General features: G+C 42.8%; 3 protein-coding genes across 7 annotated transcripts in view; 1 reads left to right on the top strand and 2 right to left on the bottom strand.

The window, feature by feature from the left end:
* Positions 1-19,820, bottom strand: part of fam184b (family with sequence similarity 184 member B) — a 28,063-nt gene extending 8,243 nt beyond the window's left edge. For both annotated transcript variants that reach the window (XM_035174427.2, XM_035174436.2), the window contains exons 1-10: positions 19,163-19,820; positions 11,497-11,691; positions 8,655-9,329; positions 8,013-8,148; positions 7,422-7,573; positions 5,907-6,452; positions 3,564-3,671; positions 3,174-3,472; positions 1,700-1,838; positions 1-106 (exon numbers count right to left, since the gene is read on the bottom strand). The exon at positions 1-106 is cut by the window's left edge and continues 14 nt beyond it. In XM_035174427.2, coding sequence (XP_035030318.1) covers positions 1-106; positions 1,700-1,838; positions 3,174-3,472; positions 3,564-3,671; positions 5,907-6,452; positions 7,422-7,573; positions 8,013-8,148; positions 8,655-9,329; positions 11,497-11,691; positions 19,163-19,315 — 2,509 coding nt within the window. In that variant the 5' untranslated portion in view covers positions 19,316-19,820. The remainder of the gene's footprint in view (positions 107-1,699; positions 1,839-3,173; positions 3,473-3,563; positions 3,672-5,906; positions 6,453-7,421; positions 7,574-8,012; positions 8,149-8,654; positions 9,330-11,496; positions 11,692-19,162) is intronic.
* Positions 19,821-22,350: 2,530 nt separating this feature from the next.
* Positions 22,351-32,281, top strand: ncapg (non-SMC condensin I complex, subunit G). 2 transcript variants are annotated; one of them, XM_035165430.2, is made up of 22 exons: positions 22,351-22,462; positions 22,718-22,832; positions 23,483-23,719; positions 23,857-24,085; positions 24,249-24,394; positions 24,532-24,616; positions 24,920-25,112; positions 25,204-25,353; positions 25,947-26,087; positions 26,698-26,821; positions 27,119-27,208; positions 28,156-28,344; positions 28,452-28,562; positions 29,298-29,417; positions 29,647-29,877; positions 29,973-30,154; positions 30,315-30,480; positions 30,655-30,822; positions 31,233-31,356; positions 31,617-31,664; positions 31,787-31,856; positions 31,983-32,281. In XM_035165430.2, exons 2-22 carry the CDS (start codon positions 22,725-22,727, stop codon positions 32,107-32,109), a joined length of 3,039 nt encoding a protein of 1,012 aa, XP_035021321.2. In that variant the 5' UTR covers positions 22,351-22,462; positions 22,718-22,724; the 3' UTR covers positions 32,110-32,281. The 2 variants fall into 2 exon arrangements, with proteins under 2 accessions (XP_035021321.2, XP_035021313.2); XM_035165422.2 differs by having other exon boundaries at positions 31,617-31,673.
* A 226-nt stretch (positions 32,282-32,507) lies between these two features.
* lcorl (ligand dependent nuclear receptor corepressor-like) lies at positions 32,508-51,772 on the bottom strand. Of its 3 annotated transcripts, none has more exons than XM_035165401.2 (8): positions 51,678-51,772; positions 50,679-50,744; positions 47,828-47,916; positions 47,576-47,702; positions 46,481-46,705; positions 46,266-46,368; positions 34,334-39,720; positions 32,508-34,238 (listed from the first exon to the last, which is right to left on the bottom strand). In XM_035165401.2, the coding sequence occupies exons 1-8, from the start codon at positions 51,682-51,684 to the stop codon at positions 34,231-34,233; spliced, it is 6,012 nt and encodes a 2,003-aa protein (XP_035021292.1). In that variant the 5' UTR covers positions 51,685-51,772; the 3' UTR covers positions 32,508-34,230. The 3 variants fall into 3 exon arrangements, with proteins under 3 accessions (XP_035021292.1, XP_035021287.1, XP_035021300.1); XM_035165396.2 differs by having other exon boundaries at positions 51,614-51,750; XM_035165409.2 differs by lacking the exons at positions 32,508-34,238; positions 34,334-39,720 and adding an exon at positions 40,231-45,370 and having other exon boundaries at positions 51,614-51,750.
* Positions 51,773-71,714: the final 19,942 nt, after the last annotated feature.

The raw sequence follows: 71,714 nt of genomic DNA, 5'->3' as shown, positions 1-71,714 counted from the left end.
TCAGCTTTTTGTTTATCTCCTTGGTGTCCTGGACCTCTTTCCTCAGCCTGTCAATTTCAGGGTTGCCGTGGCAATCGTCTCCCTGGCCCGCCTTCTTTTTCTCCAACTGCATTAGCAAGAAATCGTCAGGAACATCAGGACTAATCCCGAGCAGTGAATTTGCTGCAGGCATTGAATTAAATTGAGATGTCGCTTTTGTTTTAGAAATTGCAGATTCCGACAGCTTTCCAAAAAACAAATAAATATAGCAAAAACGCCATTGTTCACCCAAAATAATGCTGATGGAGCTAATTAAAAGAGTACTCGAGCGACTTCCATAAGGTTTGAGGACACTCAAGGCTGATTTCTGTCTCTCTGTAAAAAATGTAAAGCCTCCGAGCCAAAGTCACGACCCCCAGGTCACATCATCCGGGTTATTTTCATCATGAAACAGTTTTCACTAATAAACTGATGCTGATGAGTTAAATGTGTGGAGTATAACCATTAGTTTTTTTACAAGGCATCCGAATGCAGAAAATCATCTGATCCTCATGTTGTTTCAAAGATTATTGGGAAACATTTGCAATCGTACATTAATTATCCAGGCTTGATGTGGCTCAGGATGTAGAGCAGTCGTCTATGTTATGTTGATTTCAGTTGTTCAGGGTCTATTTTGTTAATTTAGCTTTTTCACGTATTGTGTGTATTGTCTCTTGTTGTGAGCCTCTCTAACCCAGGACAGCACAACATAGAGTAAAGTCAGAGGAAGATCAAACAAATTCACCACATGTTTGCGTTATAATACCATTCTATACAAAACCCGTTCTGTTGCAGTATTGGTAGAAAGTAGAGTTAGGAAGGTAGATAGACAACAACTGGAGGAAGGAACATAATATCTCTACAATGTTTTCAATCTATTTCTCCAATGAAGCCGCTCCCCATGAGGACTAATGGTACCACTGATTATAATACTCAGATATGGCAATACATTTGTCAGCTACTTAACGTTTTGTACGGCTCATCGTACTCTTCATTCCCTCACCCTGCAAGATTTCCCTCACAGTGTATAAATCGTAAGGTTTCTGGTTCAAACCCAAGCTCTGCCAGAGAGCGAGTTGTAATAAAGCCAAGCTACGGTTCAGTCAGGAAGATTTTCTTCATGCCTCCCGCGTCACATGCACAGCTCCCGCTATCTCCAGGCTCCACCAGCTTATTCTCTCTTTTCGTCCAATCACAGCCTGACACGCTAGCCTTGAGCCAATCACTTGTAAACTATCAATGTTTAAAAACGCTCTACTCCCCCTTCTGTCATTTAGTTGAGTGACCCACCTCTACCCCTGCACCACCTCAACCCTGGGGATGACTTATTCCACTCAGCAGCAGACGTCCCATCTTCATGTTCCATTCCTCATCACCAGCACCAGTGTCTAGGCCCCCCCGCCGGGGGGGAAGCCTTCACCATATATCTGAAGCACCTAATTCATAGGACTGCTTACAGTGCATTTTACTTCCCGCTGGGGTCTATTCCTCTGTTCACAATAAATTGAATTTCATTCTCATTTGCTTCTCCTGATTAAAATCTCCTTGAGCAGGACATTGAAACTGAAACTCTGAACCCCTAGCTGCTCCTCATGCTGCGTCATCAGTGTGTTAATGGGTGAATGAGACACAAGTCGTATATCAGCATGGCTGCAAGTACCAGTTCATAAAGAGCACTCACCTCGGTCAGCTGACTCTGCAGCTCAGTCACCTGGGTCTGCAGCTCCTGCTCCCGGTTGTGCCATCTCTGTTCGCTCTCGGCAACAGCAGCGTTCATCTCTATCCTGAACTCCGCTCGGAGACGGTCCTCGCACTCTGCCCTGCAGGCACGCAGCAGAGCAGGAAGAGAGGCTGAGTTAACCTACATGCAAAACTGCTTTTTTCTTCCACTTGCTACATAAAGGTGCTGTCAATTTAAAGTGCCTTGTTTTCGTATGTGTCTACCTCAGTTTAAGGGGATTGGTGTCACGTCTGGTTGATAGGATGTGCGTGGTAGTAGCCTGATTATTTCACAAACGTCCATGCAAGTGGAAAACCCAGTTTGCTTTGTCACATTAAAAGACTTAAACAATCAGGGACATATTAAAATATTGAACAAGCTCACCGGTTGTATTATTGGAGAACAAAGCTCAGCTGGATTTTAATAGTTTCCACAAAATACTCAAGAACTGGAAAGTTAACTTAACTTGTTTGAAAAATGCATCATTATCTCCACCAAGAAGATTATGTTTTTTCGTCAGTTTGTTAGGCAGCAGGAAAACACACAAACTACTCAACTGATTTCCATGATATTTTGTGGAGGGGTGGGGTTTGCCCCAAGGAAGAAGATACAGGAATTGTTTCTCTCCTTTTCTCTTTCTTTAACAATGCAAGTGTTTTTTCAAAATTTTCATTGATTTCACAGAGAATAATTAATGGATCTTAATTACACAAATTCAGGCATGTTTAGGGGGTTGATGTTGGATGTGTGTGATTTGGTGCATAAATAAAAATCTGAATCCATTTTTAAATGTGGTTTTCACTAGTGGACTGTTGGGGCTTGGCGGAGGATGCTCTCTCAAAGTGCCCTTCTAGTTGGAGAAGAAACCTTAGCTGGATTTCTATTGGAAATAGTGTCTTTCCATGGAAAATACCAAAGAACAGGAAAGTCACATCAGATTGGAAGCTTGTTTGAAAAAGGCATTATTGTCGCCAATGATATTATACTATTATACTATAGGAAAACTGCACGTGATTTGGTAACTTTAGAGTCATTAAAACACTTGAATGAAAGTAATCAGCTATTTTATGCATTATACCCTGATATAGAATGAAAAGGAAACTGCCTGATATGAAGAGTCACTATATAAGACACACAGAAAGACTAAATGGTCTTCTGAAAACCATTTAGGAAAATGTTTATTTTGATTGTGATATTAATTATAATATTATTGATGTATGGACATGGTTTAATGGTTTGTGTATAATCGTTTTGCCGGCAAAGGAAAAAAATGTCGCCGGTCGTTGTGAGCACCAATTCCAAGGATTCGCTTCTTAACTGTGATCATTTTCCTAGTGATCATTACAGAGGAGGGCGGGGGGAGATCACAAGCAGAGTAAAGACCTTGTAATGTGAGTCTAAGCGATTCTGGCGGGCCCTGCGTTCACTCCGCTACCTGATCCGGTCCTCAGTGTGCCGCTGGCCCGGATCTAGGAGACTCCTCTCCGTGTTCAGTCGGCTCTGCTCCAGGACTTTCTCCTCCAGCCGGTGTTTGTCAGCTCTCAGGGACGCGACCTCCCTCTGCTGCCTGTCCCGCTGCCTCTCAGCCTCCTCCTGAACCCGGGCGAGTCGACTCCGAGTCTTTTGGAGCTCTTCCTCCTGACGGGAGCAGTGTGGTCCGCATGAGGGTGCGGCTTCAGGCGCCACTCTTTCCTTCTTCTCTTGCTTTTGGATCCCTGACTCCAGCCGACAGATCTGAGAGCACGGAAACAATTGAGCGTTTTGACTTACAAACAGGTTTACCTGGTGTTATTTGAGCTGATGGAAGCTCAGTTTGACCTCTGACCTCATCGGTAGAATCTTTCAGTTTTGTCCTCAGCTCCTCTTGTTCCTTCTCCAGTCCGCTGCGTAGCTCTTCAGCGCGTCTCCTCTCCTCTTCCGAACGTGCACACACCTTCCAAGAATAATTATCATCATGAAGACAATTATTACATAAACAGTTTGTCTTTTTGAGCCTGTTAATGATACTAATTAAAAATGGACCATATTCACATGGCAGACATTTTCCCTTGACATCATGACCAGGGTGGGAAGCTGCTATTGTCTATGGCCGGTGTGTGAACATGGTCTATAGCTGTTTCTCAATTCAGGGGCTGCATCTTTCGATTGCATCCCAGCGTAGCGACTAGATTGTCCCATTTCAAAGGCTCCTGAAAACAACAAATCCGTCCTTCCATCCCCAAGAAACGAAGACTCCAGTGGGTGGATCCTTCCCAACCCAAACTATCCCAGGATTCATTGTGCTGCAGTGATGAGCCATTCTTCAAAGAGGTAATGGTGATGGTGAGCGACGAGATGTCCAGTGCTTGAGTATCACGCTTCAACTCAACTGAACAGCTAACGGTGCACATGTTAAAAAGCCAAAGGGCATTAAAACTTTCTCTGTGTTTTCAACTTCAGCTCTGTTGCTAGGCAGGACAAGCTGGGGACACCGATCACGGATATCCTCTCTAGACCAGACGTCTCCTTTCGGTTCAGCCTTAGCGTTCTAATCGGCCAAGGAGGCAGTCTTCGTGGGCCGGGTAGAACGCGTCCCACCAAGGATGCAGTCCCTGAATTGAGACACAGCTACTGTCTATAAATCATAATGAAATCCACAAGAAGTCTCAAAGGAAAAGTAATTATGTGCTAAAAATCTATTTACATTTCTACACTGAGAGCAAAAAGTATTAATGAATCATGCTGTTTTAAAACAGTGTTTCTCAGCCTGGGGGCGAGACAAACCCCCAAAACGGTCACAAGATGATTAACAGGACAGTAGATACGACCAGAAAAAAAATGCAATTGCTGCACAATTGCTTTATATACATTTGTCTGGTATTTGCTTTTTGTCTCACTAATTACTGGAAAATGTCCCCTCTTCCGGCCTCTGAAACATTCAAATACAACAGAGAGAAAATGATTAATCTCCTCTGTTTAAGGAGCCACAAGCCCAAAACGTGTCTGAAGCTTTTTGCCGTCACGCGGATTCAGGGCAGGGAGAGTATTACTGTCGCAGCTGTGTGACAGGACGCGTGGCAGCTCATCCCCGTATCCAAAATAATTACATCCCAAGTCTGACTGAAAGTGAAACTAAAATAATTAAGCCTCTATGAGCAGGCTGCTGTGGAGAACAGCAGGCTATTTTTAAAATTCTCATACAAGAGAACAACACGGCAAAAACTGTCCTCTTCTTTTTCTAAAGAGCCTCACTGCCATTAAAAGAAAGACAAAGAGGAAACTTATCTTTTCATGATGTCAAATCTCTACTAAATTAAGATTAACAGTGTATCACAGTATTGGTTTCGAAATGTAGTGTAAATGGTGAATGGGATGTAGGCATATAGATGTATTGCAATCTTACAGACGACTCAGAGCTTTACATTCTCCCATTCACACCCATTCATACAGGTAATAGTTAAACAGGTTGTCAGCTTATTTCTACACCTGTAAAATAATTTTCCAGTTTTGCACCTTAACCTGGGATGTAAGAAAGTACATTTACTTAGTTACTTTATTTATGTACATTCTGCATGTATCTGCACTTTACTTGAGTAGATGTTATTCCAGGTACTTATTACTCCACTACATATATCAGGAATTATCTGCATACTTTCTACTCCACAACATTTTTTTCACAGCACTGTGTTACATGAACACTGTGTTTTTTTACATTGTTAAAAGTAACCAATAATGACAGGGGAATTGGTTCACTGATCCAATCAGAGCAGGCAGGTAACATTAGACCCCGCCTCCTGCAGCAGCATCCCCTGGTAAAAAAGAAAAACCTGAAATGGCTGAAGAAGGCGAGACTCAGCCATCATAATGTAGTAAACCACTACATTAGGCAAGTGTTTAATACTTTTAATACTTAAAGAATATTTTAAAATAAGTAGTTACATACTTTAACTAAGGTAGAAAAGTTAATTTGGTAGCTTTACTTTTACATTCAGTACATCTATATATTTGTACTTTTACTCAAGTAAAATATATTTTCTCCACATCTGCCTGCTGGTAATCTTAATTATTGTGTGTATGTATAGATGTAGGTCTGGTAGATGCTGTATATGCCTAAACTAACTATTCTAGCAGTGTTACTAGTTAAATGGAATAAACGCTCCCTCCCCATGATGTGCGGACAGATGCTGACCTCTTGATTCGTCTTCTTCTCTGAGCTCAGAGCTTCCTGGACGCCGTGCAGTTCGGCCGCGTGTCTCCTCATCACCTCCTCTATCGCCTTCCGCACCTGCTCCTTCAGCCTCCTCCTGTCCTCCTCCGCCTTCTCCACCAACCTCCTCTTCTCCTCCTCCAGCTTCTGCTGCACATTGGCCTTCTCCGCCTCGACCTGCTCGATGCTCTTGTCCAGCTGGGAACGGACACGGACCCTCTCCACCTCCAGTTCTTTGCACTGTCGGTCCACCTCTTCCTCCTTCTCCTGACGCAGGCGCTCTTTGACATCTTCCCCTTGTTTGTGCAGCCATTCCTTCTCCTCCTCCCTCTCCCTGCGCATTCGGTTTCTATCCTTCTCCAGCTGGTCCTTCTCACGCTCCCTCTCCTTCTGCAGGTTCTCTCTTTCTTTGTCTATCTCCTTCTGCAGTTTGTCCCTCTCGTCGTCTGCGTGCTTTTGGATGCGACGCAGCTCCTCTGTCTGGGCTCTCACCATTTCTGAACGCAAACTGGACAGGGCCTCGGCGTGCTATAAACACACACAGCAAACACTCAGTGGCCACTTTATTAGGTACAACTGTGCAGTCTGATGTAATTCAATATAATCACACAGCAAAGTTAAGAATATCCCAAAAATGTTAAAAAAACTAAATAAATATATGTTTATTATTGAGGTCAGGGTCAAAGGTGGTGTTGTATGGGCCAACATTATATTCACCTCACCTAGGAGGTTATGTTTTCAGCTGTGTTTGTTTGTTAGTTATTTAACATGATGACGCAAAAACTACTCAACCAATTTCCATTACATTTTGTGGAGGGGTAGAGCACGACCCAGGGAAGAACCCATTAAGTGTTTATGTGGATCCAAATCAGGGGCAGATCTAGGATATATTTTTTCTTTTTTCTTTAACATTGTGAGATAAGACGTTTTTCATAATTTGATATTTCAGGGAGAAATTCATGGATATTTGGAGTGTGTGAAATTCGGTGGAGATCCCAAAAATCTCAATCTGAATTTAGTTAGAAAACACAAAAACTCTAGTGAATGATTAGGACTGTTGGGCTTTGGTGGAGGTTTGCACTCTAATGCATGCTATTGAGAAGAATTTCTACATTTTTGTTCTCCATATTTACATATATGTGGAGGGCAGACTATTGGAAACACATCTGGATATAATGCAGTGCATTACAACATTACAACTAACTATAACCTTGGTGCTTAAACGTATGAGAGTCTAAAAATCTGAACTTTTGAGGCATAATAAAAATAGACTTAATGGCAGAATAGAGAGCACGCGGAATGTAATATTTAATATGCACATGTAACTGCACTTTATTAATTTGTGTGTGTGTGTGTGTGTGTGTGTGTGTGTGTGTGTGTGTGTGTGTGTGTGTGTGTGTGTGTGTGTGTGTGTGTGTGTGTGTGTGTGTGTATGTGTGTGTGTGTGTGTGTGTGTGTGTGTGTGTGTGTGTGTGTGTGTGTGTGTGTGTGTGTAACCTGGCGTATCTGCCGGGCGTGGTCACTGTTTCTGCCGCTGCTCTGCAGCTCCAGCTCTCTGTTCCTGCTCTGCAGACGGTTCACCTGACTCCTCAGCTCCTCCACCTCGGAGCACACACACACCTGGCAGCGTCCGCGGTTCAGCAGCTCCTCTAACACACACATACAGAACACGCAAACCAAAGTGAACACAGAGACACACACACATGCACAAGCATTTATTGATTGATTATGCATAACAGAAGCAGAATGGAAATACAGCAGAGCAACACTGAACGAGGAAAGGTCGAACAAACTAAAATCGTTCTCGTGCTATGAATAAAATTCTGGGTGTTTTTGCTGACTGGGTATGATGACACTTTGATGAAACTGTTTGCCTTAGTGGAGGATGAATAATGTGCATTTGTTGCATTTTCTGTATACACTTTATTATAATGACATGAGGTGAAAACGTAATTAATTCTGCGTCAGAGAGTATAATGAATAACGCTCTGAGTGAATCTCTGCGATGTGTGAGCTTTCTTCAGCAGACAGGTAAGAGGACAGGTGGACTTGCAGACACAGGCACCGGGAGACATGCCGAACCACTACCTGCTCGGCTCTGCAGCTCGTCCTCCTGCAGCAGCAGCCTCTCCTTGGCGACCACGAGCTCCTCATCCGCCCGCTTAGCCACGCCCTCTGCCTCGGACACGCGCTTCCGATCCAGCTCCAGCTCCTCCTCGAGGTCCTGGAGGGGAGTCACAAGGACGCAGGAGGGAGTTAAGTGTGAGGAGGGTGATTCAGGGGATGTAAAAGAGCACAGGTTGGACAGGAGAGAAGAAAGAAAAAGACAGATGATAAGAAAAATGATAGATAAATGGATGGAATGAAATGTGGTGAGTCAGGAAGCGATCTCTCCCATCTGTGAGTCTCTAATGGTCGGATGCGAGGGCTTATGTCAGCTCCGTGCCAGCTCTCACAGGGCTTCTTAATGCTCATGCGTGAGGTGGTAATGGTGGTGGTGCAGCGAATCTCTCCTGCTCAAACTACTCATTAGCAGAGAGTTGGCAGAGGGAATAGCACTCAGGGAGCGCAGCAAGTGGTTAGACAAGCAGGATCCACCCGCTCTCCTCTCTCCGTGCTCCCTGCTTTCCCATCAACATGATCATTAGCAGGGTGCATCAGAGACAGGAAGCAGCAACATTTTCATTTCCTTCCAAGTAAAAAACATTTGTTGTGAGCGTGTGTAAATACCTGTATCCGCTCTTGCAGTTTCACCGTGCTCCTCTTGCTCTCGGACAGCCTCTCCAGGTGACCCTCCACCTCTGCCTCCGCCCTCTTCACTCGTTCTCTCAGTGCACTGTGCATACCTTTCTTCTCCTCCTCCTCTCTCTCCTCCCACCTCCGCCGTTCCTCCCTCCACTCAGCCTCCATCTTCTTCCTCATGTCCTCCTTCTCCTCGTTGAGATCGTTCATCTTTTGCTTGCATTGCTCCTGTTCCTCCTTCACCGCACGCCTCTTGCTCTCCTCAGCTCGAGTGCCCTCCTCCCTCAGCGTCTTCACCTCCTCCAGGAGCGCCTTCACCCTCTCCAAGTCCTCACGGTCCTCTGTTTGCTTCACCTCCTCCTCTTTCTTTTTCTTTTCATCCTCTCTTTGTCTCTCCTCCTCTCTCCTTTTCTCTTCCTTGTCAGCGGCTTTGTGCAGCTCCTCGCAATTGGCATCCAGCTCCTGGATCTGCTCCTCTGCCTTCTGAAGCTCTTTGCTCAGCCTCAGACTCTCCTCCTGGGCAGCACCGATCTTGGCCTTGGCCTCCTGGAGCTCTTCCTCCGCAGCCTGGAGCCGTTCCTCAAACCTTTTCCTCAGCTCCACCTCTGTCTCACGCTCCCTCTCCTCGGCGTGGATGCGGAAGCACTCGAAATCTGCCTGCACCTGGAGGCACAGAGGACGACATGTTCCACAGTGCACTTACACACAGTGTAAACTCAGTGCTTAATGAGTATTTACGTCCCTGGGTTACTGGCTACGACATCATTTTCGTAGACATCAAAAGAAATTATGTTTTTCTCCCAAAGAATCTTTCAGGATTCTTTGGTCTCTGCTGACATGCTGACGCAGTTAATTTGTATTTTGTAGGGGCACAAACTGCTGTACTGAGATGTAGGAGCTGTGCAAACTACTGGAGTGAACAGTGTGGACAGGGAGTTACAAAGATTTGAAAAAGACTGTGGCTGTTCAGGCCAATTAGCTGCGATGTTGTAACATTCAAACAATACTGAGTATTTGGCAAAGCATCATTACCAGCCTGCACTGTTAAGTTAACAGGAATCGTAAGTAGGTTATGTTTTTGCCGTTGGTTTGTTTGTTCGTAAGCAAGATTACACAAAACCTACTGGACGGATTACCATGAAACTTGGTGGACGGATGTAATATGGGTCAGGGTAGAAACCATAAAAACCTACTGTGTATCCAGATGAGGGGGCGGATCCATACATTTTTTTTATCACTCTCTTCCCACATTTTCCAAGGCATAATTTTAGATCTAGAATTACCGCACTGCAGTCGTATGCCTCCGCCAACCAGTGCAGTTTCCATGTACATTTTTCTAATTTTCTACGTCACTGTGACCTTTGACCACTCAAACATAATCACTATATCTTTGAGTCCAAGTGACAACTTTCCCTAAAGCAGTCTCCAAATATCACATTCAAGAGGCCAAAAACTAAATGTTTCTTGAGGCCACTATGACCTTTACCTTTGACTTTTGACAACCGGATGTAATGATATTCCCTACGGGCGGTCCTAACATATCACATATACAAGGACGTGAGGTCACTGTGACCTTTGACCTCCGGGCACCAAAATCGAATCACTTCATCTTTGAGTCCATTTGAACATTTGTACCAAATTCGAAGACTTTCCCTTAAGCTGATTTTAAATTATCATGTTAAAAAAAAAACATGAACACACTACGTGAGGCCACCGTGACCTTTGATCCCCAAAATCTAATCAGTACATCATTGAGTCCAATATATCTCTCAAAGCATTCTTAAGATATGTTCACGAGAATGGGACGGACGGACAACCCGAAAACTGGCAGTCGTCGGTGCGTAGGCATAAAACTCAGGCATGTTTAGGGGACTGATAGGGTTTGCAATTTAAAGGTTGGGCCTTGGTGGCTTGGAATGGCAGTTTGATCAGTGAATAAGTGCCATTCTAGTTCTCTTAGTGTATTGTTGTGCCTACCCCATGGCCCCTTGCTGCAGATCAAAGACAGAGATAAAACTTTTACACATCTGCTAACAAGACACAATGTTTGTGAGGCCACAGAATAAGACTGGACATCTGGTTTTGTGTTGTGTATAGTATTTGCATCAGTGACAGTCTGCTCTAACTGTAATAATGCATTTCCTCCTATTATTAATGTATTCATCTTGTCGGGCCTATTTCCCAGGCTGCTCCGCACTGAACTGAGCTGTGTTTGCTCATCAAACATCCAAAACGTATTTGACCATACTCGTCTGCACAGTTTCATAAATACAGAGCCCAGGGGCTTCAGTGTTAAGGGTCTATTCATGTACATTTAGGTCTTTTCAGTAGGTTTTCTAAACTCTAATGTTGCACGCTGACCTACCTGCTCTGAATCTGCAAAACGTGGCAGATGACAAACAAACCAGACATATGAGCAAGGCCAAATATTTCAAAAATGTGAGGTCTGCGTTCATTTTTTATCTCTTCAGTTGAAATTCATGTTCTTTTCCCAAAGAGCTCATAAGAAAGTCATGTGGGTATTTATGATTCATGTTGCTGGTTTATTGTGTTGCACAGCATGTAAAGTTAATGGGCTATCTGAACTAGGTTGACTGTTGTAGGTCACATTAGGGGGTGGATTTGATTTGCTGCTCGCGTTGAGAGTTTACACATAAAATTACGGCAACACAACGTGCCCTTGAATGAGGTTGGCTCCCCTCGTGATCGGGAGGGTAGGAGTGCACCCACCCACCCACCCACACCCACCCACCCACCCACACACACACACACACACACACACACACACACACACACACACACACACACACACACACACACACAAACACACCTGGGCTCCAGCTCTCTGCTGCTCATCCAGAGAGTCCTGCAGTTCAAGCAGGCGTGTCCTCAGCCCCGGCCCCGACCCCTCCCCCTCGTGACACGTCTCCATCAGGATGCGGTGCAGCTCCTCATGGTGGGCTTGGCTCAAGGCCTGCAGGGCCGACTCCTGCTCCTCGTTCTTCATGTTCAGAGAATAAATCACCTGTAGAGACGTCAACAGCAGACAGAGATAGACTGAAGGATCGTTAGCACATCAACACCCTTGCCCTTGACCCTTGCTGAATTATGACAATATCTTATATTAACCTCCCTCCTACAGCCCATCTGCTCCCAAAATGGTGGATCATGGTGTTTTTGATATTCATTAATGATGCTTGTTCATCATTGTTAATGAGGTTTAAGGAGGTTATGTTTTCACCCCGGTTCGTTTGTTTGTTGGTTGGTTTACATGTTTGTTTATAAGCAAGATAACACTAGAAATACCATGAAATTTGGTTGATGTTGCAGCATGAGTCAAAAAAGAACATTTCAGTAAGGATCTGGATCAGTGGATCACATTCTTTAATGAAATTGGGCTTTATTCAACATTTTCACTATTTTCAGAGGGGATCATTCACAGAAGGGTGGATCTTGATGTAAGGCACATTTAAAGGACTGATATCTGTGTGAAAAATGTTGAGCAGCTTGATTGAATTTAAGGGGACTGTTGTGCCTTGGTAAAGGTGTGTGCTTGACTGAGTGGAATTTTTGTGTTTTCATTGGTTTTCATGTTGTGTCTATTAGCAAGATCATGCAAAAACTACAAGGAAGAACCCAGGAGATCTTCATTAAGTTACTGTGCAGGAACACATATTCCTTTTCAACTTTAACAGAGAATGGATATTTTGCCATGTTTAATGTGAATAATTTGCAGAAAATTTTGATTCATGTAGGCTATATCCAATATGTTGATGAAGTGGCCAATCAGCCTCGGCGGAGGTGGTCTCTGAGTGCCCCTCAAGTTGTTTGTTGTGTACTTAGTTTGTTTGACTTAACTGCTGTGTTTTTATATGAAGCCATTTTGGGTTATAATTTGAGATTCTTATGTTTTATTTTGATTATATTTGCTAAAACTCAAAAAAGTAATTGAGGAAATACTGCTTTTCTCTATCATTTTCACTATTTGTGGAACTAACTGAGGATTTAATCAAAACCAAAACAGCAAATCCTTCTTGAGTTTAATTTGATGTTGAAAGGTTTCATTGCAGAGTAAGAGATTTGCGAGCACATATTGAGTATTAAACTGTTCCTTCTGGACAATTTGGATTGTCACAGGATTGTGATTTGTATATTACCACGTGGTGGATCTCAGAGTTGATTTGGAGACCTTTCTCCTTTGGGCTGACCTTGTTACAGTCAGATGATTCATTGCATGGGGTCGTTTCCTGATGCATCTGAAGAGCGTCACAAACAGCAGGAAAACTGACACCAACACTACAGTCCACACACACACAGACATTATGGAGCCAATGTTTTGAGTTGGCAGCTTTACGGTAACAAACTGAAACTGACTGATAGGGAAACACAATAATCCCCAAACAGAAAATACCAGAGATTAAACAACATCTCTGTAAAACTGTATCTACTGTAACTTAAGACAAGTGCAGGGTTTCTCCTGCCTGTCGACTGTATGTGGGGTCTCTCTCTCTCTTCTAAATTTAGACCAACATATGAAATATGGTCTGTTTCACCACACTTTTCATTTTACCCTCCACTCCACGTCTACAGTGTCATCATCTGCTCCTTGTGACCCTGACATCTCACTTACACACCCGCAGAGGTGTGTGTGTGTGTGTGTGTGTGTACAGTGTTTGTGTGTGCGCACGAGTCTGGGTGTGAGCAGAGGACACATGGGCTCATATTTTACCCAGACGCCTCTCTGTCTGCAGGACACAGATGCCACAGAACTGCCAGACATTCCTGCAGAGAGAGAGTGTGTGTGTGTGCATGTCACCACCTCTCTCTCTCTCACACACACACACACACACACACCCTTGCATGGCCTCAATTGTCTATGTCCATTGATCTTCAATGCATTTCTTATAATTCAGATCCTAACATTGATGATGGATGTGACATGGCCCGGGTCCTGATCACAAACCCACCTCTCTCTTCGCTGTCAGTCAAACAGAGTATGTCACGCTGGCTGTTCAATCACGTCACAGTTCGTGAACTTTGGCTCACAAACTATGACTCATGAGTCAGAGGAGGGAAGGGGACTCAGTATCGAGGGCAGGCTCGAAGGGGAGTGCGTGTGTGTGCGTGTGCTGTTCTTTAACTTTGGCCAGTTTGAAAGTGAGAGCAAGGAAAATATAGCAGGAGAGAGGAAGACTTAGCAGCGGTTCTCCCGATCTACCCAAACCTGGAGGTCGGAGCACCCTGAGGCGTCGCAAGATGGTCAAATATGATATAGCTGAAGATCTCATACAAAAAAATCAAAGGGCTTTATTATTGCTGCTATAACAGCCTCCACTCTACAGGAGTGATTTTCCACAAGGTTTTGCAAGCTGATTGCAGGGATTTGCTCCGATTCTGCTACAAGAGCATTAGCGATGTATTGCATTGATTTTGGGTGCTAAGGCCTGGCTTTGTTGATGTTCCCGTTCATTCTGAAGGTGACAGTTTGGATTGAGTCCAGGGTTCTGTGCAGGCCAGTCACACCAAATTCAGAAACTCATTTATTAATGGACCTGGTTTACTGCATGGAAATAGTCTTTTTGAAAGAAATTGCAGCAATGTAAGAAAGACATTATTGTCTAAAAGGTATTTGCTGTAGCATTGGGATATATTTATAATTTTAACTCAAGTGCTTTGTCAAAACCATGTAAAACATCCCCAGACCAAAGTGCACAGACGTAGGTGAAGCATGTCCACATACATTTGGCCATATATTCTGCATATGAACGGTTGTTGACGAGCTAAAAGTAGAATGAAAACACAAAACTACATAAAGTTCTTGTTTGTACATAAGATGGCATACATTGCCAGAACATATGATGAGTACTCCCAGCTAATCACTGATAAGTTAATGATATTGACCATTTGAGTTAGAAGCTATAAAGCACTGGTTTGATTGTACACACAAGGGTTTTGCCATAACGGCCATAATTGGTCCAATTTGACCAGTAGGCAAATGTTAAAATTATCTATCTATCTGAATTTTGCAAACTTTAGATATTGTTGTGTAACTGTATAATATACATGTATGTGTATATATACAGATATACTGTGTCAGATCACTGACTTTTTGGCTTGTCTCTATTAAACTCTAGTATTGATTATCATCGTGGTGGCTTATGGTGAGAATATTCTAAAACAAAATACTGAACTTTCCAAAAAAAATCGAATGTAAAGTGTTAAAGAAAAGATAAACAATGATACCTAGCGGCAAGCTCGCTGTTTCCCCAGCTCTTACAGTTCTGAAAATGTATTAAACATGGCAATAAACATTTGGAGTTTGGTGATTGCACATTTCACTGTGATAACAGTTTGGATTAAAAGTAGTCCCACACTTTGATTCAGGCTTTCGGGTGTAAATTCTTAAGATGCTTGACCAGGCAGTTTTATCAGAGTGCAGCCAAGAGCCTCGTGCTACAGTAAATCCTCTCTCAAGATCCCTGTATCGATCCTGCCAGTCCACAACGTTATTCATGTATCCTCACAAGCCAGTGCCCGTGCTTATTGACAATAACGTCATAGTCAGCAAAGCATGAAATTAATATTCTGTCTACAGTGTAAAAGAGAGGCGAGACGATGCTGTTGAAACAGGAGTGAGATGTAGAGGGAATGGTTGGTGCACAGAGGAGAGGTTAGGCAAAGAGACAGGCAACACACACTGTCTCAAACATCAGCCATCCCTCCCACACACACACACATCCACATATATCAGAGTATCAAAGAGGGTACCGGGTGTGCTGGATTACAAGCAGGGTACATTGTGACATTGTGAGCTGGATAAGTACAGAAAGTCACATGGAGAGAATTAGAGCTGCCAATCAAAACAGTGGGTGTGCGTACATACATAAACACACACACACACTTAAATATGCTACTGCTGATCCCTGAGTCATATATATAAAGAGACTACTCTTCTGTATTCATGTGGGTGTGTGCAATCACGCACAAGCTTATGTGAACATTCACAACAGCTGGCCCGTCAGCTTTCGCTTTCTTCCCATTGGCTTGTAGTGTAAACACACTCCGATGTGCTACTGGTTTATCTTTAGCAGCACCCATTCAACCAGGACACACCACTCTAACTGTCAGAGAGAGGGGGTGAAGAGGGAGGGGGGAAGGGAGCTGTGTAAGTCAAACATAAGTGTGGATGGGTGATCGGAGGAGTGCGAGCCAGGTAGACGTGAGGAGGTGTGTTAAGTGCATGAGTGTGTTCGTGCACTTGTACAGATATCTTTGTGAGGACCATTTTGAGACTAGAAGTTACAGAGTGAGGACATTTTGGCCGGTTCTTACTATCTGACTCACTTTCATTGGGCTGTTTGAAGGTTAGCTTTAGTATGGTTAAGCATTTAGTTGTGGTGGTTAAGATTAGGGTAAGGGGCTATTTCATGCCCCCATTCCTAACCCTAACCCTAATTGCAACCCTAACCCTAACCCTAATCACAACCCTAACCTAAACTTACCAAGGTCGTAGAAACTCATAGATGGTACCAATAGATCGGGCGTGCCCGCATTAGTGGGGGTAGAGCCTACTCCCAAGTCTCTACGGCATTCACCAACCCTAACCCTAACCGCAGCCTGATCGCAACCCTAACCCTACCGCAACTAGGGTTAGGGTTGCAATTAGGGTTAGGGTTGCGATTAGGGTTAGGGTTAAGGTTGGTGAATGTCGTAGAGACTTGGGAGTAGGCTCTACCCCCACTAATGCGGGCATGCCTGATCGATTGGTACCATCTATGAGTTTCTACGACTTTGGTAAGTTTAGGGTTAGGGTTAGGGTTTGGGTTGCAGCTAGGTCTCTTGCTTCATCCAAAGACTGGGCAGCTGAAATGGGGAGCCAAAGGCAATGCACTGGCCCACAGGGTTTGGGTTAGGGGGTTAGTTTTACGATTAGGGTTCTGCTATTATGTCAGATGGTTAAAGATACAGGAAACCACCATATTGGATACTTGCCTACAGGTGCTGGTGAACAATAGATGATTAAGTTAGGAGTTACTTGCCTTCACTGAGTCTTAGACCGGTAACCCTTACCGGTAGCCTGATGCTTTACTGACTGAGCTATACAGCCCACATGACACAGGTAACTGAATCGAGGGGTGTGGGGTAAATTCCTCAACCCACTGAGAGTTAGACCTGATTGACTCGTAAAAAGAAACAATACACCACAGGGTTAGAGGGTTAGTTTGGGGACAATTTAAGAATCAATAGGAGCCTGGGCGACAAAGTCCATATTCTATCTATCGACCAGGACTTTAACACTGGACTCTTGGTCAAAAGCCCTGCACTGTAAATTCACTGGGATGTAACTTTCAATACATTTTCAGTTGTGATTAGTTTTCATCATAAGGTCAAATAAATCAAATCCCAACAATTTATCCACATTACCCAGAGTTATGAAGAAAAACCCTAATGTTGATGTTTATATGTATTCCTGCTATTTTCTGAGGACTTCCAGCTGTTGGGGCAAATTTTGATGTCAAACTTACAAGTCTGGTTTATTAATATACAACCATTTTCAGAGGTCAGGAGGAGAATTTAAAGGTGATCACTCCTGAAAACAACATATGCACATATACATATATTTGAGGTGTATTGAAAGCAGCAGCATTTTAAATTAGCTTTAAATCCTGCCCCTTATAATACATAAATATTGTTAAACTCTTTAAGCATCTGCTTCAGTCACAAGTAACCCTGTTACTCTAGAGTTTATATTTTAGGATGACACAGTAAACAGCAGTTTATTCTAGCCATGTGGATTCATCAGATTCTATCACTGTCCAGGGTGGAAGAAGATACATTATGATATTTCTATGTGGGTTAGGGTGGGTTGTGTGTGTGTGTGTGTGTGTGTGTGTGTGTGTGTGTGTGTGTGTGTGTGTGTGTGTGTGTGTGTGTGTGTGTGTGTGTGTGTGTGTGTGTGTGTGTGTGTGTGTGCCAGCAAGTAGGCAGAGTAGAGTACGGGTTATTAAATATATAAGGTTACCACAGCTGACCCATTTCCCGCTTCCTCTCTTCTCCACACCCTGCCCCAAAACACTCAAATAAACCACGTGTCACATGCCCAGCATCCCAGAGCCGGGTGAAAAAACTGCTTACACCAAATATCAGATTTGATGATCCTCATATTTCATCAGCGCTACGGGTCTCGGATTTATTTACTGACGTCATCAAAGAGCTAAAGTGGGCTAGCACGGCCTGCATAAAGTTTCAGCAGAGAGAGAAACTAGTGGAGGCTTTACAGGACGGATTTATGATTGAGGGAGGAGGAGGTGTAGAAGGACGGGGCTGGTAAATTCCCCCTAACAAGCACAGACACAAGTGCTGACCCCTCATCTGTGTCATCGTTGTTTATCTGTGTCTGTTTGTATGAGTAAAAGCCTTTTGGACAACACACACCAATAAAGCTGTGGCATGTATTGCATTGCATGTACTCCTGGACGGACACACACACACACACACACCTATGGGCTACACAGAGGTGAAGCCATAAGGGGAGATGGGATGTGCACAGTCATCAGTAATTGTCATAGCTCAACAAGCGACGGGTCATGCTCTGCCTCTGTAAGCATTATTGTGAAGCACAGAGAGGGTGAATCCCCATATAGCAATGCTTACTGTATGAAATGCAGAGCACATAACGGCTGCTGCTGCTGCTGCAGCTGCCAAGCATCCCTGGCTGCACCCTGACAAGAGTGCATGGAAGAAGATGCACAGTGAGATGTGGAGATTAAAGCCTGATCATGAAAAATATCTGATTGATAAGTAATTTCATGCATGTATAAATATCATAACCATTTGCTGCAGCGTCTTTTTAAAATCTGATGCATTTGTATCTGTTGGTCAAACAAAGGGAAATAATTGAGGGCTTTGGCATCTGTGTGCAAATCTCTGCTGTGAAACGTGCAAAGATGTGTTTTTTTTTATCTTTGATGCATGGTGAAGATAATGCACAGATGAGCTGACTGATACATCACTGTTAATTGTTGCTCTGATTGGCTTGGCAGTGAAAAGATCTGCAGCCTCCACCTAAAGCTCCTGTAATGATCCTGCTAATGTCTGATTGCTGTGACAGTCACGAAGAGGAATACAAAACACTGACCCAAGTTTTCTAGTCATGATCCCAAGAGATAATGATGATTGGTGACCTATGGTGTCCATCTATAATGTTGTTTATTAAGGTATGAGCTAGCTGGTGTATTGTATCATCTTATATTTCCTTTATTTGCCTTCTACTGATCATCTCTAGAAGAATTTTGATTCCTGAGACAGCCTCTGTTGATGTCTGTGTAGCATACTCCCCATCACAGTATCATGAGTAGCGGGTGTGTTTTCAGCATGGAGCCTGATTCTGTGTCGGTGCGATGTGGCTGATAGTGAGGCGGCCATCAGATCATCCAATCAGCCTGACACATCCGGTGGCAGCGCGCCTGTCTCCCGGTGCCAGCGGCGGCTCTTACCTTGGTGAGCTGCGCGATCTTCTTGCACATCTTGCTGTGCATCTGGTAGTCGTACAGCTCCTGCTCGATGTTGGCGAACTCTGCCGCAGTCCCGTTGACGGCGGAGCCCGGCCCGGGGGGCTGAGCGGCAGCCTTACCGGCGCCCGAAGCCATAGCGGATCCACCCCCCCCTTCACTCCTCCAGGGGAACTTCCCGCACCGGGGCGCACTCAGAAACGATCCTGCCACAGCTCAGAGGAAAAATCCCACCGCGAATCGCGTCAACTTTTTTTCACGCGTGCATGTCATTCCTCCGTGCGCAGAGACGCTCCCGCGCGCAGCTCGAGCGGTTCGCTGGAAAACATCTGGGTCGGCGGGGCTCTCCTCGTGCGTTCCGGTGGCTGCCCCCCCTCTCCCGCGGTCCACCCGGTGCTCGCGGAGGTCACACGCTGGGAGTCCATCGGGGACGCGCTCGCGCCAACCGACCCTTCCCCGCTGCTGACAGATAGATAAATAAATAAATATATGTTTTTTAAAAATCTTATTCTAAGAGGGAGCGCTAGAGGACGGAGGTGTAGAATCCAACCACCTGTCTCGCGGCAGGGGCGGAGAGGGGCGTGTGTATCCTACGGTACATTACCGGAGACAGCTCGAGAGGCGCACTGCTGCTGCTGCAGTGCTGCCCCGCCCCTACCGGCGCTGCTGTATCAGTACCGATCACCGGGAGCAGAGAGGAAAGGGGGGAGGCGGAGGAGGAGGAGAGGAAGAACAAGAGGAGGAAGAGGAGGAAGAAGAGGAGAGGGTCCCTGGGGTCCAGTCGTGTGATTTTACTCCATCACTCAGATACCGTAAACAGAACAGGCGTAGAGCAGTGTCAGTAACAGTCCACGCACCTTACAGTCAGAAGAACAGACATATTTGTTTTAATAAAACATTAGACAAATAATATCTATCCAAATGGTAGACCCCGTTCACCTACTAGCCATTTATCACCAAGTATAGTATATCTATGGCCTTTATTGTGAAAACAGAAACCCAGAAACAAAAACAACACAGGTTTAGATCGTCCGTCAGTTAATATGTACTTTCATGAAACACTATTTACTTAGGGTTATACTGGATGTGAGCACCATCTGGTCCACGTGTCCAGCAATTTGTGAAATCAACAATCCAACAACAGTGTTTAGTGATTTGAAATTCTCATGTGCTCTCTCTTTTTATTCTTCACAGAACTGCTGCCATCAGTTTCCATCAGCCCAGTGTGACACCGTGAATGTTTCAAGACATAATGTGCTGTTATCCCTAGTTATACAAGTCATTTCGTTTGAGACTACAAAGCGGCACAAGGCAATACGGAGCGACTATGAAATGTCTATTTATTGTTGGATGTGTTCTATTAATACATCAAATTTTGTTTATCTTAAAGACATGACCTGAAAATTAGATAACACTGCATATGCTAATATAGTGATGCAAATAAAATTGCTGTTACACAAGCCAGATGACACTTCAGGGAGCTTGGGATGTCTTGGGGCCCTGTAGGGAGTTGTGTACTTTTGTTTGTAGTTGTAGTAGTAGTAGTAATTTAGCACTGGCCATGTGGTCATGCATGTGCTCACTGCTCGCACATACAGTGATGGAGAGTGGTGACATAAGTGTATGTGTGTGATTCAGTCTATTAGCATTGGACCATCCTAAAACTAGCATAAAACAAAAAGTTAATTTCAAATTAATGAGAAATGATTGTTTAATGATGCCTATATAGGCTATATGACATATGACATAAGTCATTTACTTGCTAAGAAAGCATTGGAATGGCTTTACTATTAAATTAATGGACAGATGTTCTCAAGGCCATTTTCCCCCAGATCTTTTTGGCTCATGACAAAGGTGTATGGACTAATGGAGAAACTTTTAGCCCATCTACTAGCATGAATATTTGATACGATAATACACCTCCCATATAATCCCTCACCCACATGCACGTCGGTCTAAAGCAAACACGCTGACAGAGTGCCCTCTATATTAAATTGATTTCCAGGAATAGATGTTTGCAGCAGTTGTTGTTGACATACAATGAAAAGCTCCGTCCCCTTGTGAAGACATGTGTTCCTGCTCTTCACTCCACAGCTGTATCTGATATCACAACATCAGCATCATTAGCCTACAACACCAGCAGAAGGGCCTCACATATAGATGGCTCATATGGGCATGAAAATATTGGCAGATCAATGTCAGGATATTTCCGTTTATCCAATCAAAATCAAGCCATATGATTGCATTGTTCAGTGTGGTCAATATCTAAGGGGACTTTTGTAAATGAGTATGTAATCTCTATATGTATTTTAGGACATTTCACTCAATATTAATTGTTATCCATTTAAACCATGAAAAATCCGGATGCATTTTTTTTAGCTATAAGTAATGAATATTTTCATTGTGATTCATCTGTTATTTATCATCTCAATAAACCATTTGATCTGAAAATTGTCAGTAAAAAATACTCACTATTTTTAATAAAGGGTCAAATAAACAGTTTATGATTTATTTAAAAAAAATTCATCTTAAAGTACACTGTTTTGTGCAGTATACAGTTTTATGTCGGCCGCCATTAATCATTACATTACATCACATTTCATTTAGCTAACGCTTTTATCCAAAGCGACTTACAATAAGTGCATTCAACCATGAGGGTACAAACCCAGAACAACAAGAGTCAAGAATGAGAATGAAGAAGTAAGTTTTCGGTAATTTATTTTCGGTATTATCATAAACATATTTATGACCCTTTTTTTTCTCGTGTCACTCTACTCATACTCTACCCAAAACAACTTTTTGCACATTTGTGTCATCTGCACATCACAATATGTCCTTATGATTATGTACAAACTGTTTTTCTACTTGCTCGTGCAATCATCCTGTGCCACTGCACTACTACAACAACAACTTGTTTTCTATACGAACCACTACAGTGAAAGGTGTATATTATGTACATACTCTGCATTTATTTATTATTTATTAATATTATTCCATTTCCCCCCCAATATTTTTGTATTCTCTTGTATACCTCATCGTGACCTGCCTGCTGCACCCGGTGGGTGGATCAATAAAGTTTTACCTTATCCTATTTTATCTCACACATAGTCTTGTGGTCTTTTTCGCCTGTCAGGCAACACTCAGGGCGAAACACGTCCTCGCGTAGCGGACGAGATTACGCGTCTCAGTTCTCGCGAGAACACACGACAGTTGAATTTGAAATCAGGCGGTTTCCTCGCGCGGAGCAGAGGAGAAGAGAAGGAAAAGAACATCTTCAAAAACCGAGTAAGTGCACTTCTCTCTGTACAACACGATGTTTTCCTCAATGTTATGATTTAAGAAGTCGTTACGTCTCTCTGGGAAACCTTATCCCACACGACTCTGCTCAGTTCCGGTGTTCCCCTGCTGTTTCCTTCGGGACTGAGCTCTGGTTCTCTGCGGAGACACCGGAGACCAACGAGCCGCTGTTCGTATCATGTTCGCTGAAGAGCTTCCGCGGCTGTTCGGGTGACTTTGTGTGTGAACTCGTGTTTTCCACAGAAGGAAAATGACCGCAGACAATGAAATGGAGATTAAAGAGGCGTTTCAACGCGCTCAGAAAGGCCACAACAACAAGGCCAAGCTGGTGGCCAGTCTGAAGAGCCGGTACAACAAGGTGAGGCGCTCATCATGACGAGCTGCTCGTTTACGATCAGACATATTGTTAGTAGACCTGCTGACTCACAATTCAAATCTATAACCTGCATTAGGTCACTTTTAAGCTTTCGTTAGCAGTAACTGAGCTTTAATATAAGCATCATAGGTTTGAACGCTGCATAATTAATAGCTGTAAACAGACAGTGAGGACATTGGAGTGCACAGTATTCGTCCACACTTCTATCATATCATCTTGTGTTATTTACAACTGTCTTAACTGTTTTATGATATTGTCATAAGCTGCAACAGTTACTTGACATATCGATCATTCCATCGACGGATAGAAAATACATCAGCAAGTCCCTCATATCTGAAGGAAATGGAAAATTCTCACTCAGCCTATAGTGCTAGTTAGAATTTGACTACATTGCCCCAAATAAAACAAAGCAAGTGGCAAACGTAATTTTTTATTTTAAAGCAACAAGCTGAAAGAATTTAAAGTTTGAGAAGACCCAAAGTATTCTGTGGGTTTGCTCCAAGTGTGTGGTAAATAGAAACTGAACACCACCTCTCTGTGTATAGTTTTAACTGCCCATTTCCACTGTTTCATTTGAAACCTTATTTTAAATTATTTCTCTTGGTTTTCATCTCCTCCATCTCGTCCTTCAGTTTGAGGATAAGACCCTGTTCCATGAGGAGTTTGTCCACTACTTGAAGTACGCCATGATCGTTTACAAGCGTGAACCTACAGTTGAAAATGTCATCGAGTTTGTCGCAAGGTTCGCCACAAGTTTCCAGTCTCCACCTAAAACAGAGGAGGAGCAGCAGCAGGAGGATGAGGAGGAAGATGAAGAAGATGAGGAGGATCATCCATTTCTGAGTTTCATCTTCAACTTCCTGTTAGAGGTATAAACATTAAAAAATTCCTGAGGCACTATTTGTTCTTTGTGTGCTACATGACGATCAATGTCCACACCCAAACACTTAATGTCTCCCTCTTTCTCCCCAATCCTTGCTCCTCTTTTACTTTCCTGTCTTTGTAGTCTCATAAAGCCAGCAGCCATGCTGTGCGTTTCCGCGTGTGCCAGCTGATCAACAAGTTGCTGGGCAGTATGGCAGAGAATGCCCAGATTGACGATGACCTCTTCGATCACATCCACCAAGCAATGCTGATCCGCGTCACCGACAAGTTCCCCAACGTGAGGATTCAGGCTGCTTTGGCCATGACGCGTCTGCAGCAGCCAAAAGATCCTGAATGCCCCACCATCAATGGTTTGTTTTTTCCCTGCCTTCATGTTATAATTTAGAAATTGTGTGTATGAACCCAAATATCCCCCTCTGTTCTGCTATTGCTAAAATACTTTAATGGGACCTTTGGGTATCTTTGTCATTGGCTCTCTAACTGTCTACTGCTCTGTTTCTTTCCTATTTCCAGCATATCTGTTGATTCTGGACAATGATAGTAACGCTGAAGTACGACGTGCTGTCCTGTCCTGCATTGCGATGTCCCCACAGACCCTCCCCAAAATACTCAAACGTACCCGGGACATCAAAGAGAACGTCCGCAAGCTAGCCTACCAGGTAGCCACATGCCATCACATTTTTCAGTATAAATACATGCACTCTCATGCTCAGTAAAACAACATAATAAAGTGTATTTTATTTTTGATATTGTGAATTAAGGTTTGTTCTAATATTTCTGCTCATGTCTGTTTAAGGTTCTAGCTGAAAAGGTTCACATCAAAGCTTTGACCATCGCACAGAGAGTTATTCTTCTGCAGCAGGGTCTCCATGACTCCTCAGGTAATTGTGATTCTGTATGTGTGTGTGATAGGTAAAAACAGAATTGGTATTTGCACTTGCTTTATTGTAAAACTTCAAATAATGCTGCAAGTTTTACTTATTTTAAGTATCAACATTTCTGCCTGTTATTTCTTTGATCTGATGTCAAGAAGCTGTTTTTAAATAAGGTCTTTAAATATATTTTGCTCATTTTATAGAAAAATTACCAAAATGTTTTGTTGATAATAAATCAAGTTGCAGATGAATCAGCGCTAATTTCCGTTCAGCTGTATTAATGTGTCTGACTGGATGTGTGCATTATAGAAGCGGTGAGGGAAGTGGTTTGTGATCGTCTACTGCCGGCCTGGCTGCTTCGGCTCGATGGTAACGTCATCGACCTCCTGCACAAGCTGGATGTGGAGAACTGCGCCAAAACAGCTCTGGACACACTGAAAGCCATCTTCAATGGCAAACCTACTGAGGAACTGCTTCAGGACCGAGTTCAGCTCGACAACAGGTACACTGACACACTTCAAACTCTGTCTCTTGGGAGATATGACTGATTAAAATACCTGAGGCTGAAGATCAAATATGTGTGTTTTTAATAGGAAGCTGATCCCAGTGGACTCTCTGACCTGTGAGAATGTGCTCTACTGGAGAGCTCTGTGTGAATTCATCAATGCCAAAGGAGATGAAGGTGATGAAATACTGGAGCAAGTGTTAGCAGACGCTGCCACTTACGCCGACTACCTCCATGGGTGAGAGAAAAGATTGATTCACAGGATTACTCTCAGATTTCCTGCTGTGAGCTGTATAATTTACTCTTACTGCAGTGCAAACTGTGGAAGCAGAGAATTGATCAGTAACTACAGCTTCTTTATTCTTGTAGGAAAAGCGGCTATAAATCAATACTTTTAGAATAATCTTGTTTTCAATGGCAAACTTCAGAGAATGATGTGATAATGTGAAACCTGAGTATGCAGTTCCCATCTGCTTTATGTATCTTTGTGAATTTCACCTTCTTGTTTCTATGTCCACAGCATTTAGCAGTGAAAGACTATTATTATTATATATATATATATATATATGTGTGTGTGTGTGTGTGTGTGTGTGTGTGTGTGTGTGTGTGTGTGTGTGTGTGTGTGTGTGTGTGTGTGTGTGTGTGTGTGTGTGTGTGTGTGTGTGTGTGTGTGTGTGTGTGTGTGTGTGTTTCTATCTTTACCACTGTGACTCAGGCCACTGAGTGCGGTTTGCATTTTGACTTTGCCGTCATTGAGAGTGTCGCTGATTAATATCTAATCTGACGGTTCTCTGAGAGCTGCTGTTTGACTCTTGACTCTGACTGTTGTAGATATCTGAGGGTGGTGCCCGTGCTGTCGGAGGAGCAGAGGGCCGACTTCAATCACCTGGAGCTGGTCATGACCAAAGAGTTCGTCGCTCAGCAGCTCATCCATCTCATCGGGTGTCTGGACACAAACGAGGAGGGCGGCAGGTAAGATGAGGGTCGGGTTTGGGTACTTTGTTACTTCTGTGCTGTTGGCTATACGCAGTGTCAGATCATTTTCACAAAGTTAAAAACAACAGACACAGCCTTGAAGGGAGAGGGGACGAGTCTGACAAAGTTTAGAAACCTCTGTTTTAGTGATGGACAAGATAAACTGTTGTATTTACCTTAATATCAATGATGCCCCATTTTATTCAAACTTGCCCGTGTAATATATTTCCTCCCTCGTGTTGGCTCACATCTGTGTTTGTCCTGATTACAGTATGACCAATCTAGGGCTACAGATTCAGATCTAGACCACTTAAAGTAATTCTTTTCTAGACTAAACTAAGCTGATTGGTAGGATAAATGACAGATTATATGTCATTTGGCATTCAAGCTTTCCCTAGTTGTAAGATTCTGTCAGTTTAATGTAATTTGAGGTATGGGTTAATTTTGTTTGGTAAGAGATAGTGTCAGTAATTTGAAAGATTTTTAGTTTATTTTACAATTACATGACAATCACCTTTCAGGGCAAACAAGCACATTTTTTCTAATTTTCCAACTATTATTATCACCTTGTCTTTAACCAGACTTACTATGTTTCCTGTCTCTGTAGGAAGCGTGTGTTGGCTGTTCTGCAGGAGATGTTGGCTCATCCACAGACCCCCTCCTCTCTGGTCTCCCTACTCACTGAGAAACTCCTCACCCTCATGTCTGATGACCACAGACGCATACAAACTGTAAGTTAGAATACATCTTACTGGTAAATAGGAACTTTGATATTTCACTCTATCCAGACTGAACTTCATTTTTTGATGCCCTTTGTGATTTCACTATAAAAGCTGAAATTATGAACCAGTGTTTCCAGATGGACACACTTTAGGGGGATGATTCTTTTGATGGATACATGAATTAAACTGTCCTTTGCTACTAGAGATGTTTTGTTTGATATGTCAGAAATTAACCAGATTTTCCATCATTGGGTGGGGGCATCATTACCACTGAGATTAATGTCTACATGGCTTTGTGTCGCACAGGTGGCAGAAATCATCTCTGATGTGAGGGAGCCCATCATGGAGGCCAGTCAACCAGTGGATAAGAATGCGAGCCGCCGGCAGCAGGTCCAGGTGGGCAACACTTTGCCCTCCATAGTTAGGATGGATGAAAACATGACATATTGACATAGAACTAGTTTTCATTTTGTAGAAAAATGTAAATAATTACAAAGAGACAAAGATGAAGTGAGAGATTTATTTCCAACAAATATTACACAGGATTCTTATACTGTGAAGGTTTCCTGATATTTACATTTTACAGAGTCTTAGAATAGAATATGAAAATGTACCAAAGACAGTTAGAAAGTATACAATATGTATATACAAACTGTGTACGCAATGTACTTAAGTACTGACATTCAAACAACTTAAATTGATATTACTCATTTATAATTTCCTCTAATCAACATTCATCTACAGTCTTCTGAGCTCTATTTATATTCCTTCCTTGTCTGTGTGTATTTGTTCATTCTGTTGTACCTCCATCTGGCTGACGGTTTGCATGTGTTAACAAGTGGGTTGGAAGGTGCAAATCATGTTCGCCATTCTGGGTTTTGCCTCTGGGCATCCAGCTTCATTAGGTTTCCTTCTCTATCAGTTTTCTTCACCACATTTCTTCACCGTATTTGACCTTAATGACCTCAATTACCAAGGAACAGAAGTAGGCACAGAGTTTAGTCATGATTCTCAATTCATCAACTATCTCTATCTTTGAACAAGCATCTAAAATGTGTATTATTTTGGAGACTAAACATCTGCAGAGGAGGTGAATCCTAACTCAGGTGTTTCAACTTCTCTACGTTCAGTGCACCTGCTCAACTGAACCCTCTCTCTCTTTTCAGTGAGTAAAAGCAAAGTTCCCTCTTGAGAGTTGTAACCTGGCGCAGAACCTCGGCTGTTGTTGTTTTTCCTGTTAGTGGAGGAGCAGTTGTTGCTCTCAACACTCAAAGATCCTCTGGGGTGTATTTCAGCCAAGGAATGACTCCCCACCTCTCTTTTTCTCCCCTCCTCCCATCCAGCTGGCAGAGGTGAAGGTGCGTATCATGGAGGCCAAACAAACCCTGGAGGACTGTATCACTGCCCAGGAGTTCAGCCGCGCTGCAGAGCTGAAAGACTCCATCACAGAGCTGGAGAACAACAGGAACCAGATCCTCCAGGAAATCGCAGAGATCAACCAGCCGGCTGACAAAGAGATCCGCTCTGAGAAGGTGAATATCAACACAGGAAGCACAGATTATTTTTTTATTTAAAAGTAGATGCCAAGAGATTTTCCAGGAAAAGTCTTAAATGTGTGTTTTTGTTTTCTGTGTTTCAGAATGATCCAGAGACTCTTCTGAGATGTTTAACGATGTGTGCTGAGCTGCTGAAGCAGATGACCATCAAGACTCCGATTGGTCCAACCATAAGTGCCTTAATGTCCTCACTGGTATATACACACCCCTCATCATATTTTTCACTTGACTTACCATAGATTGGATCTTTTAGAAACCAGTAGTATCAGACCCATAGTTTTGGTTTAACATAAAGTGTTTGGTCTGTGGAGAGTTTGAGTTATAGCTAGAGTGAGAGCGCTTGAGGGGCAGGTGAGCGTCTGTTTGTCTCCCAGATGGAATCTACAGCCAGGAACTTTGACTTAAGATAAATGGAGGTGATGCGGTACCTTGAATTGAGTTAGGCCATGCCGTGCACAGATTGAGGCCATATGCAACTCTTTCAGTGCTCTTCTCAGAGAAGAAGAAACTATGAATTAAAGGTTAGATTTTTAAAGGCTCAAAGGAAAAAAAGAGTGACTCCTCAGGCAAACCGGGAAAGAAAGGTGTACTAGCTTCAAAATAACTGAGAACCTGGAGGAATCTGAGAAGGTGAAATTGGGGTGAATTTAATTTATTTCGCAGTTGAAATGTAGGAAATATACTGTATATTTCCTATATGATGAATCAGGAGAATAGGCTCATATATATATCTCATATAGTTTTGTCTGCTGCCAAATTTACTTATATTTACTGAATGTTGACCGTAGGTGTGTAAATTATGACCATTGGAGATTAAAGCTGAGCCTTAAACTCTTTTGAGGATGACAAACCAAATCAGACCTTTGATTCATGTGTAATTTGTTTATTGTTTTACATTTATATGAAACCAGTGACTCAATATTTCTCAGGTCCTGCCCAGTATAGCAAATGCTCACCCTGCTGTCCGCAACATGGCCGTGGTGTGTCTGGGAACATGCACTCTGCACAGCAAGGAGCTGGCCAAAGCTCACATGGTCCTGCTGCTCCAGGTAACACTACACTGCAAATGTTAAATCAATCAGAAAGGAATGCAACAGGGTTTTTACATGTAAATCACTAGGTGTATCCACCTGTGACGATAGATTCTGTTTAAGTTGTCTTTATTCGTTACTCAGTTACTGCAGCTAATACAAAAGCTAACTTGCATAACTAGGTACTTTTCTACTGCCAGTATTACAAGTGTATTTATGTGTGTGCGCACGCTTTTGCCTTTTTCAGATTGCCCAGCTGGATGAGGTAAAGATCCGTATCAGTGCTCTGCGGGCCATCATCGACCTGTTGCTGCTGTTCGGCTTCCAGCTGCTCTCTGAAGCAGCTGCCACTCAGACGGCCCTGCCCTGGCAGTCTCCTGACAGACAGGAGGAGGACGCACCCGCGGTGGCCGAGGACAAGGCGGAGGACACCGCGCAGAGTATCCTTGTGATGCTCTCAGAGTTTCTGGACAGTGAGGTGAGCTATATCATGAACCTGACTATGTATTCACATATTTAGGATGTAAAGTAGTTGAAGTATGATTGAGGTATGTGTTTGTTCCACATTTCCAGGTGTCTGACCTGCGTACAGAAACAGCAGAAGGCCTGGCCAAGCTCATGTACACCGGCCGCATCTCCAGTGCTAAGATGTTGTCCCGTCTGGTGTTGCTGTGGTACAATCCTGTCACTGAGGACGACACCCGCCTGCGACACTGCCTCGGCGTCTTCTTCCAACTCTACGCCCGCGAGAGCAGGTCACACATGTTCTCATATACCAGCAAACTATGAGCTATGTGGTTCATTTATTTGACTGTGTATTTCCCTCTTATTAGTTTTATTATCATGACTTGTATGTAGGGAGTGATTAGTTATGCAACGTAAACTAATAAGGCGGTGGTCTTTGTGGTGAATTAGGCTCCACCAGGAGGTTGTGGAGGAGAGTTTCCTTCCAACAGTTCGGACTCTGATGAACGCCCCGGCCACCTCTCCTCTTGCTGAGGTGGATATTAACAACGTGGTGGAGCTGCTTGTGGAGCTGACTCGACCAAGTGCACTTATTAAACCCTCAACCAACACAGAGGTAGGAAACACCCACTGAGACTCATATCTTTATTATTATTATTTTTATTGACTCACTCAGCTTTAATCCCACAAATACATTCATTTCTTCTGCACAGATGAAATCTGAAAATTGTATGAGTCACTTCACAATGAGGCAAAAAACTAATTGAGTTTATTGGTGGTTTGTCTTCAGGAGGTGTGTGTCCATGACTACTTGGCGGTGCGCATGTGTGGGGAGATGCTGAAGGACCCTACAGCCCCTGAGGTTCGTCTCTACGCCAAGACTCTAAGCAACCTGGAGCTCAGCAGAGACGAGACCGTCAGGAAAGACCTGCAGACGCTGCTGCAGCAGCTTGTACAGGTAGATACAAACATCCAGTTAAAACACAGCCTCTCATCTATATTACTAACTATTATTTGTACTATTGTACTATTAGATATTAAGATATTTTCTCAATCTATATTAGAAAATAGTTAAAATTGCCCTTGAGCTTCGTAGAGCTCTTCAGATGTTATGTTTGACCATCTGTCTAAAATCCCCAGTTTACTGTTGTATAAAACAGGAAATCATCACAATTCAAGAGATGGAATCTGTGAATGTTTGGTATTTTTGCTTGAATCAAAACAAAGTTAATCAATTATCAGAATAGATGCCCTTAACTTTTCTGTAAATTGATTCTTCGATGAGATAACGACTGGCTGCAGTTTTATGTGCATGTGTATCTGTTGAGTAAAATCATATCATTTCCCCCCTGTTGTCCTTGTCTGCAGGTGGTGAAGGATCGTGTGTGTCTCCGAGCTCTGGAAAAGATGTTAAATCAGCTCGTGGACTCTAGAGAACAGGCCGAGCTCCTCATTGCCAGTGCACTTCAACCAGTGGATGTTAATGCAGATGGTACATGAAGTGACAATCTGTATAAAAGAGCACCCGACACCCCGCTGAGCGGCCATAAACAATGTTGTCTTCTCAGAGTGTGTGTAACTAGATTTACCATAATTTGTGACAACTCCTGCTGTGAAAGGATTAGGTCTTAATAGCTAAATGTTTCCAAGTGGATTAAAACATGTCTGACTCCATCCCGCTCAGTGTCGGTCAAGATAAGAACGCAGCGAGCAGAGAGAGGAACGGCTAAATATGAATTTCTGTTTCCACAGAGGCTGCAACAGAAGACCCATCTAAATCTGCCAAGAGAGGAAAAAGAGGTAATGCAGGTTCTGTATACTCACCCATGACTGCAGTTGTGTATTTTTAGAGCTCTTCTCGTCTACCTGAGAGAAAGAGTTGAGTCAGCGCTGCGGGGTAACCGGAGTGTTTGTGTGCACAGGTCAGAGGAAAGTCTGCACGGCTAAAGGAGGCAGAAAGACGAGCAGGAGGGCTGAGTCGTCAGAGGAGAGGTGAGGCTTCTTCCATTATTCCCGTCTGTGTTTCAGGAAACACGACGGCTGAGGCCATCATTATACGTGATGAACATTACTTTAAGTAATTTCTCACATTTAACCTGTTATTTGTTTTGGCTCCAGTGATGGAGAAAATGTTCCAGAGTCAGTTTCCCTGATGCGTCCGTCACGGAGAGCCAAAACCGCAGCTCTGGAGAAAACAAAGCTGGATCTCAACACCCTCATCAACCAGGAGGCCAATGTTTCATAGAAGTTAATGCAAAAATAACTACAATATGTTACTTTTAACCAGTTCAGTATACTTCATCAATTTTTTTCTAATATTAACCTAGTAAAGCTTATGTCAGTAACTTTCATTTTCAAGTTTTGCCATTTTAATCGTAAAAGTGAAATATATCAATAAAGCTTGTTCATTATCACAACCCGATCAGTGGTGCCTGATTATTTTGGATTCTGTGTTTACACTTCTCAATGTAAAACCTATGGGCTGAGGATGATCAATATGATCTACAACAGTAAGCTATGGGTAAATAAACACATTTCTTAAGGTGAGCAGAGTGCGGACACACCATGTTGACCGTGCTTTACTCTGCAGTGGAAACCATACGTCGGTTTTTCAATCTGCTGTAAATCACAATCACTCGTTAGTTATTTCAAAAGACTCTTTATTGTTCCAATGCCAGACGCCTCTTAGTGCATCTGTAAAGGACAGTATAAAAACACCATAAAGAAAATATACAACAATTGTTTAGCACCAGGTTCTTCAACAGAGGTTTACTTAACACAACACTGGGCCACACCACCTCCATCCTGTTGAAATGGCAACCATAGTAGCACACACACGAGGGTAGTCAGGCACACAATACACACTACGGGTTTAAGGTTTGACCTACAGCCAGACATCTCGGATCAAACGTATCGATCCAAGATTAGTGTTAACCAATCAAATCTCTTGTCTATCACAAGGTTGATGACAGAGCAGTGGGCTGAGCTCCAGTGGAGGTAGGCGTCTCTTGCTCCAGCTTGAAGAAAAACACAAAAGGAACTCTAGGGAACAGCAACACGTCTCCCACCTGCATTTAAACAGTAATTAATGCTATTATGTGTATGATAAAAAAAATGTAATGATATTATAACAATTAAGGATCTGTTATTTTTCAGCTTCATTGAGTAGAATAAAGCAGGTGGGGTGGGGGTGGGGGGTGGGGGGGAACTAGTCTTGTATAGCGATATCCTCTAAAATCACATTACATGGCTATGGAAACAACTGAAGTAACATCCCAGGCCATTGGTACTTGTTTACATCCATACGTCTGTCAGCAATAAAATAATTACTACATACTGATAAATCCTCTGGGTTTGTATTGCACCAAATAGGTTCTCTAGTTTTACAGTAGGGGTTGGTAGTAGGACACGGGATGTGCAAAACATGGGGGAGGAGTCTGTAGCGGGATTAATAATCTCAGATGGAATAGTGCAAGAAGTAGATCTGACGCAATCATATAACGACAAACGAGTTTCAACAAGTCACATCCCACAGACCGACAAATGAATCAGAATCTACTTTACACAACTGCATAATGACACTGTCTTCATTACTTCACGTGCACCTCCTGGGTTTAGTGGGACTGAAAATGAAGTCGTTTTGAACGTGTATGTTTGCGCTTAATGTGTAATCAATAGTATTGTTTAAAAAAAAGACAATATTTAGCGGACTTCTGGCCAATTAGTTTGACACAGGAATGTATATTTAGGGTCCATACACATTGTGAATCGGGTAAAATAATTCCTTCATTCAAAGCATGTTTTTTGGCACCTACTTTAAAATATAAGTGTGATGGTATCAAACGAGGATATTAAAGTATCATAAACTTTCAATGTAAGTTTTCTAAACCTAAAAAAAGTTCTTAAATTAAAAACTTTGAATTTCACAAGTGCCACGAAATGATGAAAATTCATTTGGGGGAATATTTACGAGTTGTACAATAACAATTACTTCAAGTACTTAAAAAATGACAGATTCAGATTAATATTTGGTGACAGTGGCCTCAATAAGGAGGGTTGTTGGGGGGGCCAGGGAGAGCACCAGCTTTATGCAGTCCCATTTAAACAATTTGAGATAAACACGTTCAGAAAGACAAAGGCAAGTTGATGATAAAAATAAAAAAAAACACAGTATCAAACATTCTGTACATACATATCCATGGATAAAAATAGTGCAACATCAAGCTTTTGTTAAGTTAGACTGCTACATAACTGCTGAGTGTAAGACGGAACCATAGTGGGATGGTCAGTCCTCGTGGTCAGCTCAATGTCAGAAGGCACCGTGTTAAAGTCCCTTTCCCAGGAAGGAGGAGGTCTCGTGCTTCGGTTAGTTCTCTGGGAGAAAAGAGAGAGAGCACAAGTTGACTTTGTGGTGATTGATAAATGTACATGTCTTTAGTGATAGTCAATAAAAGAGGCAAGGTAGTTACCCAACACAAAGTCACACCATCGTGGCCCGGTCAGGCCCCTCATTCGCGATTGTCTCAACATTTTCGCTGGTGGTGGTTGTGGTGGTTCAGTAGACACAACCCCTGGACCTTTGTATTTGCCTTTCCGCCTCCTCTCTGGCATCTCATCCGGCTCCTGGACTGATTTAGGAGAAGACCCTTCAGGCTCTCTGGAGGCAGACCTCCTCTTCATGCTTATTCTTTCAGTTTTCACAGCTTTAACAACTCCTACCAATTTTCTCTCCCTTCCTGCAAATACATATGCAGAGGGTGACCCATCATCCAGTGTCACAGTACAGGAGTCCCACTCTTCCTCCAATGATTCACTGTCTGGAGAGTTAATCTTCCTCAGAAACACCCGACATTCCTTCAGTGTCTCAGGACTCCAGGGTTTCGAGCAGAGCTTCTGCTCTTTGGGTGCATCCACAGGCTCCTGAGTTTGGTCCACAGAACTGGTGGCAGAACTGTTCCCCAAACAGTCATATAACTGATCCTTTGCTGGTTTGTGTAATGCTTTACGTTTTTGTTGTAGTCCATCTACTGCATGCTCATTTGAACAACTTGTAACTACTTTTATGGTTTTCTTATTCTGCCTCTTTTGCCACCTCTCCCTTTCTCTCCGGGTTAGGAACTTTGTCCTTGCATTAAGTACAGTGGCCTGGTAGTTTCTAAATGCTCTGTTTCGCCACCATTGGACTCCTTGATTAAACCTGCCTGTTGCAAATCTGGGAGTGAAGAGCTGCCGCCTAATATGTGTTGACAGAGCCGCGTTGTTCCTCTTCCTCAACCTTCTTTGAGCCTGTTGATGTTGTAAAGGGCTTTTTGGCACAGTTTTGGCAAATTTCTTGACGTGTTTGTGGAGTCGCTCTGCTTGAGGACTGGGGCAAACCACTTTGTTATTGGCAGAACGAGGAACCTGCATAAATTCATCAGGATTACGGGAGGTTTCCTTCTTGACAATAGCCAGAGACTGCGTCTCTGTGGTCTGCATGAACCAGGAGGAGAGCTGTTGCATACTGCAGGACCTTGGTGTGTTAGGAGAACAATCAAACAGTTTTCGAACCACAGAAGAATGTTTTGACTTCCTGGTAAATGAATTGTTGCCTTTGGTGCCTGATTTAGAATTAAGATTTATTTCTTTTTCTTTGTTCTCCACAGTGTCTGAGACCCAGGTGTCAGAGATGAGTCGTATTCGGCTGGCAAGTTCCTGGTTCATTGTGTTTTCCTCAGCTGACGCTGCCCACCATCTTAGAGTCTCTTTTGGGGTAAAGATCGAGTCTACTGACACCCTTGCCACACTGCTCAGGTCCTGAGAGATCTTCTTCCTTTTGTCTTGTCCAAAGAGCTGTCTTCTTCCCCCTGAAGTTTCAACACTACTCTGTTGCTCCTCCTTTTTCCTTTCATTGCTGGCCTTGTTTAGCAAAAGTTGTTTAGAGCGTCGTAGCAGAGCGTTACTGTGGCTGTATGACTTAGAGGTGGAGGTGGCAACAGCATGCAGAAAGTGGATTGAGGGCTTTCTCACTCTCACTGAGTGACGCACTGCTACTTTCTGACTTGGCAGTCTGTCTTTACCTTGATTCTTTGCTTCTATCCCTTTCTCCGCTTGACTGCTTCTGGTTGTTGACTGAAAGCTGATTGTCCTAGGTTCTTTGGAAGGTCTTAATTCTGGCAGAAGGACTTGTTTATGAATTAGTGCTTCCGGAGATTCCCGAGTGTCCCTGTTCATTTGAATTTTGCGTTGCCTTGGAGACACTGTAGTTACTGTAACAGAGATTCCAGAGATTTTAACTTTTGCAGGTCTACCTGGTTTCCGAGAGGGCCCAGAATCATCACGTTTCTTACATTTGATGTTCCTGCTAGATAGAGGAGCAGACTCTTTCAGAGGGCTGACAAAACTGAACTGCTCTGACAACTTTGTGGAGGCAGTTTCAACATTACCTGAGCTGGTCTTAGAACTGTGCATTAAAATGCCCAAGTCACTTTTCAGGCCAACTGCCTGACAGGCATCATGGAATTCTGTTTGTAGCTGGTCGAAGCCCTCAGACACCATCCGTTTGTTTCTTCTTGAACGGCCATACAAAACGGTTATTTTGAGGTTCTTGTTTACATTGTCTTCAGCGTCATTTGCTATTACAACTTTTCCGCTTACTGTTTCTGTCCCGATTGCTGAATCCACAGCCTTCTGCTTGCGTGGTCGACCAATTGGTCTCTTCACTTTTTGCTCCAGCTGTGGTCCCAGCTTCTTTGGCCGGCCCGGACGCCTTTTTTGAGGAGTGGATTCATGAAAAGACAAAGAGTCACATGGTGATCTCTGGCTCTCAGTACCAGCTACACGCTTAGTTGGAGTACTTTCCCCTGACCTTCTCAAACCTATTTTAGGCGATGAGGAAACTGACTTGGGTGAAGAAGCTGACTTGCTTGATGAAGATGCTGACTTGGGTGGTGATCTATGGCTCTGAGTTCCAGCTACACGCTTTGTTGGAGTACTTTCACTTGATCTTCTGGAATCTATTTTAGGTGATGAGGAAACTGGATTGGGTGAAGATGCAGACTTGGATGGTGATGACATAGACTTGCTTTGCGGAGAAGCAGATTTTGGAGTTGAGGAGGCAGACTTGACTGGTGAAGAAGTTGACTTGGTTGGTGAACAAGATGTAACTGGTGAGGTAGCAGACTTTCGTGGTGAGGAACTAGATGTTACCTTTGATGAGTGAGATTCAGTGCTCTTCCTTTTTTGTTTCTCATGTGTCCCTGACCATGAAGACACTACACATGGGTCAAATGATTTGTCTGCTTGTGAACTAGCACCAGTGCTTGCTGATTTGAGACTATATCTTACTCCTTCCTTACCCTGTACAGCTGATACAAACATGAGCTTAATTGGACTAGTGTACTCGACACTGGAGTTGGGAGGGTTATCAACACAGGGGGCAGAGTTTATGGTGACATTCCTATTTAATGACTTTTGGGGCATTCCAGAAACAGTATTTAAAACCTGTAGTCTTTTTGGAGAAGATCGTAGTCTTGTATGCTTGGCAGCACAGTCGTTGTCATCTGTCCTAATATCCAAACTGCATTTTGTTGGACTCTTCACTTTGGCAGCCATAGTTTCTGACTCTGTGTAAGATGGCCCACATTGCTCTCTATGTGTTGAGTCAAAGGTAAGCTTCCCTGTGTGTTCACATGAGGACAGAGGGGTGTCATTTCCTAATTCAAGCTGGGTCTCATTAGCATCTGGCTCTTTGGATAAGTCCTCCAAAGTTTGAGTTGTCAAATCATTGTCCTTCTGTATTTTCTGATTGAAGATGCTTTCAGAGAAACATGCAACAAAGAACATCTTCCTGGGCTCAGTGACATAGGAGGAAAAGCGCTGTGGAGGGACTATGTTTCTCCTAGTTCTTCTAACCTCCTTGGAGTGGTTTGATTTGTTCCTCTCTCTAATAGAGCTATTGCAATCTTTACCCTTACCTGGTCTATTGTCACTGTCAGAGCTTTGACCTGATGGGGCTTCTTGGTTTTCATCATTTCCAGCACCGCTAACCTCACCACCTTCATTACAAGCCCCGACACACTGTTTTGCTGAGGTTGCAGTCCCAGTCATTATCTCTGCTAGCTTTTGTACACGGTAACCCTTTAAACCTTGTTTGCCAACCTTGCTCTGCAGCTTAGAGGTGGGTATCTGAGTGCCTGGGTGAGTAAGATGATTTTTTTCACATGATATTTCCCATTCTTTCTCCTCTGATTTAAGGACGTTAAGGTCTTCTGTGACTACAACTGTCTGTATTTCCTTTTTTACTTCATTCATGTCACTATCTGTAGACAGCATGTTCAGTGGTGGCTCTCCAACGTTATGATTTTCTACGGGTTCTTCACTTCCTTCCATTTCTCTTTTAGACTCCCCTTTAACAAGGTTTAAGTCAGAAGAAGTGCATGATGTAGTTACACAAACCTTTCCATCATTCAGTTTGGGCTTTTTGGCTGGTGAACCTTTTCTCCTATTGCAGGACTGGTCAAGCCTGGCAAACTCGCGTTTAATTTGTAATGTATGCCTTCTGGCTGAAGGGTCATCAGCAGGTGTTGCTATAGCAGTAAGGACTTCCTGGCGACGTCTGGAACGGGTATTAGGGGACTTGGGCTCTTTGCTATCATGGCGATTGAACAGCTCAGATAGATTGTAGTCACAACCATTGCCTCTGTGAAGCACTTTGGTGATAATTTCAGTCAGATGGGCATCAGCATGAAACTGCAGGGTTTGACTTGTTGATGGAGACTGCAGCTGCTCCTTCTCAGAAACATTAACGGCTAAAGAAACTGGAGGTGGGTCTTTCTCTAGAGGTTTGATTGTCTCTAGTTTCTCACTGAAGCGATTCACAACATCCTGCAGTAAAGTCCCACTTGGGTTCTGCTCAGCCTGACTACTTCTTGGGGTCCTACTCTGTAGCTCCTCCTCTGTATCTGTACTCACATCTGCTTTGAGGTGGCTTCCATTCACAATATCATTTTTAACTGTTATGTCAGTTTCGTCCTCTTGTCTATGGTGAAGGAGGGAGGGTGGCTTTTCATCGGTTTTCTTACAGATGTCTGAAGGGATAGGGGAAAGAGGGGGAGGAGAGGGGCTCCGCTCTCTCTTTAGGACAGGACAAGGGGGATCCCCATCGATTATCCCCTTTTCTATTGTGCTGCCTACCTGTATTGGACAGGTGGGGTTTGAATAACAGTGACAAGGATAGGGAGTGTGTTGGTTACAGCAGATCGATGAGGAAGGACACAAAGTAGAGGAAGGAGTGCACAGTGAAGGAGATTTGGATAATGTAGGAGAGGGTATAAAGGAACACACCATGTTGTTGATATGACCTGCAGTCAGGCTCTGGCAGGAAATGCAGTGCAGTCTCTTGGGACACAGAACAGTGTAGGTTTCCATCCTGCACCTCTGCACACAGCAGTAGCCTGAACCCAGAGAACCATCATTTTTCCAGTCTTTTAAAGGGTCGAGATTGATGCTACAATTGGACTGGGGGTCTCCTGAATGGCACAATGTGCTGCTGTGATCTTGAGGATCACAATCCATTAAAGGGTAGTACAGGCTGGCGTTAGAAGCTTTACATTCACAAAGTGTGACTGCATGAGGGGTACTATTATCATGTGGGTTTACACCACAGTGACAGGAGTAGGATTCGGCTTGACCTACAGGCGTTCGATCAAGTGAAGACTGCAATTTTTCCTGGTGTGCCAGCTTAAGGATCTGGTAGAGTAAGGAACGGTGCGCTGGACAAAGTGTGCTGAGAACAGCATCCGCTGCAGAGCTCTGACGACACTTATTCCCGTGCTGTCCCAGATCTCCCACTTCTTTAAATGATGGCAGCAGGGAGCTAGAGTCAAAAATGCAAAGATAAGAGTTAGGTTTATCTCAAAGATGAGCCAGTGTCAAACAAAGAAGTACTTACAGAGAGTAACCACCAAATCATAACATGTTTTAAACAACACAAAAATAAGATTGTGTCATTTCCTTCATGCATTAGTGTTTAAGCTTTTTTTTGTGTTTTAGAAAATTGTAGCCAGCAGCATATGCCAACTATAGATCAGTGCTGTCTGCATTTTCTAGCATCTTATTCTTGTAATTTACCAGCTAAAATCTGAGATGTATTCAATGTTGATGAAATGAAAGCCTGACAGAATACTGCTACTTTCATGTGTCTAACTATTCTGAATTGGAGTTATTAAGTTGTAGAGCACGAACACTAACCAACAGCCTTTCCTAGCCAGGATTGCCATCGTTTTGTCAAGCTATCATGAAAGAACAACTACCCTTCACACTGTTAGTAATCTGCAAACCCCGACACAAACCGCTGTATTAATATAAAAATATGACAGGTCACTGATTAGAGAACTGTTTTATTGATGAGTTGCTGAAGGCAAATGATAACATTCTGCTAAAAGCAGAAGGAACGATTGTAGAAACGCTCAAACCAAAAATGTTCTTTTCAACAGCTCGTTTACCTACAAACTGACAGCTCAAAAACCTCAACGTTCAACAGTTTTATAAGGTCCTGTGATAAATTTTACTATAAAAGTCAGTCATTGATTTAACATTAAATTGTTTTAACTAAATTATTTGAGATGGTATTTTCAGCTTTTTAAGTACTGTACATGCCCAGACCTCCGGTTGGACACAATAAGAGTTAAATTCTGTAGTGTTACTGTTGAGTTTGTTATGATAACCACATTATTTCAAATCACATAAATAATTTTTAACATAAGCACCAAACAAGCACAATACTTAGGTTTGTCATCTTAGGACAAAATAAATTAGATCAGCTAACATTTAAAAGCGTTCATGCAGTTGTAGCAATACACATTTCACATAGCATCAAAGTGCCCCATTACAAATCAAGAACTACAACAATCAAACTAGTAAAATCACAGTTTTGAAGCACAATCAATAAATAAGTATGAAGCAACATGAAGAGGTCTTGTTTTACAATAGAAATGCTTCTTGTAAATCATAGTGCAATAATTGATTGATGCATAAATAGCAGATTTATGTTAAGTAATTTAAAAGAGTTGCCAGTAGTTAGAAAAAAAACTAAAAAACTAAACAATGAACTGCCTCAAGCTCAATTTAAAAACAAGCCCAGGTGTGTTCCCAGAATATACCACCATTTAACAATAAAATAATTACATGTTCTATTTCTCAAGAAAGGTTTAGGCTTGTTTACAAACTGGCCCTTGGTCATAAATGGCAGATAATTCCCAGAGTAAAGACACCATGCTGCACTGTGCTTTCGCCTCACACAGGCAACATGTAATGTTGTGAGCAGAAACATTCAGGAGCGGAGACATCAGTATTTCTTTACATTAGAAAGGTTGAAATACGACAATCTGACCAAAAAATGCTTTGAAAAATAAATTGCATTACAATTAGCCTTAAAGTTACAAAAACACATACAAAGATTACCAATAAGGATAAATACTTAGCCAAGAACATGGCAGAGCTCCTGTAAATGCCACAGGACATAATTTAAACCATTGTTATCATGTCACACTCCACCAAATGGCCAACTGGCTGTATGATAATTCATTTGAAAAGTTTAAGTGTTGTTGATGGCCACAAACTTACACGTAGGTGGGGGTTTTTCCTTGAGAGACAAACAGCTCGTAAGCGTCCCTAAGCTAATGAGAGCTCCTACCCCAGCATAATAAGTATCATAACACAGAGGCTTTAATATGAAACCTGACACTGGGCTATAGGCAGATATAGTTCAGAGGTATATGTGGCAATGAGGTTAGAGAAAGAGACGCAGATAAATAGAGAGAGACACACACACACACACACACACACACAGGCAGGTTGACATCCCAGCAAAATAAATCGAAGCAGCTTTGTGTGGGTAACCCTGAACTGCTGCTTTGGTAGTAGCACTGTTAATGGATATAGGCCCATCTCAGAGGCCCATCCGGTAGTCTACACAATCAACCATCTATAACAACGGACCTTATCCATACACTAGACACTCGTCTGTCATTTAGGCTTCACACATTTACAATGCATGATACCTTGGAATCGCATTGGTTGAAGGTCTTTTGTTGTAGCTACGCTTCTTTGTGCCAGAGGGAGACGGCCCCGTAAAGTTAAGTCACAAGCAGCAGTTACGTATGAGGTTTACAGTAATACAGCTACAGTAGCAGAAGTAGTAAGTATCTGTGGTAATTAAACATCTTTCACAAACAGTACACATATACCATAACATACATTTCTCAAGCTTATCAGTGCACATTGAAAAACATGCTTCACATTTGCATTCCGACTACACTCAGTACAATGCTTGCACAATAAGACTAGGAAACTATGTGGACACAAAAATGGCTATCGTTAACTAATCTCTTTAACAGAAACTCATAGTGAAAATGTAGCCACCACAGCGGGGTTGTTCTGTACAATCTCCCTGTTTGTAGACGTGTCTAACAATATGAGTTTTTAATCTGTTACAATGGCTCTAAGTCACTTCAGTAGCCCAGGTACGATACCCAGAGAGATAGAAAGCTGCAAATGACAATCATCATCACTCCATTAACAAGGAGCTTTAAGAGTTGAATCAAACCTGAATAACCTAACAGCTAACAAACATGAGAGTCACACTTTATTTCTTAGCCTTAAGAGGTCTACAGCGGTGTTTCTCATGCTTGATCCTGAGCAATCAGATGGCCAACAATCACCTTGAAATAAAACCAAATCATGTCGAGATGAAAACAAACCACCTGGAGGTCTTACTGTACAAGGATAATAGGACAAGGCGATTAATCGAATTTAAATTTCGATAACGAGTATGGCTTCCAACAATTACGAAAACAAAGTAATCGACCTGAAATGATTACTATCCCGCGTTTCGTTTTGCAATGAGGCTCTTATGCCTCGTGTCGCCCGGGCCACGGGGCCTGCTGTGTGAGGTTTATGGTATAACGACTGTATTTTCGCCGATCAGCAGCGGCAATCATTTTGCAGTGGCTGGCCTGCACATTACCCCCTGCCGCTTGTCCTCACTCCCCCGCTGACCTGCGTTCGCTTTAAAAACAAACATCAACACTAATCTGAAATTATTAGGATGTGTAGAGTACTGAAGTTAACTTTGTGTTTGTTTGAGAGTTTATCAGACACGTATTTAAAACACATTCCAACATTTTGCGCGCACACAGTTCACCAGCCACACACAACACGAAACGTAAAGCGACGCGCAGCCAGAACATCAGTGTTAAAGTAACTGGAATGATCCGGATTCATGCTTCGACTATATCGATAAATAATTAAATACATGTGATCATCAGCTTGTGTTGAGGGCGACAGAGACGAGCACACGCTCCTGCGAACAGGAGAGAAGTTCTTAGACACTCAAATCTGTTAATGAGTGCCAAAAGGATTCATTTTCCTTTAAAGTTCAATAAATGCGTGATGTTTCCAAAGTCAGTAAGTAATCGTTATTACAATATTGACCAAAAGTAATCGCAAATTATGATTTTTGCCCTAGTTGAGCAGCCCTAAATGATAATGCTGTTTATATTCTATTCTGTTATGAACAAATTCCCAGACGAGACCAAAGCCAAGAACTGACCATTGATTTACATCAGGCTGCAACTAATATTTTTTAAATCCACTACACCCATGATTAATCAATCAATCATATATAAAATATGCGAAACAAACTGAAATATTTCAAATAAATAGTGGTGGATAATTGTTTTCGTCAGTTGACATTTTTTTTTGCTCTACTTACAGGTATGGTATTTTTAGCCACACATGATAGTTTATGCCTCTATCTCATAGAAGTTTGATTATCCCCAAAAACTACTGTATATAGAAGTTAAAGATTTGCAATGATGTCAATTGGAAAGAGTAGTGGACAGAAAATCGGAAAGTTTCAGTCATGCCTGGTGAAAAACACAAGGCGCTCTATTAAAACAGTTTTGTAGACCATGTTCACATATTTACACCCGAAACCCCCCCACTTCTACTAGGAATTTCAATTCATCAGCTTTTGGCCTCGCAGACAATACCTGCAAATAAAATCTATTTGTATTTTGGTCTTTCCATGGGATAAGTTGATAATAAATGGATACTAGAAACCAAGCAATTTCCCTTTAGATGTCCGAGTTGAGAAAACTGAAGCTTCGAGGAGTTGTTGAGTTTTGCAGCTCATGTGAGCCAAAGCTGCAATGAGCACCACTGCCTCTTATAAATGCAGCCCCTTGAAGCTGCTTTGAGTTAAGCTCAGGACCAGGCAAACGAAACACAACTAAAAGTGTGACTTTCACATAACAGACAAATAGTTAAAAGACCTGAATATTAATATCAATCCATTGTAAAGGCATGTGTTGTGTTTTAATAAGTGTCTTCAGAAAACATGTGTCTTGTAAGAGGTGATGTGTTCAAGTGTTGAGGAGTTATGGAGGCTTTTTGTGGTCTAGAACCTCTTTGTGTCAGCAGCCGAGGCAAGAGTCCCTGAGTTTGTGGAACAGGTCATGGTACCAGAACCAGACGAGGTGGAATTGGATGAACAAAAGTTGGCAGATTTCTTCTTGGGTGGGTTCTTCAGTGTTCCAGTGCGCTCCTTGACTTTGTATTCCAGTGTGCTATGGGGCACCCCGTAGACCCCCTGGGCTTTGGACACGCTCATGCGACCTCCCATCACCATTGTAATAGCCTCCTCCAGTAGGTCGTGGTCGTACTGACGGTATCTCCCACGTTTCTTTCTCGGTTGCTTGTCTTTATCCCGACTACCTGCCCCCTCCTCTGAATCATCCAATGAAGACCCACGTGGTCCCAGGCGATGAGGAGACTGGTTGGCACTGCCTGGATAGCCGTGAGCCAAGAGAGGAGGTCTGAGCTTGAAGAGAGACGAAGGTCTGGCAGCAACTGTCGATGAACTGGCAGTACCCTCTGTTGATGAGGTACGTTGATGGAGGTTTTCAGCCACGTTGCAATTCTCAGCTAGAATCGATCTTTTATGGTCAGACATGGATCGGACCTGAGGAATACGCAGGGACATGGGTGGCTCCAGGCTGGGAGTGGGGCTTAGTGGGGGCTGGAGAGCATCCCTGAGTTGGGGAAAGACGCGGGGGAAGGTTTTCTGAAGACCACTTGGCTGATAAAAAGTAAGAGAGGAAGAAGGGAAACTAAAGTCTCCATTTTCCTCTGCAGCTCCTCCAATTTCTGCCCGCTCTGCCCAAGCCGCCACCTTCTGCAGAACAAGACGGGCTTCCCCGCCCAGCATTGATGACATCACATTGTACGATGTCACTTCATCCCTGAAATCTTTGCTTCCTGGTGTAAATTGCTGCAGCATTCCAAGCCTTCCCTCGGCCCAGCCATCCAGACCTTGCCTCAGGGTTTGAAGAGATATTCCATAAAGCAATGAGGCCCGCTGCTCCAGCAGCCTCCCTGAACGAATATCTTTCAAGGCCTTGGACAGCAACCCCTCAGACAGCTCCCAGCTCCTCTCAATGTACTCCTTCTGCCTGCGCTGCCTCCTAGGGATGGGAGGACCAAACAGCAGGGTCAAGATGGAGGTGATGGAGGGGTTTGATTTTGGCAAAGGGGACAAGGGGGGGTGCAGAGCGAGGGGTCCACTCCTTTATGCCTTGTGTTGGTAACATCACTGCGGCTGTTAAGTTTCATGTCTGTCTCTTTTCAGTCTGTTTCTGGGCCCTCACACACACTGCTGCTGTGTGTCTCTCATGCACACACATTCTTTGTGTGTGGCAAAGCCTCTTCACGTCCAGGTGGGACAGTCTGTGAATGGCTGGGGTTACTTTGGCGCTGTTGTTACTTTTCTCCTTCAGTGAGAATCCTACATGCTTGAAGGTTGAATATCAAACTCATAATAATTGGATCAGTAAAAAGGGGAATAAAATCATTGTGAGGTGCAATGTACACCTTATTGTACAATCCTGAGCTGTTGGCAAATATTGTAACACGCTGCCATTGCTGTGACGTTACCGCTCAAGAGATAAAAGAGTCAACCCCATAGATCCAAACACCAAACACAGCTAGCTCTTCGTAATAACTAACAATGAACTGACACACTGCACTGTAAAAAAAAACAGGAGTATGCATATCATACAAGCCAGAGGTGTTGCCTTAAATCAAGGACCATTGGTAGAAATGACAGCATCACAACACAATATTGATGTGAACCATCAAACCATAGCCATGTTTTAGACCTAATCGGGATTTCCTACTATGCAGAGGTCTAGATGCATTACGGGTTTTAACAAAAATGCCTAGGTTATGTAAATTTACAACTGTATTTATGAAGAACCCCAAAATGTAACGGTTAGTAATTACAGAGCTTTCTCCTGCACAAGGCCCAATATCACTAAAGTTTATCCACAGAAACAATTCAAGAATAAAACAAACTCTTACCCAGAGGCTTTGTCAGATGATGATGATGATGATGATGGTGATGATGATGATGAAGAAGTTGCTGAGCAGGCAGAGTTCCTGTTGGAGAGGTCGAGCACGCCATCTGTTGCAGGAAAGGAGTTGAATCACATTGCATGAATGTTAAAGACTCAAAACTTAGAGGCTGGACATATTTATTGGCTGTGAATTCACAATGTGTTTAATGCTTTACCCACCTAGTTCAGGTTCACACTCTTTCTCCTCCTGGGTTCGGCTCACTGTAAGGTCCAGAGGGGCGTCTGATGTTTCTGACGAAGGTGAGGAGGTCCTTGTTCTAACACCATTTGTACTGGTGTGGATCAGACACTTGGATGCATAATCCATGGCAAACTGATGAACCATCTTTTTCATCAGCTCCTGGGCGACCAGAGGGATGTTGGAGACACAGCCCAGGGGCACATCTGACAAAGAAGGCACAGACGTAGATAGTAACATATAGAGCATGATTCTCCTTTTAAAAAGGGGCAATAACAAATCATGGGGTATTTTGGATCATCACAGAATGATTTTAATGTCTAGCAATAAGTTCATTGGGAAACTTTCTACTGATCCCAACAAGCAAAAGCGACTTGTGTCTTACGGTCACTAATGTGTCACACTTACAGAAAGTCTTATTGGGCAACACATTAGGAAGTAAAAATTGCATGCCATATTTCCACAAAATAAAAACAGGTAGTCAATCAAAAGTCGTGTCTCTAATAATAACGCTGTTGACATTAAAAAAAAGTCCAGCCCCCATATACAGGTTGCTGAAAATACAAGAATGGATAAACTCCTACTGCCTGTCATATAACGCACTTTGCAGTAAAGCATTATTTATATTTCTACCCCTTTAATTTATTGAATTAAAACAGTAGAAATTGGCACTGACCTGGTGTAAGCCTGAGTACACATCATTTACTTTCACAGTCATAACTCCTCTCAACCTCATAAGCTGGTTAATCAATTTACTAGAGAAACTTGAAGATGACTTCAAGGACCCAAACCTACACTGAAGGAACTCTTATTGAGTCTGTAAACAGCTGGTGCTACAGCTAAGTGCTTTTGAGAAACTCATGATAAAACATCAAAACAGTAAATTCAAGCAGACCAGTCTGGTTTTACAAACATACATTAGAAGATTAATAATGTTACCTCTAATGCTTCTATTGAGACAGAATACACTAACAGGATAAAGCTGACAGTCGTAAGCCTCTGACAGGAGCTTTAATGTGTCACAAGTTGACATATTTGTGCCGTACTCCACAAAAGAAGAAAGAAACCTGACTCACCTTTCTTGTTGAACACAGCCTGGAGAAACCTGTGAGCTGATTGGTTGCTCTCAGAGATGCTTGGAGCCTGACAGGGAGAGTAATCAGAGGGGGAGGAGAGGGGAGGAGTGGCTGCAGGGACTTGATCCTACAACGAGAAAAAAAAGAGATAAGTTACTTAATTGACTGTTTCGACAGACATATTCTACATCTCATAAGAAGCGATGTAATTATTACAATTTTCATGAACAAAGAATGACTTTGACATCTTACACAGAGTTTGTCCAGGGGAAGGTTGCAGAATGAACACTGAGAGCAGCTTGTTTCTGGGGACCAGTCGTCCACCTCTTCAGGTTCACAATCTAAAACAAAAATACATCACAAGGCAACACAGAATTAGGGATCATCGGGGATCAAGCAGTGTTCTACCGTAATTATTATACAACATTTGACAGGGGGCATTAGTGGTTACCTAACTGTATCATCACACACATTTTTTACGACAAGAGAATAATCTAATGATCCATTTGTATTATTGCCCAGCATTAATATGACAGCATAGAAATAATTAGGATTTTGCTTTACTTTTTACGGAAGTTAACACTTACAGATAAAAACTGGCCTGTTGGCTCAAGAATCAGTCTTCAGGATTTTTCTGTATGATTTATACCAATGAATCTACACTTCTCAATATCCCAATTGTGTAGGACTGCTTTATGACAATACTGGATTTGTTGTATCTATGATTGTTTTTTTTCCTATTGAATTTCCCAAACAATATTATTTGACATACATTGTTCATATCATACAGTTATTAGGGTATAAAATTACAGACTCTGAATTTTGTCAGTCGAATTGGATTTGGCTGTTTAATATGAAGATTTGACCATCTGTTCCTTTTACCCCACGTAGACCGACATCTAAAAGGCAATAAAGAAAATCCACTGGTAAGAGATGATTCTTATATATTTTTTTTTTCATGTTATAGCTTGGTTATGAAATCCTACTGTGCTGTGGAGTGTCACTGTTTTCTACCCGACACTGCACCTGAGAGCATCAGAGCGTCCAACAGAAATGAGTGGCACTTCCTTTCCTCACTCTGTCTGGTATTGTTCTGCCCTCCATTTCCAACATTGTCTCTACTTCTATCTATTTAAGTTCCCTTATTTGGAGACAAGACTGGGTTTTAAAGTTTACACCCTGTAACATCATTGCTGCTGCTTTGCTTTACACTGTGAGGCAGCTAAAAGTGTAGTGAGTCAACTGCATTGACTTCCAGGGGCCAGTCCTAAAAATGACACACACCATGTCAAACGATATTTATATAACCCACCCCTTCCCTTGCTGCTGTCAATAAATTTAGTTGTCACTTCATTAGGGACGCTTTGGCTAATATTAATTAAAAACGACAAGATCCCGACAAACAGATGAATGCCACTCAAACAGTGTTTTGAATAAGGGGTTCACCAAGGTGTCTAGGACACATCATCTAAATATGTTCCTGTCTAGTCTCCAGATGGCACGGAGGACCTCACTGAGGCCTCAGATAGCATCAAACAGGCTGTGTTTTTGGCTGGTGCCCAGCAAGTGCCAAACGAAATAAACACAGCCAGTGAAAATAATTTCAATATTTTCTTGATTAAAATATGATTTTGAGGGATTACTTTTGATGTAGGCAAATGGGTTCTGAGGGTGTATATCCGTGTCTGATGAAACAGATACATTTGAAATAATACAATTTACTATTTAAAATCTGGTTCAATGAGATTCATTTTAGTTGCTGATCAATTCTATTCATTTCAGATTATATGAATACCTGAAGGCTAACTGTAATCCTTTATAATTAGGGTCTGAATAACAAGAACTAAATCCGTCTTCCTCAGAATTTTAAGAAATAAAAAGATGTTACTGTAGCAACTTAAAGGAACGATAAAGACCTCCTGATGTTTAGTGCCACACATTGAGCAGTGATGCACATTTATCGTGTTGATCTCTAAAGATGCATTTCTCACAGAAAACTGGTTGTTGTGTACCTTAATTCTCGGGTTAGCTGCATCAATTTAAGTCCAGTGTTTTTCATCCATACGATATATGATCATAATTCTGAATATAAACCAACGTATAGTTCAATGTTTTTATTTTAAATCAAGTGTCATTAGGGGGAATTGAGCAGCGGAAATATTTACTTACACTAGTGCCGTTTTACTTGTTATAGGTTGTCTGCACTTCCACGTTTGAAACCACGCTGGCTTCTTTAATTATCGCAAGGTTGGTGGCATGTGGGTCTATTTTAACATACAGCTCCATGTTTTGTGTGATGCAGATGTTTTGTAAAGATTCTAATAATTGTTGTTCTTATGATTCTAAAGTACATCTAAACTTTGGGCAACATGGCTACCAGCACAATGTACAGCATTTTGTACCATTGGCACTTTTTCAGATTGTAGGAGGCATGAAGTTGTTTGTGATTAAAGAGATTGTAGGACTTGGCAGGGAGACATGATTGAAGGCAAATCAAAGAGGGGCAGGGGGTTAGTTTGAATGTGATGCAGACATTTCTTTAAATCTAAAATAGATTTTTAGTTGCATGGGGTATAATCTTTTAAAACCTGGTGCCGGTGTTACTGCTGTAAGGTCATATATAGATATATAGTTCAGTCATAGTATATTTACCAGCCCAATTTGCTTTATTTTCACTCCAACCATGAGTTTGATGTTATCTATCTATATTTCTTAAGAGATATATGTTAGTTATGAATTAAACATCTTAAAGGGTTAGCTCTATTTATGAATATATATATTTGAACATTTGGTAGTTGTGAGTCTAACTTCTATAATTAGCAATTTGCTCTGGGGATGAATACAGTATTTCTGATTCTGAAACAGATAAGATGAAAGTGGCACATAATAGTTTAGTTTACAGTGACTCAGTCTTTCAGAACCAAATGTGAGTCAGTCCATGGCAGAATATTCCATATCAAATGCACTGTTTACTAGTATTGTTTGCAATCTATGCAAACAATATGCATGGTTGGTTTAGGTCATTTCAAAGTTTTATAAAGTTTATAAATGTACAAATTGCCTGTGACATCCGACACTTTAATGTGCGCAAACAAAAACCCACCATCAAATACATTGAGGTCTCTCATCAGCATCGGGCCATAGATTCCTTCCAGGATGCTCTCAAACCCTGCAAATGAAAATAAAGACAGTCAATCCTCCAGTACTGGGGGAGACAAGATATGCGTACTCGCAATACCTGACATTCGGGTACAGTATGTTCTACATTTCATGTTTGAGCCGAACTCGACAACTTCCACAGCAACAGTGCTGAGCTCTAAACTTAGCACAGAAGCTAACACCTCCACCTCCAATGCTTGATACCGAGCACCTAGTCTCACTTGGCGAACATCACAAACAATAAACATCACTCATGATCATTACTCATTACTGGTCAACAATTCACACTTCGGTGGGGTTTCCTGGGTTCGATGTCACCGCGAGCTGAGCTAGCCACACCGGCTTCTGTGTTCAAAATAGCACAGTACGTGGAAAACCGTCACCAGAGACTGTTGAAGTGAGTGCGTTTCTCATATTGCACTGACATTAGCTCCCCCAACGTAGCAACAATCCCCTCCCCCAAATAACAACAGCGAGACTGTTAGCATGACGTTAGCATAGCCAGCGTATATGTCAATAAACAAATCTGGCTAAAGACGTTAACTATCACCGACATGCAATTTATACGATTCCCCGAGACGCTGCGGGTCTCCTCGCAGTGGGGTAGCACGGAAGTGTTCATGCTAGGACCGGTGAGTAGCTAGCTAGCTCAGGGGGACAAAGAAAAGGAGCCAAGTCGAGAAGCTAACCAGCTGGTACACATTAGCCTGCCAGCTTCACTTAACCGCTGGGGCTGTTCACCTACGGCGGCAGGCTACTAGCTAGCTATCAGTTGGCTAGCATTAGCTAGCGCTGCAACACTGCTCGGCGAACCGATCCCTCCTCTACCGGGCGAAATCTCCCCGAAGCCCCGTTTATTTTGAACAGAAGTGACCGTACCGACGCAGTGTATCAGTTTGTGTCGCCATGAATCAAGTTCCCGCCGAAACCCTTTTCTTTCTACCGTGCATCTCGGGCACTGCACGGTCGCCATTCTGCGTCCGTCCTCCCCCCTCTCTCTCTCCCTCCGTCTGAGCCGCAGGAACAGGCTGCGCACAGTTTAACCAGCTGGCCCGCCCCCCACCGGCCGCGAGGGGGAACAGCAGCGGGCTCCTCAAGGCCTCAGCTACAAAAAGAAATAATCACGGAGACGTACTTTCCATAATAATGACTCACTATCTTATAATTATCTTAAACTACTTTAGTGTTTTTAGTGTTTTTTCATTAGTTAGTGCTTTAGTGCAGGTGCAATATTCAACTCACTTTTATTCTGCATTATTATTCTGGGTCTCACACGATATGTCCTTGTCTGTTGTACATTGTACTGATCTGCAGCTGCTGCAGCAGTTTGGCCCAAGAAAAAATTACTTGTGGGGACAATAAATTATATTTGATTGATTTGATTAAAGAGCTCATAATACAGATGGTTATCGATCATGATGTATTTAAGAAGACAGGTGCGTTGAGTTTTTTTGGTCTAGCATTTTTTCGTTTAGTAATGAATATTGGCTTAGAGTTTACTATTACTTGTATTTTCTCACATCAAACATTAAACGTAGCATATTCACTAAACCTAAAGAATACTGTTGCAATGATTCAGATATTAATATTATTTTATATTTAAGCATGCTGAACAATTTGGCAATTCTCTTTTTGCTATGTACCATTGTAAACAGGGACTGCACCCAGGTTAATTACTTTGCTACTAGAACTCGATGATTTGGTTTTACATTATGTTTCGCCTGCATTAGGTGTAGCACCACTGGACGATACCACTGGTTCAGTGCATACTCACAAACATTGTAATACAGTGGTGTTGGTAAAGGGCTGGCTTCCCTGTGTATGTCAAATGTTACATAGATAAGAACAGGACACGCACTCATCAGGTTTACATGACATTCATCTCTGGGCTGCTCAGAATAAAGGTGAACAGATACTGGCAGTGAGTAAATTGATCGTCAGCTCCTTCTCAGTGCAACCACATGGGGGCAGCAGAGCACTATGAGATTTTCAAAATATGTCAATTAGATCCTGTGTGCAATAAAAATGATCCGATGAACCCAGGGTCACTACTGAGTTTAACTGATGAAAGAGTTTTGGGTACTATTCATCTTTACTTTCAAGACCTTACAAACACAGATTAATATATTTTTTGTCTGTACATCCACTCAAGGCTCGTTAGTCGATAGGGAAACAAAGTTCCAGTTACTAAGGGACCCCGAATGACCGAATGAAGTTTCATTGTGCCTCAATTTGTCTGTAAAGTTTGCAATCAATTGCAAATTTGATTGGATTCTGTATTCCCAAAGCATATTAGCCACATAAATATTTGACTTTAAGTTAGGTCTTGCTAAATCTGGGGCCCCTTTCTCGATAATTGACAGAAAAAGCTTCGTAAAAATGTAATTTAATGCTTTTTTTCTTCAAAACACTTATTCAGTAATTCAATGTTTTAAATAATTCAAAGTTGAAAAAAAGTTTAGTGAGACACAGCAAACCTGCAGCCAGGTAATCCACTGGAAGAATTCTGGTTGGGGGTTCCAGGGCTCCGGGCAAAATATAATGAGGAAGGAGTGTGTTCTCCTTCATGTACATTGCACTTGATGAGTGCTTGTATACACTAATGCAAACAGCATGGGCAGAATGGGGTTTCAGGGCCTCCAGCTAATTTTTGCTACAGGCCCCCGCCGGCAGGTTGGTTCGTCCAGTGATGCAGAACAACGGAGAGGTATGGGAATGTGGCAAAGAAAAGCCAGTCAGTGATTGAGTGGAGCGCAGCGTCAGGGAGGCTAGTTAGAGAACATGTGAAACAGAGTTCTAAAGATCTATGGAGAGTGGTGCAGCTGAAAGGGAGATGTGATTGAATGTTGAGCTTGGAGGAGACAGCAAGTGTCACGGGCCCAGGTGGAATTTGTTGTCACGGTGACTTAAGAGCGTGGTTGCCGTGGAGATGGTGATGAAAGACGGCAGTGTGGTGAGCGGCCGGAGCGTGACCAACAGCATACAGCCGAGCGTACCCCGGGGACAGTGATGATTACATGCAGGGTCACCATGATGTTGCGTGTTTGTACTTTGTGTTTGAATGTACATGTATGGTTTCTCTAAACATACATGCATTCAATCACACACCCTGAGACTCAAGAGAGTGTGTTTGAATGCATTTGCATTTAATGCAACTGTGCAGTGTATCTCCAGTGGGATGGCACATCAAGTGATCGTGAAATGAGCGGCAGCTTGGCACTGAGGTGGTGGTCCCTCTGCTGCCTGCAGCAGCCCAGAGGAACTTTTAACACCTCGGTCATTGACATATCTCATTACTGCAACACCACACGGTCTTACTGCAGTTATAGGGCCACTCAGAGGTGTGTGTGTGTGTGTGTGTGTGTGTGTGTGTGTGTGTGTGTGTGTGTGTGTGTGTGTGTGTGTGTGTGTGTATGTGTTCACCTGGATCTGGTTATGTAGTTCAGAGGAGGGGCACAGTAACTACATATTTTAATTTCCCTCAGATTCACTGCCTTGACAAGTCCAAACAAAACAGCCAGAAATAGATTATAGATTGAGAAACTGCCAGGTATTAAACAAAGCCACAGGATGAAGACATCTACAGAACTCATTACACCCAAGATTAAAGTATGTCCTCAAAAGAACCAAGATAAGATGAGGACCAAAACATCCATCTTATTCCTTTTCATATTTTTTGCCACTTCTATTCGATCACTTTTCATCTCTGTTGCAGGCACCATGAATTGTTAAGGGGTTTTCAAGTCAATTAAATTTACAGGTGCATTCCAAGGGCCCATGGATTTTTAAAGATGATTAGAACCAGTTCTCCATATGCTATGAAAGCAACACCTCGCGTATTTAATATAAACAGGATTTAGCTGGTATTAGTAGGGTTTTATTTTTCACACTAACAATTAGAGTGGCTCTGCGTACTGGCTCAGTATGAACTCACTCTCCGAGCCCCGCGTGCCCCAGAACTGACTGTGACGCATGTTTCTCCTTGTTTTTTTTCTGCTTTCATCTCGTCCTAAATTCAAGGCGTCTCGCTGATTTTACTACATTGCAAGTAAACCGCATTCTTTTGCACACTTGCGAATGTGGCGGTGCATTCCCCCCTGCCCCAAAGTCTCAGATAGATTTTATTTAACTGCCCTGTGGTGTGCAAAAACCAGAGGTCATGTTTAATTATATGAGGTAGATAAATTAGAAAAATGCTTTATTTATAAAAGCTCCAGGCTCGTAGCTGGGGCCCCGTTTCTAAGGTGGTGATTTGTGACAGTTGATGGATTGAGTATGCTATTTGTGCTAATACTTGGATCCAATATGTTTAATTATTTGTACGTCCAATGAATCAAAATGATCCTTTTACTGAGGTAAAACCACAATGACTGCAGATTGGGAGAGTCCGGGGTTTCATTGGGTTTTTGGCAGCAGCCTCCCGTATAATCTGTGACATGGTACAGACGCCCACTGCACTTTGTGCGGGGCCCTCCGAGTGGGATTTCCAAAAATCACTTATTTAACCCGGTTTGAGAGTCTTGACATTGTTTTCATGAAACCATATAAAAGGGAGAGAAATATGAATGCAAAGAAAAACAAATATGGAGATGATTACCTGGGAGTTTTTTTTGAGTGCATGAGCAGAAATTTATGCATGTGTGTGTGTGTGTTATGTAGAGTCCTGGGGATCAGTGTTATGGTTGGAGCGTGGCCATTTCGATTACTACAGAGGTGCAGTATTCTCATCCCTGCAGAATCTAGTGTGAACCCTCACTTCAGTTTCCCATGTCCAAACACACGACTACACTTGCTGTTGTGCAAGCAAATGGATAAAGACATCTGTTTAGAATTCCTGGCTTTAAATGAGAGACGGTGGTTGCTGTACGACACGGTAATGTTTATTTGTCATGGAGTCTTTCTCTACGTTCCTGCATGAGGCACTTCCAGTATATTCTGTGACCCCCTCATAGATGTTCTCCACATTTTGGAAGCTGTCTGGATTTTTGTGATAAACTGCAAACGTGTAGGAATATGTGGGAAGGGTAAATAGGAAATCGGGGAAGTAAAATGAGAAGAGGAGGGTTTAATCCGAGCAGAAGTGTGTGTGTGTGTGGACGTGCATGCAGAGACCTGGAGAGCAGCACCGCTGTGCAGGGAAACACTAAGCTGTTGCCATTTTGACGAAGTCTTTCATAACTTCTTCTCCGTCCAGCTGGTTTTAACTGACCCCTCCACTCTCCCACTCTGCTGAGCTGTCCGTCTTTTGTGCATCTGGGCAGATCCTTGGGTAAGATGGAGCTCAGCGAGACGTGTGTTGTCCTGGAGGTAAAAGGTAAAAAGGGGCTCGAGGGGCTTACGCAGCACAGGAGCGCTACAGAGGATTATCATAAATTCTGCACACAATAATGCACTTGACTTTGAAGGCAAATGCTCTTGCCCACACACACACTAACCATTTGAGAAGGGGGGAAAGGTGCAGTGTGGCGGGGGCAGGAAGGTGGAGGGTCATTTTAAGTGAAGGTGCACAGTGCCAGATCATGCCCCGGGGACGATGGAGGGAGGGAGGTGAGGGGAGGACGAGAGGAAACAGTCAAACTGAAAACACATGCAAGGTCAAGTGCACTCCCTCATCTGGCATATAATGAGGGAAAGAGCCAAGAAAGAACCATGTTACTGCGAAACATCTTAGTCCAGAGTCTTTTGGTCCCCTTCTTTAACTGACTGTGTTTTATGTTTTAGTCTGTTTATCAATGCGTCTGTCTTCCTATATCAGTTTCTTTTGAGACCTTGTGCTTGAATGCAGGTCCCACAATACATCACTGCTATGGATCATATCCAGTAATATGACTTGTGTAATCCTCATATGGCCCAAGTTACTGTTTAAGTCTATGGTTTCACATAATAACTTATTTTATACTAAGAAATAAGATGACAAATCGTTTTCTGGCCCAGACAGCTTTTGCCCTAAAGTGAAGAAAAGCATTGGGTTACATTGTTACTCCTCAAGGGCAGAAATTTGTGTCCTTCACTGGTCAGACAGGAGTTAATGAATAAAAATGAAAGAGACGTGTGAGTCATTTTTTAGAGTGAGAAAGACCCATCACAGGAATAAAGTCAGGCGCATTGTTTCTTAAAAAAAGGGTCTATATTTACCCATGCATCGATTATACCCCACTAGGATCACTGTAACTCTCATTTGAACTGCCTTATAGAAAATGGGCTCTTCTATGACTCATCTCGATTTCTTTACACTCTTGCCTCTGTATCAAAATTCAGAATCCAGTCCCTCTAACCACCTTCAGAGCTTTGTATTACAGCCACCAGCTTTATTAATGATAAATACTGCCCTATAGTCCAGTAGGTTACCTAGTCCAAGGCGTATGACTGAAGGTGGGTTGTATCTTTGTTATCATGGCTTCAAAATGATGGAAGATTAAAAGTCTGCACACTTTACTCCAAAACAAAAATGGCATGACAGATACTACTTTGACCTGCCAAAGATCTGACCGGGATTATAACAATGTCTATTAAAATACATTTGTGGTTTGAAGTCAACAGTGCAGATGCTATTATTTCCAGTAATACTCTTGTCATTGTGTGGCGGTGTGGTGGTTTGCATCGTCACCTCACACAAGAAGGTTCTAGATTCAAATCCCAGCTTGCCTATACTCCGGCTTCCTCCCACAGTCCAAAGACATGCATCTTAAGGCTAGAAACTATATTAACCGTAGGTGTGAATGTGAGAGTGAATGGTTGTTAGTCTATATATGTTGCGTGTACCAGCGTGATCTGTCCAGCTCAAGCTGCCCCCACAGTATAGATAATGGCTGGATGGATCTTGTCATTGTATTTGTGAAGTGACGTCTTTGCTTCTTCTGATGCATAACGATGGAACTCAGTCTCATTGGACTTTGGGAGTAAGGACACTCAAAAGCTTTCACTTGGACTGTGAGAGCAGGGACAAGTATAATGTCATGCCTTCCAATCTGACTTACTCTTTTCTCTGATGTGTTTTCAGAAACCATTCTGTGTTATTTACAGCCAGGATATAACAACACTGCGGCCCCTGCCAGATATTGGATTCTCCTCTGTCAATGGCAAAATCAAAAAGACTGCATTTGCCAGGTCCAAAAGGGCTTTGTGCTTTTTTCCCCCTCTTGTACTTTTCAACGTGAATGATAATAAAAAGAAAAAAACTCCACCCATGTCATAGTTCCAGTATTTTCAGGCAAGTGTGATATTTATCTGTTGATAGTGAAATGATATAGTAGTTTGATACTTTACGCTGTCTGCACACAGACCGCTCATAAATCCACGCAGCTGCCTCCCTACATGTCTGCTGTAAGTAATGCAGTTAGGAATCTTCTGTGCAACTCATGTTTCTGATAAAAGCTGTGACCCGCTCATAAGAAGCAAAAACCAGAAAGCCTGTACATGTATCTGTCTGCCTACCTGGCTTTAGCAAGATAAACCCAGTTTGGATCTTATTAATACTAATCATCACCCCAATTCAATTTTATCATTAAAAGTCAGCAGGAAAAACTGTATTTCTGCCCTAGTTACATGTGTCGCTGAACAGTAATGAAGCGAGCTTAACACACTTTCCATAAAGATTGAGGATTAGGTGATTCATTGATAGGGATTTAAAAGGTGAGACAGCATGTTACCAAATAAAGTAAAAGTCTAAGGGTCTGCCGCTGTGTTAATGAATCCATGAGGCTGTATTCAGAAGTGTCCCAATTCATGGGCATTAGAGGCTGCGTTGGAAAACCGATTGGAGGCGGCAATGTTTTCCATTCCTGAGCAGCGAATGATCCAACTCTTGGTCCAACCTGTCCCAGGATTCATTGTGTAGGGGTGAGTAAGCTAATGAGAAAGCTGTACAGGTGGCAGCCAGTAAGTGCAGCCACTCAAAGTAGCTAACTGTACAAATGACGCAGATGTTTTTCAGCGGCCGCCACAAAAACAGCTGTTCTCAAGGATAAGGAAAGGAGCTTCAATGCTTCCTAACTTATCTCCTTTAGCATAGGAAACATTGGACCATCCTTTATGAAATGAAAGGAGAAAATGCTGCCGCAAAGACGTTTAAAGCAACGGAACCTCGCACTACGTGTACCACCATGTGGGTGTGCTATCCTGTTCTTGTGTGTATATTACAATGTTGTTTGTGTGTTTCAGCAAGGTCTTACCTCCAGTATCACCACAGAGCCAGATGGTGCTGTCAAGATCCTCACAACGCAATGCTAAGCCACATTGTGCACTGAAGCAACACTCACCTCTGACCTTACACACACACACACACACAGACACACACACTGTCACAGACCTTTTTTTCTCTAGCTGTCATGAATGTCAATCATGGAGTGTGTTAATGTCAAGTGAATGGGAGTCATCAGTAATATGCAGCTGGACTGCAGGAAGAGGGAAGGTCGAGATAAAGGAGATGTGAGTGGGGGGCAAAGGTGGTTCGACAGCTGTCGACCCTTGTGGTACCTCCTCTACCCTCACACACACATGTCAAGTCAATACACAGCATGCTAAATACCTGTAATATCTGACTTTGCATGTGCTGGTGTATATATGCATGAGCATATGTGGAAGTGAGTTGACTGTCTTATATTATGTATGTATGTGTCACAGTGGTGCTCTGTCAGACTCGTTACTACTTTCAGTGATGCCCATCTGTCCCTGGTGTCTTTGGCTGGAACGTTGTCATGCTCCTGTCTCTCAATCATATTTCTTTCTGCTACATGTATTAGAGAGGACCCCCATCTCAGCCCCAAACTCCCATCTTAACCTTTCACACCCCGCCCCCTGACCCCCAACCCACCCTCTGTTTCTCACTGTCTCATTAATAGAACAAGGCTTGACAGGCCTGCCTAATCTAACCCACATGCCAATAGTGCAGTGCCCATTCTCTCTCCTGCTGTAATGAAGCAAATACTCTGAAATCTGCTCTAATGCGTGTGTGTGTGTGTGTGTGTGTGTGTGTGTGTGTGTGTGTGTGTGTGTGTGTGTGTGTGTGTGTGTGTGTGTGTGTGTGTGTGTGTGTGTGTGTGTGTGTGTGTGTGTGTGTGTGTGTGTGTGTGAGGCAACACCATACCTGGCAATAGAAACTCCACTTTAGCCTGGGCCAAAAATGAGACACCGCAGGGAGGGAAAGTCGTAAGGTAGAGTTTCTTACTTTAAATCAGTTATGATTTACACACACCCACACATTACGTACACACACACACATGCGCACGCACGTGTACACATCAACGTAAGCTCATCCACACACAGACGTTTCAGCAAATTAATTGCGAGTAGTGCGGCACGTAGACTCAATGCTCCTGATTGGCTCTAAGTGTGTGGTGTGTTTCTGGCTGACACTAATAGACCACACAATGCTTCTCTCCTTCCCCACCCCACACAGACGTAATCTAATCAAGCATCTAATGCAACTTAATGTGCACAGCTTTACATGGCTTTAGTTAGTGTTAGATAAGGCTAGGTGTGTCAGTATGTGCATATCTTCTCTTAACATATTAACTTAAACAAGTTTAAAGTATACTTAACGTAAATAAGCAAATATAAATAAGTCCAAAACATGTAACCAATTAGCAAAACAATATCATATAATATATCAAATTTAACCCCACTACAATAATTTCACACTAAATTAAATGCTTCATAGAGTAAAATACTCAAGCTCCAAATTCATAATCAACTGGCTACCCACCGCTAGTGTGTCCGTGCATCGCAAGGTGCTTCAAAATGTTTGTTGTATTCCTCCCTTTTACACAGAATTGTTTTCAAAATACAGTCACACTTTCGACTGTTAAGCTTTAGGGATTTTGTTGTCGTGTCGACCCGAGTTCGACTTAGCTACAAGCTAACTGTACGTGTTGCTAAAGACACGAAGAGAGTGAGTTAAGTGTAATGTTAACTAGTGTAATGTTGTAATGTTAACCAGAGTTAAGTGTAATGTTAACTAGTGTAATGTTGTAATGTTAACCAGAGCTAAGTGTAATGTTAACTAGACATGTGCACTGGTTTTTATGTTGCCTGTAAGTAGGGCAACTATTTCAATTCATAGCTCAGACACCGACATATGCAATGTAATTCGGTCTGGTAGGTACCAGCTGTGCCCCACGCAGCAAAATAGTTTTGGCCCAGATTTGGCCAGACACTGACACACTGACACACTGCCACACTGTCATCCGGCCCACATACCACGTGGCATGATGGCACTTGGGTGGTCCCCTCCTGTTTGCCAGATCTGGACCACAAGTAAGCCATAGCAGTACCCCGTGTCAACCAAAGCTGACAAAGGTGGCCAGAATATGTTTTGTGCTATTTTGGCCATATTCACCTTTCACCACGTGGGCCACTTTATATTCAAATCTAGATTAAACCTTGCCTAGAGCACCGCGTTTCTTTCAAAAAATGCCCACGTTTGTTTTGCGATAGTTGGGCCACATTTGCTGTGGCTCACAGGTCACATCTGTTTTATCTGGGCCACAAGAAGAAGTGCCACATCATTGCCTAAAGTGGCCCACATCCGTATACTGTCTGGGGTAGGAACCGATGCCTGAATTTGGTTCCCAACCCAAATCGTCTACCATGATGGTGAGTGTGCCCACATTCCACTGTAGTTCGCATGCCGTGGTATAATGCTGGAAATATCTGTCAGTGAGTGTGTGAGAGAGTGACTAATATTGGCCAGTTCATCTCGCAAACAGACGGTTCCCAGCTCGCCTCCACAAGATCCAGGAAGCACTGCAGGAAACTGGGATGGGATGTGTTAGTGTGAATGTGTGTGTGAAAGTTTCAGAGTTTTTAATACGTTTTAATAGGAGGAAGTGAGGAAAGGGGGGGGATCTCGGTGGAGATCATTCTGGCACTTCGTCGAAAACGTTGAGCATCTGTGTGTGTTGCATGAACGTCTGTATGAACGGCATGTGTGTGTGTGTGTGTGTGTGTGTGTGTGTGTGTGTGTGTGTGTGTGTGTGTGTGTGTGTGTGTGTGTGTGTGTGTGTGTGTGTGTGTGTGTGTGTGTGTGTGACAACTGCTCTATGTGCTGGACCACAGTTGGTGAGACATCCTGTAGGGCTTTGTGACACAGCAGGAGGCGGCATACCCTTTTGACTCTGCTGCATGTGTATGTGTGTGTATATATCTGTGAAATGTGTGTGTGCTGCACATGTGTGTGCTGACAGGATTTACTATTCGTCAGTCCATCCTGTCATCACCTCATAACTCCTGGATCGTTTGGGCTCCTGAGACGAGAGAGACAATGTACGGAACGTTTAGTCTTTTTTTTCTTTTCGGTATCGCAGGTTCAAATTTAACACTTTATATGTTTACAACTATAAACGTGAGACATCAAAAACCAACATATCTGAATATTTGGCCATGGTGGAGAGAAGTTCTAAGCAACTAGTCTGTTAATGTTTTTGTAGTTTTCTTTAAGAAGTGGGACATGTTGTAGCTGTCAGGGATTCGCCAAATATATATAAAACTCTGAATTACAACAAAGAGGTTGAAGTTAATAATTTTGCCACTCAAATAATAATTATGGTCTGAGCGAAATTACTTGAATATTGCCACAAGGCTTTATTGTAGCTGTTCCGAAGCTTTCAATGACATCACAGTCTTTCTCAGCAGATGGATTTTGCCCAGATGATTTGGAATTGTTAAAATTAATGAAAATGTGTAAAACGGATGAACACGCTTTTGGTTGTATCAAAAGTACCAAAGAGAACTGGACTTGCACTAAACAAATTAATATCAGAATCTTGAAGCCAAATGATGATTGCAATGCGAGTCCAACTGGCCACCGTTGCTTTCATATGTAACATTGGTGTGGGCAGTGGAGGAGGATTTGTAGAGTTTCAACTGCAGTTGAAGAATTCTCGTTTGTTACAAATTTGCTAAGTTATAACAAAACTGATTTCTAGAAACAGGGCTGAGGGTGGTTATGATGTGCGTATGGGATAAAGAAGGAGGGAAAGAGAGTATAGCAACAACAACAGGTATATGAATACGTATGTTGGTCAAACCCTTTGGCATGCTGGTAGCTTTTCGTCACATTGCAGCCCCCAGTGTGACCCACAAATGTCAGACGAATAAAGTGGAGATTTGGCTGTTTGCATGTGTGAGCGTGTTTGCCGATGTGTTGTGTGCAGGCTCCACCGATCAGAGTGACTTTCCCGTCTCCTTCTCTGTCTGTCCGTGCAGTCATGATGTGAATACAGCACCAGACTGACAATGGAGAGAGGGCCAGAGTGAGTGAGCGAGACAGACAGGAGCGTCTGGGGCCTGTCAGTCAGACGGACTGACGGACGGACTGACAGTGCCGCAGAGGCGCTGGCAGAGGGTCGTGATCGGATGAATCCTCCAGGGAGGGGATGTAATATTCTGTGGTCATTTTGGACAAAGCTGCAGTTGCTCCCCTGAATGTCACCTACTGATATATTATACAACAATATAACTTTTTCTATCTTTACCACTTTATGCTGAGTTTGCTTTTCTCCTAAACTAGCTATAAGTGATAATTATGGATTATTAAGGATTTACATGATTATTCATTGTTGCTAATAGTGACAAAGGATGATGTAATACTCTGTATGCGACGGGGCTAAATACAGCACAATTGCCAGACGCTACATCCACATCTGCTTCACTTCTGGTGAAGAAGTTACCCGAGTATTCGCCAAAATAATTAAATTGCCTGGATCAGGACCAATGACAAACAGTAAGTGAGAAGCTTGTGAACATACTGGAGCATTAAGCAGCTAAAGACCCTTTGTCCTGAAGGGGAAGCGATAACTGGAGCCCCTCAGTGAGTTCTGATGGCGGAATCGATGGAGCTTGGAGGGCTGGTTCAAACACATGGTTCTACTAATGTCCATCCGGGACTCGTCTGAATATTATCTCTGAACTTTGGACTCAAATGGAGAAGGAGAGGTTCAGAGACTGAAAAGAAGAATGCAAAAACATTTCAATTCATTTGAAACTTTTCCAGTTTTGACATAGAGGATCCCCTGTTGAAATCTTCCACTGTTGATGTGCGTACCTTGCAGTGTAGTTGTGCTTATGTGTGTGTCTATGCGTGTATGCCTTAGCGCATTTAAGTGTATGCTGGCAGTGGGATTATTGATTTGCAAGGGTGACTGGTGTTGAAATTCAAGGTGGGCTTTTCTGTCTTGTCCGTTCCCCTTGGCTGACATAGCTCCCTGCAGATCTGCATGCACTCTATACAACCCCTGTTCTCTAATTCATTAGTTTCACTCACACACAAGTATCAGACACCATCATCTGGCATGGAAGTAGCTGCTGAAGCAAGTCTGCAATTTCACCTTTTGGGGGGGAAATGCACAATGCAGCATACTAAATGCCATACAGATGTAGAACGTGCAGGGTTCCCACTGTTGTCTCTATTGAACTGGAAAACCCTGCTGCACAAGTTTCCAGCAATTTATGGAATAATAATGTTATCTGTGTAATAAAGAGTAGTTCACAATAAAATGTATTCGCACCTGAAAGTCCAAACCATGAGCTGAACCAAGGTTTAGAATTGTTGCATTGTAAACATTTGATCTGGTTAGTTTAGCTTTTAAAATTGCAATGTAGGGAGCAAGCTAAAGACCGCTGTATACACACATATGTCCTGTCGTCATCACCTAAGTGGGCTCTGTCTACCTCTACTTGACATAGGATTGTAGATGGGAGTGTGTCTAACGTTTTCATGTTAGACGCTTGTATAAAGAATTGTTTTCATACTGCAAATGATTCAAATCATGGTTGAGTTTGATCCAGTTCTGGATTAAACAAGGTTGGCGTGAAAGCCTCCTTGATGCTCATTCAAAATGTTCGCTGAAAATCTATTTCTTTAATTGTCCAAAGAACATGTCATCGATATTTGACTTTGGCTTGATGGGTCAGGGAACCTCTTCCTCCTCGTGAGTGATGCTCTGCTCAACATTCATCCCACTGCTCACAGGAGTTGCCCTGAAGAATCAAATCAATCTGTGCTGGCAGCTGGAAACATCTTGAAAAGTTGACCAGAGTTGCGAGACAACCCCCTCGCTGCCTTTAGCTTCATTCTCTATGTGCAATTCAACCTACGGTAATTGGTGCCACAGAAAACTAGGTATAAATGCTGACTCAATATGGTACATTTAAAATCTAGTGGCTCTTATATATACACCACAGCAGCAAACTCCCTGTGTGAAAAACAGTCCAGTGATGTGTTTCATTAACACTATAAATTACACTGCAGATACACTGGAGCCAGAGAAGATTTGTTCCTTTTGGCATACAAACGTTTTTGGTGGGGCATCATCGTTTAGAAACTATATAATATTTCTTTTTTTATTATGTATCCTAGGAAACCAAAGTGGGTACTTACAAAACCTGCCACATTAAACATGTCTGAAAGATTCACTGTACGACATTCTCCAGATTTTTCTCTTCCCATCCTCTGGAAACGCCAGCTCACCCAGCTTCCCACGAGCAGGGAGCAGCACTGCTGGATAGTGAGCGTGGGTTTCTGTGGTGGCAGATGATTTTATTCTTGATGCTTCCGTCAGTGTGTTAATGTAATTACAGTGTCACTGTGATTAAGTGCTGAACTGGTGTGAATTAAGAAGAGTGAAAACGTGAGGGCTTCAAGCTCTTTCACTCTCTGTCTCTGCTCAGGGACCAGTAGCCTCGACACCCATCGAGTGGTGCCAAGTGACCTTTTGAATGCTGACCTCCTTTTGAACGGTGACCTCCGGCCAGGTTCAAGAGACACCACAGCCCCATAGCAGGCCTGTCATCAACAGGGCCTGTCTGGTTAACCACTGCCCAACCAGCAGGAAGTTCATGTGTGTGTGTGTGTCACAGGGTAACAGAAGAGCTTTATGAGTGTGACCTACATGAAAGGTCTCAATGAGCCACAGGACATCCAATATACATGACTTACAGACACACACACACACACACGCACACACACACAATGGCCGATGGTTCCCATGGTGACTGTGTTCCACTGAGTGGGATTTTCCAGGCGGCGTCCGGAACAGTGGACACTCCAGAGTTTGTCCTGGAAGTTCACTTTGATCTAAGTCAGTAGATCAAGGGAGGACAATTCCTGACCCTTTAGACACACACACACACACACACACACACACACACACACACACACACACACACACACACACACACACACACACACACACACACACACACAAAAACAAATGTCCAGATCCAATGTTTCGGACATGCACACGGCTTTAGACATTGCCTATTTATTCAGCCAATTCATCCAGTTGAAATCCAAACGAGGCCAAAAACTAAGCTGACATTTGAAGAAGAGAGGACATGATAAATAACAATGTCGACATTTCTCAAAACCGCTCACACCCTGAAGGTCTAATACGCGTCCTCATAAAGATAGAAGACTCACAGCAGCTCTGCATGTGTCTTTATGACATGTCTTGAGAAAGGGTGGACTAGACACTAGTTATAAACTCTCTTTCTCTCAGGCTGACTCAGACAGCAGGTTTTATAGGACTGGCACCGCTTTATGTGTGTGTATTTGAGAGTGACAGTGTGTGTGACTGCGGACGTAATTAAATTCAGTATGTTTCTACCTTGCACTACCGACACATTTATTATCTGTCTAAAATCTGTGCTGACAGCTAAAAAAACAGATAGAAATAAGGTTGAAAGATTAATCCTTATTTTAGAAAAAGTATTTTGATGAAATAATCTTAAAGACAGCAATACACTCAAACTAGTGAAGCTGGAGTGATACAAGAAAATACATCCACCAGCTGTGGTAACACCAAGACCTGGACAAGAGACTGATCTGACGAGTATTTTACCTATTTCAGAAGTAATGTCCATCCACACTAACACACCTGAAAACGAATATAACATGAGCGCTCACATGTTACTGACTGACTTATATTTACTGCTGGTTGTCAAGTGATAATAAAGCATATGCGAGTGGTTGTTTCCAAAGTTTTCCATTTAACGCCCGTCCAAACCAACACACAGCCCCAGAGCTTTCAAACCAAAACGGGGCCAGCAGCGTTTCCATAGTTCTCAGTTTTAGTGGCTTGAAAACCGGCCTGAACGCAGCTACACTGATGCCTTTTAACACTAAATGTGTTAGTGTGAGTGTCTAGACGAGTATTGTCTTGACTCGTAAGGACTCAGAAACATTGATAGGTTTTCGAGAAAAGACCAAGTAGGCAGACACTAAGGATCCTCCCTTACAACCACTAGTTATCGTTTGTCCATACTTACTGTCTCCATGACCTCCGAGCACAGGTCCATTTGCTGGTGAAGACCACGAGATGCTGTTGAAATCTTGGAGGAAAGTTGTGTTCAGATTATTTTTGTTACATTTCGTTTTTGAACTGGACCCGAAAGCAGACACAGAGACGCATGGGTTTGTGAGTGAAAAAAATGAGTCTTTTAATGAAGAGCTGAGGCAGACAGATAACAGGCTGAGACTGAGCAGATGATCCTGTGAGCTGGAGAACAGGCAGGTTGGCTCTGTCGATCCTGAGGCACAGAAGGGAAATAGCGTTGGATGGTTTCACGAGAAGCATACAAAAAGAATCCAATCTACAAGCCGATCTACATGTCAACACATGTAGATCGGCCGAGAGTGTGTACCACTTAGGAGACTGAACAATCTGGCGATGAATGGATTCTGGGTTCTTGTAGGGCTGCTGATTGGGAGATTGAAACCCGGTGTGGAATATGTGCCAGGTGCCAGGACTGCCACACACACACACAGACACACACAGGGAAGGAGGAGACAGGGGGGGGAATAAAGAAAATAGGGAAACACAGGAGTAACGGCCTGAGCCGTGACAATTTTGTCAATAAAAACTGTTTGATCACCCCATTAATACTCACTTACTCCCTATATGTGTTATTTGCAATGATTCTCTGTATTTGTATTTTTTTAGAAGATCCATCGATCCCTCTATCCATCCATCCGTCCATCCGTCCATCCACCCTGGAGCCAATAGCCGACATTGGATGAGAGGTGGAGTACACCCTAACAGCAGGACTGACCTACAGAGACAAACAACCATTCATACTCACGTTCGAATCTCCATTTAACCTAAGCAACATGTCTTTGGACTGTGGGAGGAAGCTGGAGAACTTGGAGAAACGATTTGCTCGAGGTAAATATATAAGTTGTTGACATTATAGGTTTTACCAACAAGCATGTCAAGTCTTTGTGACTCAGTATTCCTAAACTGAGCTCTACCCAGACAACGTCATTATTCAAACCTCATTACTTTTCCAATCATTTCTTGGTACCTGGACTTTTTCGCATGTTGGGGACACACCAGCTGAGTCCTGTGTGGTGACGTTCAGGCAGCAGAAGTGCTCTGGCTCTGAAAACCAAGCGAAAACCAATAACACAATCTTTCCGTTACCAAGTGCCTGAACAGAATCATACTAAACCATACATCAGGCTTAAGCTGCTATGAGAAGATGCTGTGTTGCATAACCAGACATGGTTGAGAAAAGGAATGAAAAACTGTACATTATGATTGTTTTGCAGAAACGCTCCGAACATTTTGCTAACTTGGCAGATACAACGTGTTCATTGACAACATTTCCTTATCATAATAAAAATCATAATCGGACAGGATTACATTCCCTTCGCATTGTTTCTGGTCCAAATTAGCGGTCTATAAACATAATGTCTGGGAGACAGGGTGGCTGCACGGCCGGAAAATATGTTTTTTTTTCAATGATTAAACTTTCCACTCACACTTGTCCATTCTAACTTCAACATGAATTTTATTTCCAATCATATTTGCAGGAAAACGTTATGCTCCTGCCTGAAGCTACACTTTTTCAGTTTTATATTGAGTTACAACATATCTGCAGAACACATAATCAGATCACTAATAATAATAATAGTTATTATGACTATTATGATCATTATCATTTGGAGTTGTGTGTGTTTCGTAAGTCACCCATTATTTCTTTTCCTGTGTCCTCAACATACGTTCAAGTAAACAAAAACATGAATGATATGGTCAGATTTATCACACATTTGTCATTTTCATTTTTTCCAATGGAAAAAATGTAACAGGGTTGTGCATGGCTGGAGAAGGGGTGTGTTCAAATTATGGTTCTGGACTGGCACCGATCTCTCGTGTGTCATAACCTCACTCTCTGTGTGAGGGGAAATTTCCTGTAACGCGATCCTCAAATACAAGCTGGATGTCTGGGAAATGTTTTCACAATGTCACAATTTGGGCTTTCTACAGACACAGATTCAACGTCTGGAAATAAGAAACGTCAAGTCATCGAAATGACAGAGCTGAAAATATGAAGGAGAAGTCACGTCTATCTTTGTCTGTCTGCCTGCCTTGCCCTCTTCTTTGTAAGGACACAGATTCCTCTCATTCTTCAAGTGGTAATTTCCTCTGTATTGACGGACGCATCCTGTTAAAGTTGTGACAAAAGAGCCAGTTAACACACGTGCACCTGTGGCGACTGGGTCTCACACACACACACACACACACACACACACACACACACACACACACACACACACACACACACACACACACACACACACACACACACACACAAACACAAACACAAACACACACACACAAGCTTAGTGCATAGGTAAATGAAGTAAGAGTAAATGATGTTAGTTTACTATAGGCTAGGCGGTGGCACTCAGAAACACCAAGCTCACCCCCATCTCTCTCTCTCCCTCACACACACACACACACACACACATCGTAAACACATATACACACACATACAACATTACAATTGGTTTGAAAAAGCTAAGTTATTTCCGGCCAAGGTGTCAAGCTGTGACGGCTCTGGTAGCAGCACACTGACGGCTTCTCACCACACGGCCACGTCCACCTGTGCCATGGTCTTGGCCGTCGGGAAACTCCGGAGTTGAGAAGCCCCGACATTTCCGTCGCAAAAGTGTGTTTGTGAGACAATTGGGTCTGGGGACATGGAGGGCCAGGAGAGGATGGGGGGGTGTCTCTGAATGGTCGACAGTGTTGTGGTTTAGGGGTCTAGTTTCAGTCACTGGTGGCAGGGGGCTGCCCGCCTGTGATTAGCGGTTGTTAACTTCTTCATAAATAGAAATGTCATGACCAAAGGAAGCGGTTGACTCTACGCAAACAGTGACTCTGCAAAGTCCAAGATGGTTTGAAGCACTTGGTGGCATTATGAGCCATGTTCAACCCATAAATCAAGGTTTTTCATACATTTCATAATAAACGTGATATTAAAACCAGCATTAAATGTGTCATATAATACAGTCATGTAATTTGGTTTTGGGCTAAAAAAAAACCATTTAAGTTTGTAGTATCTCTTTAAAGAGTATTTGTCTAGGCAGTGGATTTCTCCAAACCTCTCATGATAAAACCCAGATTCAATGTCTTAGACTTTGGCAAACTTAAGCTTTCAAACTTTTAACATTTGTTCTCTTGTGGTTTGTATAAAAATCACACGACCTCCCTGCATGAAGAGAGGCACCATAAACACTGGTAATATGACATCACATTGTTTTGTGTTGCCGTCGCCTTTTGTCTTCTTCTCCAGTTAATTTGTGGTTACAGTTGAGTTTTGTGTTTCCATTTTGCAAAGCTAGTCAGAAAGCGTGAAAATGCCCACATGTCATGCAAATATGAGCATGTTTTATAACAGTTAATTAGGCCTCAAATTGTTGCTCAACTTTTCCAAGCGTTTTTTTTTTTTAAACGACCGCCTCAACTGCTGAGCTGAGCCGCTCTGTGGGGATCCGGGCAAATGACCAACCTCTACTTTGATATTGTTTTCTCTGCTGTCACTGCTGCTGTATCTCAAACTGGCACTGTAAGCCAGTATTCGCTTTGTTCGAGCCACATGGGAGCGCAGAAACGTTTCCCAGACACTTCAGTCCCATAAAATGATTTTCTCATTTGCCAATAACCCTCGCAGTCCCTCGGAGAAGAAGGAATTTGTTCACATAAATCACCTGACGACTTGATACGAACATGTAATTACAGTTGTTCAGTGTTCTGATCGTTTTGTGGTCGTGTTCTGGTAATTTTCTTTCCAACCTGTGGATGTTATGGATGTAATAGGAGACAGAGCCCCAGAGGCTTCTTATCACGGCCATCAGCAGGTGGGCTTTTAGTTTACAGAAGCACACACGTGCACGCGCGCACACACACACACACACACACACACACACACACACACACACACACACACACACACACACACACACACACACACACACACACTTTCATGCAGCTATCCTTACACACACACACACACACATGCATGTAGATGCACACATATACATAGTGAAACCTGTGCAAGAACAGCCCCGGGTTAAATACCTGAGAATCAAGAACCGTAATTCCAGCCCCCACTCCACCCCCCATGGACACACACATACCTACACACAAACACACACACTAACACATTTGTGTTGCTATCTAATTAGAACTTTGCATTGACTTCCATTCTTTGTGGACAGCCTAACCAAAAATCTATTCCTAAACTTAACCCTGACCAATTCATGACCAAGCCAGATCTTAACCACACCCCTAACTGTAACCAGGAGCTCAGAAATCACATTTGACCTCTTTGGGACCAGGCTTTGGTCCCCATAAGGTTCCCTGGTTCTGACAAGGTCAGTGTTTATGCTGGAGAAGGTCCTAAAGAGGTAACGAAAACGGCTGAACCCACACACACACACACACACACACATACCTCGGAGTAAAGCGAGCGTAACAGAGCACTTGCAGCTAACCCCTCCCCACCACCACCACCACCACCCCTCTCCTCAAGTTTAATCTGATTTCACATTCAGAAATACAGGAACACACACATGCCACACACACATACACACTTGAGGAGGAGGTAGCAGTAGAAGAAGGGGTGTGTGTGTGTGTGTGTGTGTAGAGTTTCTGTGTTGAAGCCTTGTGTAAACACCTGTTAGTAATCTACCAGC

The sequence above is a fragment of the Hippoglossus stenolepis genome, chromosome 2 (assembly GCF_022539355.2).
Source record: "Hippoglossus stenolepis isolate QCI-W04-F060 chromosome 2, HSTE1.2, whole genome shotgun sequence".
NCBI lineage: Eukaryota > Metazoa > Chordata > Actinopteri > Pleuronectiformes > Pleuronectidae > Hippoglossus > Hippoglossus stenolepis.
This window is presented reverse-complemented; position numbering and strand designations above follow the sequence as displayed.

Bases quoted from the DNA above. Each gene is read 5' to 3' on its own strand.
- ncapg (XM_035165422.2), top strand. From the start codon at position 22,725: ATGACCGCAGACAATGAAATGGAGATTAAAGAGGCGTTTCAACGCGCT. The intron at 25,113-25,203 runs GTACACTGACAC...TGTTTTTAATAG, and splicing joins CGAGTTCAGCTCGACAACAG to GAAGCTGATCCCAGTGGACT. The intron at 30,155-30,314 runs GTCACACATGTT...GTGGTGAATTAG, and splicing joins CTCTACGCCCGCGAGAGCAG to GCTCCACCAGGAGGTTGTGG.
- lcorl (XM_035165396.2), bottom strand. From the start codon at position 51,707: ATGGCGACCGTGCAGTGCCCGAGATGCACGGTAGAAAGAAAAGGGTTT. The intron at 47,703-47,827 runs GTAAGATGTCAA...TTCTCGTTGTAG, and splicing joins TTCCCCTGGACAAACTCTGT to GATCAAGTCCCTGCAGCCAC. The intron at 39,721-46,265 runs GTAAGAGTTTGT...TTTTGACTCTAG, and splicing joins TCATCTGACAAAGCCTCTGG to CTCCCTGCTGCCATCATTTA.